At 36.2% G+C, this 72,089-nt stretch overlaps 3 protein-coding genes and 3 long non-coding RNA genes across 7 annotated transcripts; 3 read left to right on the top strand and 3 right to left on the bottom strand.

Moving 5' to 3' along the window:
* The first annotated feature begins 13,172 nt into the window (after window positions 1–13,172).
* On the top strand, window positions 13,173–17,955 carry LOC122276213. The gene is made up of 2 exons (XR_006228797.1): window positions 13,173–16,776; window positions 17,648–17,955. It is a non-coding gene; the product is annotated as an uncharacterized LOC122276213 (long non-coding RNA).
* Window positions 17,956–20,838: 2,883 nt separating this feature from the next.
* LOC122277050 lies at window positions 20,839–33,597 on the bottom strand. The gene is made up of 6 exons (XM_043086931.1): window positions 33,501–33,597; window positions 26,517–28,795; window positions 25,432–26,143; window positions 24,956–25,044; window positions 21,305–21,400; window positions 20,839–21,198 (listed from the first exon to the last, which is right to left on the bottom strand). Exons 1-6 carry the CDS (start codon window positions 33,595–33,597, stop codon window positions 20,839–20,841), a joined length of 3,633 nt encoding a protein of 1,210 aa, XP_042942865.1.
* A 7,140-nt stretch (window positions 33,598–40,737) lies between these two features.
* Window positions 40,738–48,226, bottom strand: LOC122276196 (MDIS1-interacting receptor like kinase 2-like). Its single transcript, XM_043085765.1, has 2 exons — window positions 45,695–48,226; window positions 40,738–44,679 (listed from the first exon to the last, which is right to left on the bottom strand). Exons 1-2 carry the CDS (start codon window positions 48,135–48,137, stop codon window positions 44,312–44,314), a joined length of 2,811 nt encoding a protein of 936 aa, XP_042941699.1. The 5' UTR covers window positions 48,138–48,226; the 3' UTR covers window positions 40,738–44,311.
* A 10,336-nt stretch (window positions 48,227–58,562) lies between these two features.
* On the top strand, window positions 58,563–62,962 carry LOC122276223. The gene is made up of 4 exons (XR_006228809.1): window positions 58,563–58,689; window positions 59,439–59,500; window positions 61,461–61,555; window positions 62,619–62,962. It is a non-coding gene; the product is annotated as an uncharacterized LOC122276223 (long non-coding RNA).
* Window positions 62,963–64,960: 1,998 nt separating this feature from the next.
* LOC122276207 lies at window positions 64,961–68,932 on the bottom strand. Its single transcript, XM_043085776.1, has 3 exons — window positions 66,997–68,932; window positions 66,829–66,864; window positions 64,961–66,638 (listed from the first exon to the last, which is right to left on the bottom strand). Exons 1-3 carry the CDS (start codon window positions 67,371–67,373, stop codon window positions 66,560–66,562), a joined length of 492 nt encoding a protein of 163 aa, XP_042941710.1. The 5' UTR covers window positions 67,374–68,932; the 3' UTR covers window positions 64,961–66,559.
* LOC122276218 lies at window positions 68,687–70,894 on the top strand. Of its 2 annotated transcripts, none has more exons than XR_006228807.1 (3): window positions 68,687–68,828; window positions 68,958–69,030; window positions 70,707–70,894. It is a non-coding gene; the product is annotated as an uncharacterized LOC122276218 (long non-coding RNA). The 2 variants fall into 2 exon arrangements; XR_006228806.1 differs by having other exon boundaries at window positions 68,958–69,830.
* Window positions 70,895–72,089: the final 1,195 nt, after the last annotated feature.

The following is a 72,089-nucleotide window of genomic DNA, read 5'->3' as shown; positions in this document are numbered from 1 at the left end:
AGAACTTTAAGGTGGTAGATCCGTGTAGGGTGTTTGTCTTTTTCCGCAATGAATTAACACCGACTTTTTCTATATGGATCAACTCTTTGTGTTTGGCAAGAGGAGAGCTCTTTATTGATGTACTAGGTTCAACTAGTATTAGTCAATTCAAGGCATGAACTCCCTCTTTGATGAGCATCTTATTAAATGATGTGAACTTTAATTATATAAAAAAAACATACATATAAGTTTCTCACTGTGCATTGAAAATGAACTTTGCCAAGATAATCCATAGGGTTAGTATGCACAAAGTGAATTGCACAAAGTAGAGAGATGCATAGGTTCAAGAATTTATTAAGTGAGAACACAAATGCTCAAACTTTGACATATCAAGCATGCACTTTCCTTAAAGAAAAGTTTTGAACCAAACCAGAATTTTTTTTTATATTATATTTTTCTTATTTAAAACTGAAAAACAGAAACATAAAACAAAACAGAAAAATAAAATGCATGTCCTACGCTAATGCAATAATATATCGGATGCAAGAACATGCAAGTAATCCTATCCATTAATGTGACATGGCATCCTCTTTGACCACCCATTTTGCTTTAAATTTTGGCCTATTCTTTTTATCAACATCACTTTGTATGATCTTTTCTTTATTTTGAAAGCAAAAATCTGCTATTTCACCAATTTTGAGACTTAAAAAATTGATTTGTTGACTCATATCACAAACTTGATTCTCTAGACTATTTCCATTCCTTTTTGGATTTCTTTCACATCCATTTTTCTTCACTTTATTCAAGTTAAAGCAATTTGGTCTTATATGACCAACAACACCACAATAATGACAAATAGGAATAAACTTACCTTTGGACTTACCTTGGTTGGGCTTCTTTGTCATTGATCTATCATGTGAGGCTCTTGAAACATGAGTTGTAGACACGACGTTCTTTGGAGTTTCCTCATCTTGACTTCCTTTAACAAAAATGATATCTTTTGATGAAGTGGCAGCGGATGATGAGTCTTTAAGTTTCATACCTTGGGAAGTCATATACCCCAAACCCGTGCGATCACAACTAGATTTTTGAAAACTCAACATCTCTTCTAGTTTCTGTGTTGCTGTTTTTTCTTGAACATTTTCCAATTCCTTTTCTAATGCAATTTTTTGATCCCTTAATCTTGCTATTTCAATATCAGAAATTTTGAATGCCTCAGACAAGTTATTTTTCTCACTCTCCATATTAGTGAATTTCTTATACAGCTTCTTGTTGAGTTTCTTTAATTTGATCACTTCTTCACACACATCATTGTAAGTTTCTTGTAAACTCAACTCATTATCATCCACAACTAGAGCAACCTCCGAATCACTATTGTCATCATCACTTTCAGATTTTGTTAGCTCAATATCAGAAAAATCATTAACAACAGTAGAAAAAGCCACAAAAGTATTGTCATAATCAGATGATGAACTTAAAGTTTCAGATTCTGAACTATCACTAAGTGTGACATTCAATGCTTTTCCTTTACTTTTATTGAAATTTGGACATTCAATTCTTATATGACCATAACCAGAACATTCATGACACTTTACTTTATCAGATTTTTCTTTATTCCATTTTTCAAAATAATTTTTCTTTACAGAAAATTCTTTACCTCTTTTTTCCTTTCCACTATACTTTTTATTAAACATGAATTTTCTGAATTTTCTTACTATAAGATCTATATGCTCATTGTTAAGATTTTCTTCATCAGAAAAATCATCTTGATTTTCTTCTATAGTTTTTAAGGCAATAGACTTACCTTTTCTTGCTTGAGGAAGCGAAGATTCATACGTTTGTAAAGAACCTACCAATTCTTCTACCCTTATTGCATCAAGATCTTTACTTTCTTCAATAGCGGTAACTTTGGGTCGAAATCTTTCAGGTAAAGACCTTAGAATCTTCCTCACGATCCTTGAATCCTCCACCTTCTCGCCGAGATTAAATCTGGAATTCACAATATCATTCAGTTTAGCATAAAAATCATTAAAATTTTCGTCTTCCAACATTTTAATCTCTTCAAATTTTGAGGTTAGCATTTGCAATTTCAAATTTTTTACTATTCTTGTGCCTTCATGTGTAACCTCCAAAATATCCCAAGCTTCTTTAGTAATCTCACACATGGAGATTCTTTTAAATTCTTCGGAGGATACCGCCATGAAAATAGCGTTAAGTCCTTTGCTATTCAAATTGCAATTGCTAATTTCATCTTTTGTCCAAGCATCTATAGATGCCTCGGGTTTAGTCCATCCTCGTTCAACCAAATGCCATACACGTTCATCTAAAGACTTGAGAAAAGCCCTCATACGAACTTTCCAATAAGCATAGTTTTCCCCATCGAAGTATGGTGGAACATGTAATGACGTCGACATGATCTACATGGGCACGGATCACACTCGAATGAGTGAACCACGCTCTGATGCCAATTGAAATTCCCAACGTACCCCTGTAAAATCACGAAATTGTCTACCAATTTCCTTGAACAAATAAGTTAGATCTCAATTATCAAGATTATGAAACGAATCAAATACTTTAAAATAAATAATCAAACTTGCAAGACATAAAGATTGGTTACAAAGGGAAACCCTTTAAAGAACTCTTTAAAGGTAAAACCTTACAGGGCAGCCAAATCCAGGAAAGTCAATCTTATTATTTGAAGAACAATTACAAGCAATAATCAATTACAAAACCTTTGCAATTCGACTCTCTTACTTGCCTAGACAAACGACCCGTTTGTCTTCTACCGCAGTAGCAGCCAGAACCTCTGGTGATCTTCAAATGTTGACTTCCCTTCTGGAACTCCAGAGGCTGAAATCCAATCGATGTTCCTTCACACTCAAAACATGATTACACTCAAGAAGATATGAAAAACCCCATGAAAATTCTCAAGTGAATTTTCTCTCATGAACACTCAGAATTTTCTCTGTAAAATTCGTGGCTTGAAGTCCTTGAAAAGATACAAAACCGAATCCCTTTAAATAGAAAGTCTGGAAAGAGTTCTAGTCGCAGTAGGACTCTACTGACGGTTAGCAACAGACGCGAAAACGTGTTCCGACGAACTGCTAACATTTCGCGATAATATCTTCTGTTATTGACTAAACTCTGTTGAAAAGAGTTCTAGTCGTAGTAGAACTCTGCTGACGGTTAGCAACAGATACGAAGACGTGTTCCGACAGACTGCTAACATTTCGCGATAATATCTTCTGTTATTGACTAAATTCTGTTCAGCTTTCTTCTTGATAAATACCAATCTTCCAGAACTTGATTTTAACCTCAAAGACTTATCTAAACAACACCTAAGACTTCTAGATAGACTCAATATTGTTTAGATACAAATCAATACTTATTTTACATTCATCCAAATTTAATCAAATAATGATAAGATGAACCTTATCATTCATCCAAATTTAATCAAATAATGATAAGATAAACCTTATCATTTAGTCATCTAATCCTAGCCAATTTTTGTCTTTATAACATCAGCAACGTTTGATGTCAAAAATTCTCGGTTGCTTCAATAATGTCTTCATATGCAATATGTCCATCATAATCCCATACCGAGAATATGTTTTCATTTTTAGATTCTCTTAACTCAAATTGATTTTCTTTGAACACATAACGAGACAAGAGAATACCCCCAATAATGAGGAATGCGAGGAAAGTGGTGATGGGAGCAAAAATTTCTATTTTGGTTATGATTGATTTTTTGCTTTTGGGACATGGAGGGGAAATCTTGAAATGACCGCATAAATCCCTGTTGCCAATTAATGTGTGGGAGGTATGATATAGACCATAACCGTTTGGAATTCGACCCTTCAAAGAATTATGTGACAAGTTGAGTGTATGTATACCAATGAGAGAAGAGGGAATGTTGCCCATAAGATTATTTTAGCTAAGATCCAAGGTCCATAGAGGGGTAATAGTCCCAAGCATGATAGGTATTTCTCCACTAATAAAATTCTTGCTAAGGTTAACATAGCTCAAATTTTTAAGTATCCCTATTACAGGGCGGATGGATACATTGATTTTATTCTGAGAAAGGTCCAAATGTCTCAAATTAGTCAAATGATCGAGGGTGAACAGGATTGGACCAATGAGCATGTTTGAACTAATGCCTAAAATGACCAAATTCTTGATCATCCCTATTTCGGGGGATGAATCCATTGATTTTATTCTGACTAAGGCCTAAATAATCGAAATTAGTTAAATTACCTAGAGTGGTAGGGATTGGACCAACGAGCATGTTCGAATGAAGGTGTAAATAGGCCAGATTTTTTAGCATCCCTATTTCGGGAGGAATTGATCCATTGATTTTATTCTGACTAAGGTCCAAATATTTCAAATTAATTAAATGATCAATTGTAGAAGGGATTGGACCAACGAGCATGTTCCAACCAAGGTTTAAATAGGTCAGATTTTTTAGCATCCCTATTTTAGAGGGAATCGATCCATTGATTTGATTTTCACGAAAGTCCAAAGATTCCAAATTAGTTAAATGACTAATTGTGGAAGGGATTGCCGACAAGCATGTTCCAATCAAGTTTTAAATTGACTAAATTTGGGAAGAAAGAGAAGTTGATCGAGTTTCAAAGACTTCGATGGACGTGGAGACTTTTCTCACCCAACCCCTTTGCTTTTTTTGAAGTACTGCTTTTAGATTTTATTTTATTTTTGTTTAAGCAAGCATGCATTTCGTCTGATAAAAAAGGAAGCATTAATCGTCTCATTTGTTTTCACAACTCTTCTAAACTAATCTTATCTCATCTAATTATTATAATTTTTTTAAATTTTCGCATAAAATAAAATAAACAATTTATTTTTTTAAATCTTAAAACAAAAATAATATTAAAAAATATATTGTAACAATTTTAAAATGCAAATAGACGCAAATGTGGAAAAATTTAATGTGTTCTTTGTTTTCCTTTTCAACAATGTTTTCAAAATGAGAAATGATTTATACAAATCCCAAATAGACAATTCCCATACAAGACCTTATAAAAAATTGGACCCTACTTAAAAAAAGTGTTAAATAAAACTATTAATTATTAGTGGGACTCACTTTTTTGCAAATAGCTTGTATGTAGTTTCTCTATTTAAAACTTGTACGTAGCATTACTCGCTACCTTCTCTGACTCATATTTGTTCTTAAATATACTTTTTTTATTTTGTCAAAACTTAAGAAATATTTGAATATCCTCTTATAACCCTTTACTCTCTATTCACCTCATGTATGTTTTTCTGAAAAATGGAGTCTTTTTCTTTTTATTTAAATGAACTTTTATTTTGTTGACAATTAATGTCAGCTTTTTGGTGTGTTTGGAAATGAATACCTGTTTAGCCTGGCATTATGTATGTTTTGAATGACAAAAGCCTTTTTAAACAGGTAAAAGTGCGAGGTTCAGTACAGAATAACGGTTCGGTCCTCGAAAATATTCAGGGGTTTCAGAATATGAAATTGCGGTGGATGCAGCACGGGAACTAATAAAATATTTAATGATCTTGTGATTTTTTTTTAAATATTTAAGAGAATTAATAAAATAGATAAAAAGAGAGAGAAATGGAACTAAAGGTCCAGAACTGGTGGTAGCACTTCAAAAGAAAACTAAAAAAGGGCTTTGTGATCAAAAGAATAATTGAAAATTTCCATCCTAGAAATAATTGAATGAATCATCTTAGAAATTTCCATAGAAAGGATCATCCTGCATGCATAGAAATCGACGACTCATTGACTTGTCCTGCAATATGCATGCGACGACTCATTGACCTCATAAATATTCATGTATTAATTATGTATATAGGACGTCCCATGCATATGTATGATGGTGCAATCATAATGGGACGTCCCATGCATAATGGGCCATTTCAGGAATTTTTCTTGAGTGATGTTAGGCTCCCGTTGACCGGTGTGTCGCCTAGTGCAAATTTAATTTTTTTTTTATATTTTTTTTCTTTTTTTTAATATATTTAAATATTATTAAAAAATAAAAAAATACACCAATACATTAAAAGTTACTTTCTTAATCATTAAGTAAAAAAATTAAAAAAAATTAAATACATGAGCAATCAAAATAAGGGACAAACTTAGATAGCATACTAGCATTTTTTATTGCTCTTAATATCGTTTCAACATTACTGAATTTAAAGTTGAAAAGACTTCCACACTGACCCGATAATGATCAATTACTAATTCGATGGACATGAAGACTTTTCTCACCCAACCCTACAATTAAATAGAAACTGGAAAAAAAGATGATAGAGAAAGAAACGAAAGGTCTAGAACACGTGGTGGTGATATATGCTTCCTTTCGCTTTTTCTTTGAACTGCTTTTAGCATTTTCCTCCTGAACAATTTTATTCTTTCTTTATATAGCTCGTTGGATGGATCTAAATCAGTTTTTAAATTTAACTCCAATTAAATTGATTAAGTCATACTAATATTATTTTGTTAATATTTTTGTGTCAAGATAACGTAGTCTTTACTCTTTACTTTTTAGTTTTGATCACTTGTCGATGAGCTTTTGTTCTAAACTAGCAAGTTGAGAAGACTTTCTGCATTGACCCCATCAAAGACTTCGATAGACGTGGAGACTTTTCTGATTTCTCATCCAACCCTACGTTTTGGAAAAGGTCAAGAACAGGTGGTAGTGATGCTTCCTTTTGATTTTTCTTGAACTGCTTTCAGCCTTTTCCTCAACATTTTTTTATTATTGTCTAAGCAAGCAAGCATTTCGTCTGATAAAAAGCAAAGTAAGATATATTAAGAGGGGTAGGGTCCCTTATAATCACTCCATCACTACTAACATAGTACTTAAGCCAAAGTTCTATGGCTTGATTGGCATAACCTCAAGTCAGAGGCGTCTCAATACAAATTGAGGCTTAAGGCAAAATTTAAATTAATTATTCATAATTATAAAACAATAAAATATAAATTATTATATAGAATATTTTTAAAATTTTTAATAAAATGAGATTTTATTTAAAATCTTTAAATAAAGTTTGTTTGAATTTATATTTAATACAACAACTTAAAATGAGGCCTCAATATAAATTTTGTACTTCAATTTAGCAAGATTTTAAAAAATTATTTAAAATATAAATAATTCATTGTATTAAATATTAAATTTAGCATTATGTTGCCTTGCACATATTGAAAAATATGCAAGTTATTTAAAATTTTATTTAATGAAATAGTTTTTATTTTTATTTTTCAAAAAAAAAAAAACCTTATTTTTAATTTTAGGGGCCTTACTTGGAGTGAAGCATTAGGCAAGAGCCTAAATGGCCTTACCATTGAGCTAAGTAGGCATCTGAGTGTATATATGCTCCCATTAAAATCCTACAAATCCTACGTAGAGCTAAGTAGAGACCATTGGTTTTTTAAGTCATACAGCAAAATAAGCATAAATGGAGATAAAATGGCTGGGCTTATGACAGAAATCTAGTCTTACAGAGAAATACAATAAACTAAGTAAAAGACATTAGTCATCCAAGCCCATAAAAGCCCATGAGCCCAAACCTCTAAATCCTTATTACCCCAAACCAAAGCCCATAATGACTTCAGCCCGAGGTGTTGAAGTGTGACAAACCCTCTCCCTTGAAAGCAACTTGCCCCACAAGGTGTGGTTATCTTTTAATCCTTTCTGTTGTAGCTGAGACAATCTAATGCTTTCAATCTCCTTCATAGCATCCTTATTTGCAGAGCCCATTTTGTTAGTGCTTCTTGGCAATATTCTTTTAAACTGCATTATCAGAGATGTAGCCACAGAGACCTGAGAGAAATCAAAAGCCAATCCTCTAACAATATCCTCTAACAAAAGCATCCACGCGGTTAGCATCAGGCATGTCAATTACATGATTTTTGGCCTCAGTGATAGTTTGAACGTGCTTCCCCTTAGCCGATGCTCTCTAACAAACGATAACACTGATATCGTCACCATCACAATTAGCATTAACAATATACTTGGTGCCATGAAAAATACTTATGACACCATTAGGCAAATCAACTTCCATTGCCAACTCTACGGGAATTACAGAAGCCTCTTTTTCAGCTAGCTTTAGTACAGAGGTACTCCCCTAGTGAGTCAACCCAAGCCTGCCCAAGGCTTCAGTGGTTGACCTTCGTTGCCCAAGACCACACAGATGCAGCAGTGAGATACATCGACAACCCCAGCAGCACCTTTCCCATGAAGTCATTTCCTGAAGTATCCCTCCACAAACAGCAACAGGCCCCACAACTTTCAGTTTTGTCAAATCTTTTCAGTTTTCCTGAAGTATACAAAATGCCTTTTTTAAAGAACACATAACGCCAATTCAAATGGTTTCCGACAAGTCCACCATAAACATAGCCTACACCATCCCCAGTTGGTATATACACGTAAAATGTTGCAAACCATGCTATTTTCTGAGCAGCAGGGGCATTGTCATTTATAAATGGGGCAGCAAGACTTATGAAAGAAGCCTTTCCAACACTAACCAGTATGCAACAGATTGCATTGGACCAAAAGTCAAATGAACTACTACACCCAGCAGCGGCAACTATCCAAACAGATAATCCAACTTCAATAAGCCTAAAAGGATTGTGGCTCCTTGCCAAGGATACAAATATTAAGGAAGCTGCAAGAAGTCCAACCATAAGGGCAGAAGATAGAACACCATCTTGGAAATTGTTTTAAGTTAAAATCCCCCTCCCATCTGTAAAATTCTAGCTCCCTTCCTTCTAGGAGCTTCTTAGAAGCCTGCCTTGCTATCACCTGACCTCCTGCTATATATGAAAAATATAGATTGCAGAAATGGCAAAGGAACAACAGGAACAACAGAAACTCCCGGATTGTTACTGCTAGGTTCAGGAATCACAAACCCCTGTTCTCTAAGCCACTCTAGATCTTTTGCAAGACCTTCTAATTGTTCCAATCCAGTTTTTTCTGAAATAGGCGTAGGCAACGTCACTGGATTCATTGACAATGTGCTCCTCAGTGTCGAAGACGAGCTCGCTATCAACTAAATATTTGAAGTATCCATCCAAGCTAGGTCCCATGTCGCTACTACCCTCATCATTTGATGCCAAATTACACTCCCTTTCTTTACTATTTTCATTTGATGAATCTTGGACATCGTCGACGGTGGCGTCATTGCAAAGCTCGACATAGGCTATGAGAAGCCTCATTCTCAGCTAAGTAATACAGCGTTGCAGAACTGGATGAGATGGTGGACATCGGTGACGGTGACGGTGGATATCCAGCTGCCGCTGCAACGATATCAGGCGGATGTAACATATGATACATTAAGAAAACTAGTTTAATAAGAATTATGGCATTTCTTAACACTTGAGGTGAAGTAAAGTAATGGAAGTAACATTCCTAAATCTATGGGGAAGGGGTGCTACAAAATTAACTTGTAAAAGCAAGAGCCATGGATGAGTTAAGAGTTTGGCTTACATTGAGCAGAGATTCTCTGCCAGCCGAAATGTAGATCTACATGCAACAGAAAAATAATATTAGTCAAATATTCTATAATTAAAACCCAAAAAATAAAATAAACATGTTCCAAGAAATATAAAATATTTGCTAATTAATTTTTTTTCAGGTCATAGGTTTAGTAGCTTGCTTTCCTAGAACAGGATGGAAGAGTAGAATAACCAATCAATGAGGGAGACAGAGCAAGAAATAATGGAAAAATAAAAATTGAGGGGAAAGATTAAGACCCAAAATATTGCTTTTCTAACCTTTTTCTCCTCAAGTTTGTTGTATCCCCAAATAAATCCAGTTGTTCTTGAAGTGAATCAGATGCCAAACCCTCCCTTGTACATTTAATATGCTAAAAAACTTCATAAAGCAACTTCTGATGTCTAGACCTGTTTGTAAAACCTCATTGTTAAAATCAGTTAACCTCACAATGCACATTACCCATTGTGAAGGCATCTGCAAAGATCAGTTATAATTAAGGATTTAGATTTAATAAGTGAACCAAAATATAGAATAAAAAAACAACTGATAGTCCCTTTGTTATGGAAATTTCTTCCTAACTTAAAAACGCCTACTCATTGGAGAAATGAGGCTCATCGGAGAAATGAGGCAGCAGCTGATGCAGAAAAAAAAAAATTAAAACCTCATGTTAGTCAACATAGTAAACAAAGTTATCATTCAACACCTGCTGTTTTGTAGCTCCTCTGACACCATTACTATGATTCAACCATCCATCATTTATGTTCTTGAAAGCTTCATCACGGGATCACAGAAAAGATGCAAAGAAGTGCTGCCAAATAATAATTGGATTAAGACATTGCGACTGATACTGAAATGACAAAGGCATTCAAAAACAATTCAGGCCACATTTTAATAGACGTCATCTCTTTAAAGCCAAAGCGAAGAAATGAAAGTCCATATCTAGCATTACCTTTTTGCAGCCTCCAGTGTAGCATCACACACAAGCTGGTCACTATATAGATAGATATCAGTGGAAAGCAAGAGAAAGGCAACTTAGCATCACATACAAGGTTACTATACATATATATCTAGCATCACACACAAGGTTACCACAGATACACACACACACACACACACACACACACACATACCCCAAAATCAGAAATCATTACATTTAATAGCCAAAGACTCCTAAAAGGTATCACATCTCGTCCACCGCCATTCTGGAAACAATCCAAAACTGGAAATAGCTAAACTCTCAGCCAATAACTTCCTAAAACCACCGTGCCACAGATCCAATCCACAAATTTACATGGATCCAAGTCAATTCTCCAAACTTAGCACAGCACAGAAAAATACAGAAAAGGTTTTCCAAGATCATTTTACACTAAGTAAATACAGCTACGATGCAAATGCTTTTATACCCGGAGGGAAAACTACTAAACCCAAAAAACTCAATGACACAATATATATCTTTATACCATTAGTTTTAACAATCTTGTGTTCCTCTTCTTGGTTTTCTCATCCCGTAGTTTTAGCATGATGTATGCATAGATGATAAAGTTCAAAACTAGATCATTTTTGTTTTACTTTAATATGTATGGTATTTGTCTACATTAATGGTCTTATTCTTAGGTATTTGTGCACATGTGAATGAGCTGTCATGCTTATAAATACATATGTAAATATTATCTATGGGTTGTCATGCTCACAAATACATAGAGAAGCATGTGAATGGGCTGTCATGCTTGTTTATGGTTTTATGAACTAAGTCTGTTATATAACTCATAATTTCTTGATGTTGGATATGTTATTGTTGCATATTGTTCGGAAATCTTTTTCTTGATATAGCTGCATAAATGTGCCTGTAACATGCTTTTTTTAACCACTGGTACAGCTCTCCCTGTGTGGAAAATTTTCTTTTGGGGGTGGTTATGGATCTCTACTGAGGTGTGCATTCATCGGCTTTCTATCTGTATTAACTCTCGAATTCAGTTGCAATTGCTTTACATGGTTTTATGATTCATATATCCATATATAAACAGCTCTATCATCTAATGTTTGGCAACTTACTAGTATTACAAATAAAACAGATAGCAACAGCTCTGTTTGCAAATTCTTATAACTTTTCACTTATGAATAAAATGGTAGATGATGTTGCTCTTTAATCACTTCAATATATCTGCTAATATTTTGTTTTTGAGTGTTTGTTGAGCTTTGTTGTGTGGGCCATTAGTTAACATGAATCATCAGCATCAAGTTGAGTTATCTCAAAGTGAAGATCCTAGGATTTGTGCACTTTTGCCAATACTGATATCTCCTTAGTTGTTAAGAATGAAGGATTGCCATAATTGGTTCCTCTCCTGCTGAATTAATGGTCATGATAGACTAGAATCCACCTTTGAACCCCTAGGGTTTAACTCAAGTGGTAAAAGCCCTGGGTTTGGGATTCTTGCTTGTTATCGTGGCGAAAGAAAACTTATGAGCACCATTATTTTATTTTCAGTGGGACTACCAACTCATTGTGATGCTCTGTTTGTCTTCTCTTTCTTTTCTTTTTATGGCCTAATTGCTTTATATATATATACATATTTATATAAATTCAACTAATTGATTCATGCTATTATATTTAATATAGTGTCTAGACCTTGAATTGATACTCACCATGAAACTTTAGCTTTAGTGTGGCCTCAAAAGTGATAGTTAGATGTCCTTTTTTCAGTTACTTATCACTTAAAAGGCTTGGTTGTTATGGTTACCCTGGACAATTTTTTTTTTCATGTCTCAATTCTAATTGTACCTTGAACATTGGGTGTTGTGTGATGTAGAAATACTAGAGTTTTAAACACTAAATCACCCAATTGAACAGAATAAGGAGGCAGTCTTCACATTAGTCTCATAGAAAGCATATCTTTCATCATTTTTACTCTTAAATGATGTCACCGGCTTTATCTTTTATCATATTTTAACAATTTTAACAATCTAGTGTTCCTTTTTTGTTAGTTGTAGTTGCTAGTGTCAGAAACTTATATGCTGCCAGACTTTTTTAGTACACACCACGTCAGAAACGTTTTGTTATTTGAGAAGTTCATCTTAGTTGATTTGATTTTCATAGCTTTCTTTTGTGCCATAAGTTGTATAAATTTATGTTCTCATGCAGCGGATAATTGAAATCTAGTACAACATGTCAAAGAGCATAATTGCAACTTATAGCAGACAGAGTTAGGCCTTCTATTTAGCTGTTCGATTAACAGAACTTTGGAGCAGTTTTAGGAAACTTGATTTTGGCTTTCTTTACACAAGATGGATATGCTGATCAAGAATAATGACTATAAAGTATGCATGTTGCCTTTGTCTTTACTCCAAATGCTTCTTCTTCAATGACTCCATGTAACGTGCAAGACTCGTTTTCTTAGTTGTGAAAATAAAAATGTGTAAATAACATGTCTAAACAGTAAATAAAATGTGGTTGAAAATAGGGTAATGTAGAGGAGCCCTAATCCCCTAGGTGTCTAAGGAGATCTTAAAATGTAAATAAAAGAAAGTCTTGAGGAGCATTTGTGGAACACACACAAAGAAGTTGAGAGAAATAATATTGAGTTCTTAAAAGAACTAATTTCATATATAGTGTTCCTTCAATTCACTTATTGTTTTTCTTCAATTTTACAACAATAGTCACTATATAAAAAGAGTAAAAAAAAAGTACAAAACCCCTACTAATAGTCACAATAGTCACTATATATGAAAGGTTTCATCTATCTGCAATGGGGAGGAGAAAGAAAACTTCTCTCTTAATAGAAATAAAGAGAAGAATTTGGTATTGTGTGTATTTGTATGTATATATCTGTTCCAACGTAGGTGCCTACGTCCCTAATTCTATGGCTAGGGATAGACCGCGTACGTGCTATATGAGTGGTTGTACCAGTCCTGTTCTAATCTTCTTCTTTGGCTCTCTTTATTTTCTGGAGAGTTCAGTGGGTTTGGAATTTGGAATCTTTTTGGACTTCAGAGATGAGGTCAGAGATGGAGGGGAGGGGAGACTCCCTCGTGGGGCTGGGGGGCGAAGTCGATGTCAATGGGCGATGGAGAAGGAGACTAGGCTCGGGGGATGTGTTTTACGCAACGTTGAAAAATAAAATAAAATAAATAAAAGCAGTGCACCGTGGAGGGGCCACGTCAAACGGGAAGAGAAAGCGGGATCAACGAGCGGGGTCTGAAGCATTTTCCTTTCATCAGATATTGACGGATTCGGCAGAGGAGTTTCGGAGGGTGGCTAGTATTCCGGAGGAATTAGGTTGGGTTCTTCTTCGTTTACGTGTTTGATTTGGACTATAACACTCACTTATTCCTTGACCGGTATCACCAGTCTGTTGCCTTCAAAGATATGGTTACTGCCTTCAAAGGGGTGGTACGAGGATGACAGAGGAGGACAGAGCTGGCCCTCCTAAAGGGGGTGCACATGTCAGTTTCTGTCGAGATTCCAGTGCACATCATACAAATGAAGATCATTTTGAGGTATGTGAGTTTTTTTTTTTTTTTTTTAAACCTTGTTTGTAATCTCTGGTGGAGAGAAATGGAAAATTTTTTTGAGGTTCCAAGTTTCAGTAGATATGAACCCTGCTCCTCAGTTGTTTGATGTTTTACCACAAATGGGTGTTTTTGGGCCATTTGATAGAGGAAGGTAAAGAACTCCTGAGGGGATAAATTGTAATAGCCCGGTGGTTATTGAGCTTCTAAAGAACCCATCAAATAAGGTGCAAATGGTATCACCTCAGCTGCAGGATTTTGACAATCGGGAAGATGATGGAAAACCAGGATTTGGTGTTCAGTTTATGAAGGTTAGCATGAAAAGGGGCTGGCTCGATTTTACGGCTGTGGAGAATGAGGTTATTTATTTATTTATTTTTTTATCAGGTAAACCAGTCAATTCTTGGCATTCATGTGATAGACGTGCAGTTCATTGAAGTCAATTTTTAGGAATCTTTGGTATCTGAATTTTCTCCATCTAGCTCAAGTGCCATGGGCCTTCCTAGGGAGTTTCAGGAGCAATCCCGGAGATCATTAGGGCTCGAAATGTTGCTGTAAGTGTCACAAACAGGATAATTGAACCCAACTGTGCAGTATCAGAGGTTAAAGTTTATAATGCTGCATTGCGCCTCATGCTTCAGATCCTGAATTGGGATTTTCGGTACAACAACAACAGCATGAAATCCAGTATAAGTGTTTTCTCTACAGTAGCTAGGCATGATATTGATTCACCTAGGGGATCTGAGTGTACATTAGTGCAGCCTGATCCTGCTTGGCATGATGTTTTGCTGTCAAGTGGCCATATAGGGTGGCTCCTGAGCTTATATGTGGCGCTTAGACAGAAGTTTTTGTATGAAGGTTATTGGATTGACTGCCCTATTGCAGTCTCTGCTCGTAAATTAATTTTGAAGTCCTGCTCATTGACAGGTCACATTAACCATTTTTCTTTCCGATAATGGAAAAATACATGAACATCATTTTCTGCAGCTGCCCTCAGGGATGATAGACTGGATTGATCCTCCTGATGTAGTTTCAAAATCGATTGAATGTAGAAAATTGAAAGTGAGAGGCTCGATGGTTGTCGTGTATTGTTGTCTGTTGCAAATGTAACAACTTCCTTTGTGTTTGACCAACTCTTGAAGTCCATGAGGCCTTTTGGCGCTCTTACCCTATTATCCACCTTAATGTGTGAGGTCATTAAAGTCCCTATGATGGGTAACACTGAAGAGGAGACATGGAGCTAGGTGGGCCATGATATCTTGCTGGATACATGGGCTACCCTTCTTGAGCCATTTGATACTACTGGTGGGAAATCAATGCTTCCTCCTGAAGGTGTTAATGCTGTTCTGGCAATCTCCATGCCTTGATTGTAGAGTTGGGGCTAAAAGTGGCTGTATCTTCTACATTGACCGATGACGATGCTGATGACTACCCTCACACTTCAATATCTGCCATGGATGAAAGGGTAGGGGAGTCATTTATCCAACTGAAATTTTGGAGGGAGTTTATTCACTTTGACTGATTGCTGGGCATGTTGGTGCTGTTGAATGGGAAGGAACAGACCCTCAAACTCAAGATTTGTCACCATGGACAGTAGGTAAACCTAGACTTTATTAGTGTGGAGTTGGATTTTGGTTTGATTAAAGGATGGGAGTTTTAATGGATTGTGGGCATTGTTGCAAAAAATTAATCACTTTAATTTGTATTGTTGGGAGGGATTTCAGATGATTGAATTCTTGGTGACAGTTGTGGATTTGCACAGTTTGGCCATTGACGAGTATATTGGGTGTGGTTTTGGGGTCAGTTGATGTTATGAAGGGTTATGGTTTTTAGGTGTAAGATAACAATGAGTTTTGTGTAGTTGTATTAACATGAGCATTTTTTAAAAGACGAGGATTCTATCTTGGATGGAATTGTGTGAACAAAACAAGCTGGGTATCCTTTGAATGGAAGAGTCATGTATACCTAAAATCTTTGTTGTGGATTCATTGGTGTATTAATCCTGTTTTATTTAGCAACTAAGCCCCTCATGTAAAATAGTTTCACAACTACGTGACCTTTTGAGATGGGAATATTGTTAATCTGAAGTACGAAGAGAAGCTAGTATATTGCAATTTGCAACATGTATTGCAATATTGTTTCTTTATTCCATTGTTTGATTCTTTATACTGGTTTATTACTTGAAGTAGCTGCCATGCTTAGCTACCATATATATTCCATTGGTTTTGGTGAAAACTCATGTATATGCTTACTTCCATCTGTCTCCTTAATCATGTAAGATTTTCTTCTTCTTTGTTAGTGTTTTGTGCGTGGGAAGGGTTCACTAACATGAAAGTTTGGAGAAAATGTTGCCGCACTCTTTTTATTGCTCTGTGGTTTCTAACTTACTTCAGCCGGTATGGCTGGTAACTTATTAAGGATATCTCTTATGTTGGTCAGATGGATAAATTATGGATGCCAGATTTTGTAGTCCAATCATATGGTTCTATTTGCAGTGCTATTCCTAGTGTTAAACATACATAGTAAGGTAAATACTACTTTTTCTCAACAAATCTGGACAGTTTTTTCTAAGATAAGAAGACAAAAGGCATAATGTTTGGTTTTTGTCTTGTTTTTTTTCTAAGATATTTACTACTTGGTAAGTGTATTTTTTTAACATTTCTCCACTAGCTCCTGTGTATATATGCAGTAAATTAGTTGTTGTTCCTTGCCTAAAACGTGTATTGCTTTCAAGCTTTTCTGTTTCTAGCTTCCTGACCATGGGTGACTGGCTTTTGCTACAAAAAAGAGCAACTTTCAGAGCAATGTAAGTCATTATCTTTTTTATTACTCATAAAAAAATATTTGTAAGTTTTACTTATCATTTGTGGCTCAAGCATATGTCATATCAACCTATTCTAGGCAGTCAGTTAAAGAGATACATGTATGTTTTGCACCTGAATAGTTTACTCTGTATTTAAATGCCACCTTCCTTGCAGGTATATTCAATACATTTTTTCTGGAATTTTGTTGCAGCTATATTAGTTTGCCTTTAGCTTGTCTTTACAGCTTGAGATTCTCACTACTCATGCGACTGAAGAGACCCATCCAAGCCACAAATTAGTATTGCCTTAATCACATAGTAGTATTTGAACTCTCACAATATATATGTTCTCTGAATCTATAACCTGTGTTCTTTTTGTTTCTTTCTGAATCTATAAAAAAAAAAAAATCAATAAGATAAACAGCCGCGACATGGAGCAGATTAATGTTTTCGTGGCATCTTCAAGAGTTGGGTTTTCTTGATTTAGACACTTTTGCCAGTTTGGCCATTTAGGCACTTTTGCTAATACAGTGCCACTTAACTGGGAACTGTCGTTGTTATTATAAAGAGCATTCTTGTTTCTAATTTTTTTTTTTTTTATGTTTGTTTATTAAAAGTAAAGAGAAAAAAAATCTTATAAGTGAATATATAAGAAATTTCTTTTATATTCATTTGTAAGATTTTTATTTTTATTTTTCATAGGCTTTTTTGTGGCGAAATAATTTCACTGCAAAATGTAGAAAATATGACCTTTAGGTCGCAAATTATTATCTGCATCGATTTTACCACCTCAAATATTTTTTTGCCACTGTATATTCACCGCAAATAAGAGTTTCTAACCAAAACTCAGTATTATAACTAATATTTTCTGCAGGAGGGAAACTGTAGTCAAGTTTGACATTCGGCTTCTTGCAAGATAAAAATTCTTGTGATACACATTTCATTGTAGGCAAGACTTTGGTTGGGTGTGAAGGCATGCAAATGCTATAATGGCAACAAGCAAAATATCTCGTCCAATTAGACGATTTTGAGATGGCAGGTGCTGGTCTAATATTTCATTTAGCATCATATTTTGTGATGATGTTGATGATGATAATGAGGACAGGAGTTCTCCTAGATGCTTTCCCATTAATACTTTTAGCACCACCACTCTAAAGCTATATATATCGCATTTTTTAGTAACTGTTATCGTGCAGACAAACTCTATAAAGAAAGAAAAAATGATGAGAATAACTAAATACGGTCAATGAACAGTAATATTACATCTAATTAAATTGATAATTATAATTTAATAGTAAAATTTTTGAATGAAGATTAATATTTAATCAAGTTATCGATAATAATTTTTAGTTTTCAAAATACAAGTATTTTAAAGAGAGAATATAAAGAGGTGAAACTTTATCATATAATATTCTTAAAAATAAGCAAAGTCCACAAAAATGGATTCTAGCTTCAACTATTTATTTATTTTTCGGTAGAGGATATAGTTTGAATTTAAGAAATTTTATAAATTTTAAAAAACATTTTAGACTTATTTCAAATATCTTAAAATAAAATATTTAGAAGACACTACAAGATATATCGATTTTCCCCAAGGGTGTTAATCGTGGCTAAAAATGCTGTTTTAGTGGTAAAAAAAATATACCCACAAGTTTCGCCCGTGCGAGGCTCGTGGCGTATAACTGACCACAAATACTATTATTTGCCATGGTGACTGTAATTGGTGGGGACTAAACATTTTTAGCCACGGCATATTCCGTGGCTGAAGACTTCAGTTCTCATGGCAAAAGTTCATTGGATTTCCTACAATCTCATTGAAATGAGAGAATGTCACCATACCAGCCTGTGGATAATATCTCTATTGCCATCATACGATATCGTGGGTGAAGTCGTTTTTCCACCAGATGAAATCGTGGCCAATGGATTCAATACCACGATATGAACTCGTGAGCAAGATATTAAATAGCACCAAATCAAATTGTGGAAACTAAACATATAAGACCATTAGTACTCCTGGGTAGAGTATTTCTTCCACCAGAGCAACTCGTGGCCTAGAGAGCAAATCCCACAATAACAGCTCCTAGGTAGATATATTTCTGCCACTAGTGGAACTCGTCGGTAAGTAAGTTTTATACCTCCATCGGTCGTTGTGGGTATAGATATATTAGCCACACCTATTGTGGTAGGAAATAATCCCCGCTAGAAACATATCCCTCACAATTTGACATGATAGTGATGGTGGGAATTCCTTACTTCCCATGAAGTTGGCTTGTGGCAAGAAACCCGATAACCTATGAAAGTGTTAGAATGTATAAAATTATGCCCCACAAAATCCACCCGTAGGAAATACATGTTTTCCATGGTTTGTACCTGTAGGAAATATGTATATATGAGTATTTGCTAGACTTTTTTGATCTGTTCCATGTTCCATGTGAATCCCATACGAAATCTGGAACCATTCTCTCACAAAACCTAATCCAAACCTGGAACATTCAATATACATGAATGGTTCTTTATGGAACGCAACAAAGAGATAATACACTACTTTCTAAACAACCATGGAACATAATTCCCCATAACATAAATATTTACAGTATTCAGGAATATTCCCATATTGTTTGATGGAAATGGCAATACACTAATTGCAACTGTGTGGGAAGGAGAAGATGGCCAGCACATGATTACAACTACTTTAATTACACAACCAGGTATCTAGCTTCCGTTCTACATGCATTTTAATGCAGGTTCACCATCCTCCAACTTCCATTAAACAGATAGCTCCATTTCCTTCATTTCTGGCCTTTGTAGAGGGCTTTTAGTCACCAGTTATACGCACCAGGTTATATATCCTATTGGATCTCTATGTAAGAAAATTCCCCCTGCCTCTGTTGGAAAAGACCTGCAATACATGCATACATTATGTTATGATTCATTTCAAAGTCCAACTGACTTCAACAAAGTCAGAACCTCCTGACTACTACAGATAGATTTATTAGTCATTGAGTGGTCCTTTACAATCATAACACAAAGGGATAAATGGTGTAAACATATGGTAGCTGTGATAATATATAGGATTGAGGCGATGACATTAAACAATGGACAAATACAAAGCAGAAATTAGACTATGGGAACCCAATTTACACCATTTATAATTAATGGTTAGGTTATAGCAGACTCATATAAAACATACCCTCCTAACCAAATCTGGATACAATAAAAGCTACACCACCATTCCTTATGACATAGGTGTACCCACCTGTTCTGTGTCGATGGAAAAATAAGTCCAAGTTTGATGATCTAAAATTGACAATTAACATCAGTCCCACCTATTATGATTTCCAGCTAATTACTCTTTCCTCCCACTAGTCATTTCCTGATATAATTTAATTTAAACAAACATGTGGTCTACCCTGAGTAGCATATAACAACAGCATGAAGCTATGAGAAGTTTGTCCCATTAACTAAACCACTAAAGGAGGCAAATATGATTTTTACCTTCACTGGATCTGGAACTTGTCCACCTATGTTCCAGATTTTAAACATCTCTGCATGGTTGCCATTCATAGGAATCTCTGAAATGAATGTGTGTACATGAATCCCCTGGTGCCATCACACGTGACAATTGGCCAGCCCATTAGTAAATCTGGTGTATCCCTGCATGGAAAAAATATCACCATCATAAACTATATCCACTCAGGTAATGAATATACACCAGCCTGAAAATTATAACTACTTCTCAACTGTTATAATATAGGATACTCACGCATGTTAGTGCCTTACCATTAGGAAATTCCTCTTGACCACCAATTTTAGCTACCAACCACTTCCCATTAAATACCTGGTTATGTATTCGCCAAAGTTTTTTACTGTCATCACTTACATCAAGTCCTAAAACACTATACTATTGATCAAAACATGACCCCCAACCCATCCCAACCCATCCCACCCCATACATGAATACCTTTTTGTCATCACTTATATATGTTGCCATTTCCAAGTTAAGGGGAACAAAAAACCCAAAAAAACCCCAGGACCTTCATCAAAAAATTTCAAGACAGCTAGATGTTATGCATCTCCTTGAGTCTCTTGTTGAGACTCCCTACTTGTCCCCAACTGTGATGACATGACCATAATTTGTTTGTCATGCTCAGAAAACTGTTTTCGAAGCTCAGCCATATCACCCAATAGTGCTTCAAGTTTACTCTTATACAAGTCTGCAGATTCCTTGTTCCTTTCATTCTCCTCGGCTATACGTTTAAATGCCTTGTTCTTTTTCATGAACGGGGAGGGCTCAGGTATGACTGAGTGGCCCAGCCCTTGTGCATAGCCAGATTTGAACCCCATCACCTCCTTGAAAACATCACCAGCAGCTTCTTGAATGTCTTCTTCAGTTTCTTTCTCATTCAACCTCTCAAGCATCATATTCTGAAACAAAGCAAAAAAACCCAGTAAAGAAACTGAAAAACTGTCAACCTACACAACCATTATATAAAAAATATAAATTTAGCTAAGAGGGAAAGATTTAACTAACATAATTATATTCACTTGCTGCATTGATGAATTTCTCCTTCTTGGATGACCAGTGTGTTTCTTTGTAAAATTCTATCATATTCGGTGCCTTCTCACCCTTCAAATTCAATGATTGAATTTTTAGTATAAACAAAGATTTATCAAAACAGGGCCATAATCACTTTAATAACAATGATCTATGGTGCCATACTATCACTTTACACGGATATAAATATATTGGGCTGTGTTTTATGATCAACCCAGAGACTATATATGACATTTCACAGAGATTATCACATGGTGGAAAATTCATTGAAATTATATTTGCATGTTCTGGTCTATTTCGGGTAGGATTGATGAAGTCCTGGTCTCCATTTACTCTGTTATGACATTAACTAATTTATGCTTTATGACAAAATACATTTGAAAAGACTGCAGTGGTGATTTTTTCGTCAACTCAATGCACCAGGCTTCAAACCACAGATAAGCATAAACACCTCAACACCGTGTATGCTGCTACTGTAATTATTGGAAATATGCCTCCACAACATGCTTGGAAAACCTAGAGAAATCACCACTAGGACAACAACCACCAACTACCCATGTTGTTGTGTCACTATGTTCTTCTACTCGTTTGGCTGAAATGCAAACCCTAGTATGACCTTATTTTGGCCATAAACTAGGTTTACAAAGTTCCTACCGTATATTAAAAATATTTCCTGAGATCAGAATTCAGATCAAACTCAAACTTTTCGATCATCTCTGAAAACAGGCGTATCATCTTATGAATTATTCCATTTAACAGAAAACCATGAACATAAATATGTCTTGGCTTATCTTGTAAAGTAAAGTTGGAGCTTGTGGGGTTAAAAACTCTGTTTACCTTTTCTTGCCTCGATAGGTTAGTTTGGCAGCAACTCTTGGACTAGAAGATGTCTTGAGCTCTCTTGTAGATTTCTGTCTGTCGCAGCTAACCAGTTTGAGAATCCAGCTTGAAGTTTTCAGTTTTTCGTTCAAATACCCCCACCAGTTGCTTACTTCCCCACCCTACTGGCTTCTCATGATCTGTGGTTGATGTAAATCTTATATCTGTCACTTCATGCTCAGAAGACTTTAACCACGGTCATTCATGCCTCCAAAATTAAAATCCCGCGTTGGTAATTAATTTTTAACTTTCCCGCGTGCTCCATTCCTCGGTACCCTTTGGGTTCTCTAGACATCTTGTATTTCCCAGATATCAGGCTTTTAATGTGCAAATTAAATGGGCTGCCCAGCAATAAACATCCTGAAATTAAAGTCTCTTGTTCCAGTATATATATCCTTTGCATTACTAGATCTGTCAATGTATGCTACACATGTATGGATTTAGGCCTGCCTGAGAACATGCTATATGCAACTTCATTTATAAATACCCCTATATCAGATCATTTACCACATCTTCGTGGACCTTGTCACATTACTTTTCTTTGTGTTCTAATATTCTGGACAGAATTGTAAATCAGTAACATGTTGACAATAAGCGTTTGTTGGCATGAAGATGATATACAATCCGGGAACAATACAATTCTTTAGCAGAACATGTTAGTTTTTATTACTTTTGTGGGACCCAATGGCTTACTTGGCCAGGCTTGTCCTTTTTGGATAGCTTTCTCTCCTGACATGTTAAAATAGTCAGGCATTTAACACCTTAATTGGGTTACGTTATTCAGTGCCTGAACTGAACCCCACTTGTGCATTGCCTTAATAAATCTCATTATATACAAATTTATCTGTATATAAACTATACCCATAGGGATCCTGAAATGAAATGCTTCACAAAGTCATAGGCTTACACGTTGTGTCGGTGTGAAAATATGATTCCTCTGGTCTTTAGGGACATTAAACACTATCAAATTGCATTTTTGCTGTATAATAGAATATCATTTGTAACTTGCTGTAATAATTCACGTCCTGTTTTTATGTTTATAATTTTTTTTGCATTGTATATAATGAGTGGTTTAGTTGGGTTGAATTATTGACTCTGTATAATATAAATTGCATTTTCTTGCCTTTTGTATACCATGGAATTACAGGAATATTCCATTACAAGATTGTGCAACCAGCTTCATTATAGTCATTGAACCAATAGGAAGTTTGCATTGGTTTAGGCCAAAATTTATTTCTGTCCAGTTCACGCCCATTTTGGGGTGCTCTATCCACTATGCCTAAACCAATTCTTTCAAAACTGCTTTATGCTTTCCTTTACCTTATTCCCCTTTCATCTTGTATTTTTATCAACTGTGATCTTGGTGATAAAGGTGGAAAATGTCCATCACACTTCCACTTATCAATTTGGACCTTTACCTTTACATTTCCATATTTTAACTGAATGAAACATTCTTGGTTTCATTGAGTTGGCAATACTGGAAAATTCCCGATCTGTGGCTTACAAGAGACCTGGATGGTGACAATTACATATACCATATAATGTACAACCTTTCTGCAAGGCTGCCAAATATATGCCAGGTTTGACCACCTTGTGACTATTCAATCCCAGGAAAATGCCATCAGCTACCAGTTTCCTCTGTTAAGTGTCCAATTGGTAATATTAAATTTATCCATTAATGTGTCTTTGATGGATATACTATAGAACCTATATTAGAATTGGCAAACTCCCAATTTTGTCTAGTCTGAGTCTTTCTTACGTACAGAGGCATTGGGCTGAATATTTTTGTTTGCATGCAGCAATATGCATGCAACAAAAATGGGCCATGTCACAATGCAATAAATAACCGGTACAAGGCTTCCTGTATAACCATGGAATTCCCCAACCCATGTTATTGCTGCATGATCCCAATGTATTCTGCAGAGCATCTAGTTGAATTTGACAACTAGGTCTGAAAATTCATTTTAGGTGCAATTTAATAAATTAAACTGAAAGTAGCTCATTCACATATCAATTTTGAGGATTGATATGTGACTTAAATCAACTCATCTCCAGGTCAATGCATTACACTATTAATATGATCTGTGTAATATTTATATACCACTATGCCATTTAAATTGCGTAAGAAATCACAAATACTTCATTGCTTTCACGGACTAACTGCACCCTTATCAGCAGTGGATAGCATCAAGAACAGTGAAAAACGAACTTAGTGCAGTTTATAAGTTTGAGTGACTGCTTATGAAGATCAACCCATTTGCATGCGTGTACCACATCATTTTATGGATACTGCTAGCTATATTGGTGTCATCCATTTCTTCTATTAGGAAATACATGTTTGAAAAACCTGGACATACTAAATAATAATAATTATATCAGTGTGACTAATTCAATTATTATTCTGCTGCTTTGATTTTAGTTTTTCTCTGTGAACATTACACCTTCTATGCACCATCTTAGTACCTTGAATATTTCAACTAGTACCTTGTGTTCCATTACTTAATTATGTATGGTGACCACCAAAATTCTAAATAAGCTCACATAATTAGATGTATGAAACTGGCAAACTGAAGCATCATTCATTTCAACTAGTACCAACCAGTTCATAGGCATGTTAAAATAATTCCAATTTACATGCGGCAGACTAACAAGCTTAGTGCAGAAAATGTAATAGACGATTCAATACACTAACCACACTATGAAAACCTCATTGCAAGTGAAAGTAAAGAAGGCATACTATTTATATACCACTGTTTCATCTATCTTCCATGAAGGTGTTTTCGCTTTCCCTTCTTTGACAAACCTCACACGTTGTCTGCATATGGAGTAAATTAAACCTGGTCAGGCACCAATATAAATACAAACATTTGGTACCATCATCCCTCATGATGATGGTACCAAGTCCCAAGCTCTTAAATAGAATAACAATTCCCATTAAATCTAGACAATCCACTTGTCCTCATTTTCATGTATGTTGTTGTTTGGGTTGGGGGGGGGAATTCTTGACTTATTTTATAACCATGGAATAGCCTTGTAGAAAAAAAACAACAATGATCTGGGTTAGCCTTGTAGATACTTACATCAATAGTTCCCCCCCTACAAATTGTTATAGCTTTGGAAAATACAATAATAGTGTTATTGAGGTTTTCAATATGTACCAAGTCTTTCACCAATATTCTGTGTTCTCCTTCTACAAACACGTCTATAGCTTCACTCATCAATACAATCATCAGCGTCATTGAGTTCTCTAGACAACTCTTTAGGTGACCGGGTTGACGGATCAACCGGCAATTGGTCTTCATCTCCTTGGGTCAGTGGATTGAGGCTCTCCGGGCTAGTTTCATTAACCAGGCCGTACTCCCGTTCCTCAGTGTCACTCTCATCTTCGGAGTCAACAGTGTCAGACTCATCATCATCATCATTAGCATCATCATGCAAGTCCGAGGTATTGTGGCGAATATTGTAAACATTCCTATTGGTTATCTTGTGTACCGCATGCCAACTTCCCCCCCAATTCGGGTCCTTGATGTAAAATACTTGCAACGTTTGGCAAGCCAGGGCGAATGGCTCATCTTTATACCATTGCCGGTTGGTATTAACACTCGTGAAGTGCTCCCCAACATGTATGCCCCTTCTTGTATCGCCAATGTCCCACCAATCACATTTAAAAATGAAACACTTACGCCAACCCATATAGCGTAATTCTATGATGTCTTGCAAAACATCGTAAAAGTCAACAGGCAAACCTTGATGTTCGCCATGAACAACAACCCCACTGTTTTGGGTGCGACGACGCCCTTCGAGCTGCTTGGTGTGAAACCGAATTCCATTCATTATACATCTAGAATATGATGCGACACGTGGATCTGGACCACAACTCAATGCAAATATGTCATCGCTCACAGCGGGGGGAGTCATTGAGTGCAACTCGGCAATCTAGCATGGATATTTGATTTTATCAATAACAATATTATGAAAAGGCTAAGTTACGATACAGGGATATTCTTGCATATGAAATAAAGAAATCTTACGCGTGCTCAAAACCACGTTGGAAATTCAATTTGGTGCCTACGCTCGAAATTAGTTGGGTCCTCTTCTTTCATCTTGTTACGGTGATCCCTATAAATTTAAATATATATCAATATTTAAAAGATGTTCCACTGACAAAATTCAGAAAATATTATTGGCTGAATTGGACTTACTCTAAATAGTCCTCGATCTCTGGACAATTATTAAGGACGTACCACGTGGCCTTGCCCAACAGAGAGTCGGGCAAATATGCCATTCTTGCTGCCCCTAGTGGGCGCACCTTTTGGATGAAAACCGATATATTCAAATTTTTGGAGCTCGGCCCAACTGTGTCCGTGTTACGTTCCTCTCGATTATGTCTAGTCTCGATATCATTAAGGTACATAGAGCAAAAAGTCAAGCACTCGACATGTAAATATGCCTCTGCAATTGAGCCTTCTGGACGGGCTCTATTGTGGACATACCTTTTGAACTTACCCATATACCTCTCGAATGGGTACATCCACCTGTATTGGACAGGGCCTGCTAGCAAAGCCTCATCTGGCAGATGAATAGCAAGATGAACCATGATATCGAAAAATGCTGGTGGAAATATCATTTCCAGTTTGCAAAGAATGATGGGGATATTAGCTTGAAGCCGTTTCAACATTGTTATGTCTAGTGTTCGAGAACATAATTCTTTGAAAAACAAACACAACTCAATTAAACATCGACGCACATCCGGTCGTAGGTACCCACCAATAACAACCGGCAACAAATATTGCATGAAGATGTGACAATCATGGCTCTTCATTCCCATTATTTTTCCATCAGTAATGTTGACACACCGGGCAATATTAGAGGCAAAGCCATCAGGAAATTTAACTTCCGCCAATCGTGCACAAAAACTCCTTCGCTCATTTACGTTTAACATATAACAAGCAAGGCTCATAGAAGTTTGCGTACCATCATGTCTAAGATGTAATTCTTTCCTTAGTCCAAGATCTTCCAAATCCATACGCGCAGCAGCGGTGTCCTTACTTTTTCCTTCAATATTCATCAAGGTTCCCATCACATTCTCACAAATATTTTTCTCAATATGCATGACGTCTAAGTTATGTCGCAATCCCAAGTCTAACCAGTACGGAAGTTCAAAGAAGATTCTCTTTTTTGTCCAATTTAGTTCATTGGGCTTACGTTTTCTCTTCCTTGTTGATTTACCAAACTGCACATTTGAGACCTCATGTAATTGCTCCATTAAAGCTTGTCCCTCCACCATTCTCAGTTGGAGACGATGTTCCTCCTTACCATTAAAAGCTGACTTTTTCCTCCTCCAACTGTGATCTTGGGCCAACCAACGACGATGGGTCATATAACAATGTTTTCGACCATGCACAAGCCACAATGAATCTGTCTCAGTGTTACACGAAGGGCATGCCAACTTACCCTTCGTGCTCCAACCAGAAAGGTTAGCGTATGCAGGAAAGTCATTAATGGTCCAAAGTAAGGCTGCCCTCAACTGAAACGATTCTCGTTTGTATGCGTCATATGTATGAATTCCCTCCACCCACAAATCTGTCAACTCATCTATTAGGGGACGCAAGAACACGTCTATATCATTTCTCGGAGCCTTTGGGCCACGGATTAATAATGACATCATCACGTATGGATCTTTCATGCATAACCAAGGGGGCAAGTTGTAAGGCACAAGTAGCACTGGCCAAATGCTGTACGGTTTGCTAAGATTATTGAATGGGTTGAACCCATCACTGGCTAGACCAAGTCTGACATTACGAGGATCCTGGGCAAACCCAGCATGTTTGTTATCGAAGTCTTTCCATACACTGGAATCTGCTGGATGTCTCATTAAATTGGGATCATCAACACGCTCTTCAACATGCCATCTCATTGACTGTGCAGTCTTCTTTGATATAAACAGCCTTTGCAACCGCGGCTTCAAAGGAAAATATCGGAGGACTTTTTGGGGTATCCTTTGTTGGAGATGAGGGATTGAGGCCCACCTAGATGCATTGCATTTAGGGCACTCATCTTTATCAGCATGCTCCTTCCAAAACAAGGCACAATCATTTGGGCATACATGTATTTTTTTGTAACCAAATCCCAAACCCTGTTGTAAGCGGCGAGCCTCGTGGAATGAGGCAGGAAACAGTGCATGAGGAAATGCTGCTTGCAAGAGCTTTATAACCATGTCAAAAGACTTCACAGTCCAACCACCAACTGTCTTTATGTGAAGCAACTTGACTATGAATGATAGCTGTGAGAAGTTTGTGCAGTTTGGATAAAGTGGCTTTCTTGCATTCTCTAGCAACTCTTCGAAGGTAGTATGTAGCAGATCATGAGCGGTGTGTTGTGAAGGCCCTTCATCTAAATTCAATTCTGTTCCATAGGAATTATCCTTAAAGGATCCCACACGGATGTCATCTAACATCTCGTCTACATCATCAATGTAGTCATTGTAGTTATAGGCATGAGGAACTTCTTCCTCAGAATCTGTGGAAAATTCAGGCAACAATTTCTCCTCGCCATGGAATATCCATGCCGTATAAGATGTATCAATTCCTATGATGAACAAGTGATCCTGGACCACTCCAAGGGATGGAAAGTAGGGGTGCTACCCGCATCATGCGGGGCGGGTGCACCCCTTCCCCGCACCCCGCCCCCGCATGATGCGGGGGATCAATTTTTCATCCGCCCCCCGCCCCCGTGAGGCAGGGGCGGGGCCCCCCGCTCCGGTGCCGGGGGGGCGGGGCGAACACCCCATCCGCCCCGCCCCCCGCCCACTTCAAGAATCCCATATTTCAATGGGCTTAAAAAATTTTTTTGTGTCTAAAAATATTATTTTTAGACCCAAATTATTATATAATTAAATCTTAAATTAAAATTTATATATATAATAATAATTTAAAAACTAATAATATAAAAATTATGTTACTAATTTTTAAATTTGTTAAACTTGTTCACAAGAATCACAAGAGAGTGAGACTTGTTCATTACAAGCTTGCATATGCCATGGGCACCCTAGGCCTCATTTATATAGAACTCTAAGGCCATACAAGAGTCTTACTTGAGCAATGTGGGACTTAATATGCAAGCTTGTGATGAACAAGTCTCACTCTCTTGTGATTCTTGTGAACAAGTTTAACAAATTGTAATATATTATATATATACAATTTGAAAAATAAAAATATATATTTATAAATATAAAATATATATATTTATAAAAATATAAATATAAAATGCGGGGCGGGGTTGAGCCCTGCCCGCCCCCCGCCCCCGCTTAGTGTTTTTCATGCGGGGCGGGGTCCCCCGCCCCGGCATGTGCGGTGCGGGGTACCCCATCCGCCCATGCGGAGGCAGGGCGGACGGGGGCGGGGTAGCGGGGGGCGGGCCCCCGCTGCCCACCCCTAATGGAAAGTACGATTTCGGCATCTCCTACATGGACACCTAATGCAGTCTCTACTAGGTGCATGGGCCTTCGCCACATCTAAGAAGTGTTTAACGCCTTCAGCATATTCATTGGAACGCAATCTATCTTCAATATGCATCCAAGCCTTGTCCATCTGGTTGAGTTCATAGGAATTGTACAAGTTAAAATCAGGTATGTGGACAATCTTGTTACACAAAGGACATAATGAATTGAGTGTATTTTAGTTTATCGTGAAAGTAGTTGAAGATAGATTGGAACAGTAAGGAAGAGCTTAATTTGCAAAATGGGTGCTAGGATTGTTCGTGAGCATTGTATGGAGTGATAACTGTCAAAGGCATCCATGTATTGACGTGGTCAATACATGTTTGCTGTAATGATTTATAAAGACCATATGTAAATGAATACATTAAGGTCCTAGATGCTTTCCTAGTAATTCCCGAACACCACATGTATATATATATACATACATATGTATATTTCTATATACATATGTATGAATATGTATGACAAATAGCAAAAAAGGAAAGTTACATCTATGAACAACTATATAGTATGGAATCACATTAAGAGAATTAAGACTCAGTTTTGAAATATACTGTAATTGTTGATCATGGCCCTTAAATCTTATCCACACAGAAATAGGCAGTTCTTAAGAAACTGCCTATTTGAAAGGAGACAAAGATGTTTGTGTTTCGGGAGATCTTAAAATTATACGTGGTAATAATACAGCCCTTGTGCGATGACAATTCCCAAGCGGGTATGAAGTGCGCTTTGAGAACCAGGGTTAAAGTCTATGGAGATGGGCTAGGCAAATTGCTTCTCATTGCATATATGAGAAGCTATACTTTATATAAAGTATTATATAACGTATAAATAACAGAGCATTTTTACTCTTATACTTGTTCAGCAAAAAAATTATGAAACCCAATTTTTTGTAACTAGGCAATACAACAAGTGCATGATTACACTATGGTCAGCTTAAAGAGGGCATGTTCTCCTAGTCCTACTTAGCCAATTTTCGGGACTGAATATGCTTGGGAAGTGATAGGCTTTATGATGAAACACTTTCCAAGTATATTCATTCCAATGTGAAATTCTGTAAACATTCCTCATGTATATTGCATCAGTTTTCTACCCACGTGGCCCAGCTATATAACCATGTCGACAAGATATTTCAAACTCAATAACAATTTGGTGCATTTGATCATTTCCACTGGTCACAGATAAACACTATACTTTATAGCTGAAAGTATCAATATTTGCAAATGGGATGATAAACAATATACTAACATAATTATGAATTGCAACATAGTAGTCAAAAATTAATATTCAAACAGAACAGAGTGCATATATGGCATAGGAAACAGCTCAATACAAGGTTTAAGATCCAATCAGCCAAGCACTAACTAATTGAAGATGCTCACCTTTGTGGTTAATCTGAGAAGTTTTTATGGTAACAGCAACACCCTGGCCAAATCACAAGAAGGGCACAAATGAATTGACAAACCATGGAATATATGAGTGGATGGGCTCAGGGAAGACAGGTTCTACTTATCACAAAAAATTGCCAAAATCCCTCACAATGAGTAGTGAGGGATTTTGACAGGTTATATCATGTGGTATTGTAAAAAATTATAAGTAAGCATTAAAGGTAACACTACTGTCAGCTGCCTGCGATGCAATGAGTTAGATATAAAAACTCATTGTGTAAATACAGTTTTAAGTGATATCCTTAAATTGGATGATGAGTCCAATCATGTTTGTGGTCACTGGTAGAGATAGGAAGTTTCTTTCTCTTCGTGGACAGTGGAAAGTTAAACAATTGATAAAGGGACATTAAAAGAACATTTCATGCCCTACAGACAACATATTCTAAACATTTTCATGTACAAATATATATAACTATTGCAAATCTAAATAAAGGCCAATTATGAATGAATTGAGGCCAATTATGAATGAATTGAGAACTGCTTACATGGACTAATACACTCATTAAACCAGAATGTACACATATCTTTTTGGAAGAACCTTTAGAATACAACATAACCGGTACATTACAGACACTCAAATTCCCCAACAGTTTATTTCTGGCTCTTGAGAGAGAGAGAGAGAGAGAGAGAGAGAGAGAGAGAGAGAGAGAGAGAGAGAGAGAGAGAGAGAGAGAGAGAGAGAGAGAGAGAGAGAGAGAGAGAGAGAGAGAGAGAGAGAGAGAGGGCAAGATAAGGCATATATATTGGGTACTCTACATTATGACAGTAGAGGTAAAGAGCATCAGAGATCAGGAAGCACAGCAGGGATAACCATCTGGTCATTCAGCTTCCACATGATTTAGTTAGTGCCAAGAGGGGCTTCTCATATGCAAAACAGGGCAAGATTCATAGCTATGTCACAATTGAAGAAGGGGCTATTGGAAAGAAGTGCATGCTGAAATGTTACAGCATTAATAATAACCCTCCCACAGCATGAAAGTGTTATGTTTCATCACACTTTATACTTCCATAATTTACACAAGCAGCTTTCAACTAAAATCATAAATTAAACACTTTTGTGGTCTCAGCAAATCATTTAAGATGATGTTTTGTAACACATAAATTTATATAGGATTATGTGCCTCCCACAAGATAAACATTAGATCACATGTTCAGCTTGCTGACAGCACAGTATAAGCTTCTCCCTCTCCCACTGCTGGTAATTAGTACTAGGTAAGTGACAAGTCATTAAATTCATAGGACCACAAAATTTTATGAGATTGACAAAGGACTTGTTAATTAAATATATAGGTTGGGTGAACACAAGGCAGGAGCATTATAACAACATGTTAAATTTGAGTTACAAACAGGGCAAAAAGAGGAGGAATTTCTGCTGGCCTTCTCACTCATAAGAAAAAGCCAGATAAGCCACAATCTCCTTCAACATTTCACATTTAAAACAGAAAATGGAAAATTGTTCATGGACCAAATCTTGGCAATCATGCTTTATGATTCAAGTCTGTACAAGTTATCTCAGTCGACATTGTATTGAAATGGCCACATGTTTTCTTGGCCATGAATTCCACATTGGTGGAATCCTGAGATGTTATGCAGCACCCAATTTACAAAAACTCATGCCAGTACTCCTTGACATGGCAAAATCTTGGTACATTTATTACATACTAATAGCTAGGCATATATATATATATATATATATATATATATATATATATATATATGTATAAGTAAGTACTTCATGAGCCTCAATGTATGCTAAACGTGTAGGTGAATTTGGATCAACATACTACAGATCTAATGAAAAACACCAGGAGAAATCCTATTGATCATCCTGGACTTGCATCAGTCTCAAGTGCTCAGGGAAATCTCTATATCTATACATGATGCTAGCCCCCTGAAACTTATTTGATTTCCTAATTAATGAAGCTCATAAATATTCCTGTATCACGCAATTTATGGTAATTTCCAGAAAAACTAGCCTTCGCAGGGTGAAGAACTAAAGATGGCAATCGGCAGCAGGTGTTTACATGGAGTGCATAACCAAGGAATAACCAGGATATTTACCTAATTAAATAATCCTGAAATTAGACTTGTATAATAAAGTTCCTAGCATGCGCTAGATCTACCTCCAAGACAGGATATCTAATTTTGTGTTTAAGCATTCATCATCTTCCCTTTAAACCCCTATTCATACCTAAACAAGCAGATGGAAACATTTCCAGAGAATGAAACAGGCTCAATCGCCAGAGATACATCTCGTGAAAGTCTTACGAGGCAGCAATAGGGAAGAGATTTACCAAGTGGGAGAGGGAGAGATGCTCGATATTGAAAAGCGAAATAAACGCCCTACCTGGCTCGTGGCGCGAACTGGTGACAGTGAGGTGGTAATGGGCGGCAACTGTCACCAGCAAGTGGAAGTCGAAGGACGCCGACGTTTCAGAAACCATCGTCGATGATCGAGTCTGTCTGAGAGTAGTCAAAGGTGAGGCAAAATTTCAGGTTGGGGCTCGGCTCGTATATGGTTTCCGAATCCTTTACACTGACCGTGTGAAGGGCTTTTGATTAATGGCCTGTGTTCTAGTTTTAATTCCCGCTCACCCTTTTAACACGACACAAATGTCGTCGCTGAAGGCCACTTATACGCATGGTTTATGAGTCGTCGCACAATAACTCGTGACAATAAACAATACCCATTTCATTGTTGACTTGTTGTGGCATAAGCCATCTATTTCCCACCAGCGGTTGTCATGGGGAGGAAAATCGCGGCTAAATAACATATTTCTTGTAGTGAGATATATATGATATTCTTAATTGGTATCTTAGATGATTCAACTAGCTCGCACATTATTCAGATTTAGGACTAGTATTATATGAATTCTAAATCATGATCATGAAACTTTGATTTTAGGAAGTTACTATATTATTATATTAATTCTAATTGCAAACTATTCCTATATAATCTCATTATCCACTCCAAATGTATTATTATTAAATAATATATGCGATTATGCTAAACATATTAAATGAAGAATAAATATATCTAATTAAATTTATAATTTAAGATTATTGGGATTTTAGATAATATTACATGTCTTTTTAGTTTTATCAACTTAATATCCTTTTAGCTTAATTGGTGATAATGATTCATAAATTGTAAATTTGACGGGGAAAAAAAAAGTGAAGAAAAATAAATTTGAAAAATGTTTAGATACATGACTAATGGAATAATTGTATTCAATATTCTTAATTAAATAATTTAAATGACATTGTTGTGGTAGAAATAACCAATTAACAATTTACCTAAAACAATATAACCATAAGTGCCGACAACCAATGTCTGATTGGAGGAGTCAGGAATGCAAGGCTTAGCATATCTGATGTCAAAATCCTCGGTTGCTTCAATAATGTCTTCATATGCAATATGTTCGTCATAATTCCATATCGAGAATAAGTTCCCATTCTTAGATTCTCTTTACTCAAATTGATTTTCCTTCAACATACAATGAGACAAGAGAATACCCCCTATTCCCCAATAACTAGGAATCCGAGGAAAGTGGTGATGAGAGAAAATATTTCTATTTTGGTTGTGACTGACTTTTTCTTTTGGGACATGAAGGAAAAATCTTGAACTGACCGCATAAATCCCTATTGCTAGTTAATGTATGGGATTTATGATGCCCATCAAAACCGTCTAGAATTTGGCCCTTCAAAGAATTGTGTGACAAGTCAATTTCTTTGATATAAATGAGAGAAGGGGGATATGGCCCGTATGATTATTGTAGCTAAGATCCAAACTCGAGAGACGGGCTACTACAACACACCCAAGTGCAATGGGTATTTCTCCACTAATAAAGTTATGACTAAGGTTAACATATTTCACCCCATAAAGGTTATCCTTGTGATAGGGAATGCTTTAATAAAGTTATGACTAAGGTTAACATATTTCACCCAATAAAGGTTATCCTCGTGATAGGGAATGCTTCCAGTTCAGTAGTTTACACTAAGGTCTAAATATTCTAAATAAGTTAAATTATCCCAGATGAGAAGGATTGGATCGACGAGACTGTTTGAAGTAAGGTATAAATCGGTTAGATTTTTTAGCATCCCTAATTAAGAGGGAATGGATCCATTGATTTTATTCTGATTAAGGTCTAAATATTTTAAATTAGTTAAATGACTCAAGATGGTAAGGATTGGACCTACAAGCATGTTGGAATGAATATCTAAATAGGTTAGATTTTTCAGCATCCCTATTTTGGAAGGAATGGATCCATTAATTTTATTCCAAGGCCTAAATATTTCAAATTAGTTAAATGGTCCAAACTGGTAAGGATGGAACCGACGAGCATGTTCGAAGTAAGGGATAAATTGGTCAGGTTTTTTAGCATCCCTATTTCATGGGGAATGAATCCATTTTTATGAGTAATAACCGATTAGTACTATATATGTGCATGACGACTGATCCAGACATAGACTTTTATATATAAGAAAAGATGCATGCGACGACTCATTGACTAATATTCATGTATTAATTATATATAGCTCCCATGCTTACATATTAATATATATTGCTCGACGTATTGTTTGGTCTAGAGCTAGGGAATCAAAATTTCCCCCTCTTACTTGTTGATGTGAAGGGGTAGTCTTTACTCGTCAACGGGTAGTCTTTACTCTTTACTTTTTAGTTCTGATCACTTGTTTACGAGCTTTTGTTCCAAGCAAGCAGGAGGTATTGATGCTTTCTTTTACTTTTTCTTGAATTGCTTTTCAGCCTTTTCCTCAACATTTTTTACATTTTTGTCTAAACAAGCAAGCATTTCGTTTGATAAAAAAGAAAGTAAAATATATTAAGAGTAGGGTCCCTAAATTACTCCATCACTACTAACATAGCACTTAAAGAAAACTAAGAAAGGGCTTTGGGATCAAAAGTTTGGTTCATGCCCATCCCCATCTTTCTTGGAAAAACCAAGTGGGAGATGCCTTAAATGACTACTTTTTTCAATTCAATTGGAGGAATCTATAATTTGTATGGCACTATGTTTCGTTGCATTGGATTTTCTGATGCAAAGTCTCACATTCTTGTCCTCGAGACTTTCATTTAGGAAAAACACTGACATAACTAGTTATATAGGTATAAGTGGTCCAGATCGGCAGTGACAGGAAATGTTTTACCATGGCTATGTCGATGTGAGGGAACCATGCGCAAGGGCTATTGGGGTGGAGTGGGTCAGATAGGAAGATATTGAATCTGTCGATAAGGCGAAGTTCGCCATCAGAGGCGTGGCTGTGCAACAGTGCATGACACCCACGCACAGACTAGGCCACTTTTGAGGCACATGCATTGAATGATTTGCAGCAACCATTTTGGCTTTAAGCAAATCGGTGGTTGGGGAGAAGCATGGGATAGCTTATTAGTAAAATGAGTTAAATTTGATTTCTTATTTTAACTTTAACCATATTCTTGTAGATAAATCTTACGTACAAGAAAAATGAGTTTTTGTCACAACATAAAATTGCCAGAAAAAGTTTGAAAATTGAAGCAAATAAATATTTCATGAAAATTTTATGAGTCAAGACCTAGCCGCTGTAAAAGTTTCCAAAAAAATGTTGTTTCGGAGATTTTTTAAAAATTTTGGAAATAATTGCTTATTGCGGCAATCTTTCTTGCAGGAAATATTATTTATGGTGATTGATTTGTGCCGGAAAAGATTATTACCGTCAATATGTATTGTGGGAAATAGATATTTGCGATGGAAGGATATCGCCGCAAAATGTCCTTTAAAAATTAAAAAAAAAAAAAACTTTTGTAAAATACAAGCACACATGTGCAGCTCTGTCATTAATCCAAATACAATCCCAAACCACAAAATTCGTTGTATGTACTACTTGTGCATCTATAAACATGCATTAGTGCTAAACATGCAATGATGTCATATTTAACAATTAATACATCTCCAAAACAATTAATGCATCCCTAAAACTCGAGTTTGGCCTGATAGCTTAGACAATGAATGGTTTTTTGACCAAAATGGGTGAACAAGAACTTAATAAAAATTTTGTTACAGCAACATTTATCATGAGTAAGACCACAACTTTTAGCATGGTCCGCCAGTGCCAGAGCCCATAATGCTTCAAGGGCATACACCCAACACCTTTGATCTATTCCAGATATGATCAAGTGGAACATGTGCACTTGTGTTTATGTGTGTGGTTTCCTAAAATCAGCTATAAACATGCTAGAATTAAACGAGTAATCCAAGACACTTAACTAGAATTATCACAAAATGTTTGCCAGAGTTCCCCACCACAAAGATACATTCAACCTTGGTGATCTCATATCTCAACTTGAGAAACGCCTGTAGGCAAATCGAGAGAAGGACAAAACAGGAATAAAGTCAATAGAGGAGTTTTGAAGACTTAATTAATATTGAAAATGATATTATGAGATAAGAAAATTAAGAAAAGGGGGTAGTGAAGGGGAAGGAGTCAGGCTAGTTATAAGAAAATCAAACTGATGAAAGTAATGATCAAACTGACATATTTATGCAAAAATCTGTCCAATGAATACCACAAACACCAATATACACACTATTCATTTATCACTTGAGCCTAACCTCAATCCATTCTTCATGCAGAGAACACCCAACATAATCAAATCTGTCCAATTCTTGGACTTCATGGTTCTCATGTACATTCAAATTCATAAACCATTGCATTTAAATAAAATCTTACCAACTCTTCAACTAAATAAATATGCGCCGATAAACTAAACCCATTACACAAATTATGATCGTATAAACCTCATATTACTTTCAAAATGCATAAAATCTGTCCATCCAACACTTAAAATACTTTACTCAATATATAAGCCTCTTGACAATACATACAACACACATACTCAATACAAAGTCCAACTAAACTCCGCATAGAACAACCAACACAACCCCATACTTCACAATCTCTATGCTTCACTTACAACTCCATTTCAATCCTAGCCCCCACAATCATTATATTCAATCAATATGCCAATTAACAATAAATAGAACATGCATATTCAATTCATCTTCCATTTAAACTCAACGTACACAAAGCCAAATAATCACGTACCTTCACAAGTCTCAATCAATACTATAATCATGCTTCACAATTTCCCAACTTCTACAATCTCAACCAAGCTTACATATGTACCATACCCATTTATCACTTCACTCAACATACAGTAACCAACACAATCATAGAGCTCCACATTATCCCAACCTTTACATCACTTTTCTTAGTTCATTGAAACCAGCACATTCAATATATAAATATGTCATATCGTTTATGCACCAAACCCAAACACAATCATAAAGATTTCTAAGCTTCATTCATGGCTCAATACAATTTAATAAAGTGTGCTAATTAATCTAAGAGATAGAGACATAGGGGTTATACCAAAAATCTAGGGGCTGAGAATGTCTCGGTTGGTTGTTGATGGTGAAGCTGCCCGTAGGCTTGAGACAAAAAAAATAGCTGCTACCGTGCGGGATGGAGGGGCTATTTGGGTCATGGAGGCTCTTTGTGACTGCAATGGCGTGGAGGAAATAATCATAAATCTGTGGCTTTTCCTTTGCTATCTTGGTTGGACATGGAGGAGCCACCCTGTATGGTGGTTGGCACTTTTTGTGCAACTAGAGGTGCTGCAAGTAGAGGAGAACGTGAGGGAGAGAGAGAGAGAGAGAGAGAGAGAGAGAGAGAGAGAGAGAGAGAGAGAGAGAGAGAGAGAGAGAGAGAGAGAGAGAGAGAGAGAGAGAGAGAGAGAGAGCAGAGTAGAGGAGTTACCGATGGCTCACAGAGGTTGAATGATGGTGGCCTGTTTGGTTGCTGGTGGTGGCAAGGGTTGTTAGGGGTAGAAATCGGGAAGAGAATGAGATAGGCAACGTCGAGGGAGTGAGGGGCCAAGGGAGAGGAGGGAGTTGGTTGGCAGGCGGTGTGCAGCGGTTCTAGTTACGATGGCTCGTGGTGGTTGGTGGCTGGGCGCAAGCGAGGGCGAGAAAGGTAATAGGGGAGGGAGCGGGATGGCGTGGGTTAGGGGAGAGAGAAGACAGGAAAAGAGGGAGGGAGGAGAATTTCAATTTCTAAAATCTCTAAATTTTAAGAAATCAACGTAACTTTTTAATAAAATAAGCACTCTATCCAGTTTTTTATTTTAAGGTATATATTTAAGATGTAAACTGTGACTCCTTATATTTGGAAAGTTACTATTCATCACCTAAATTAATTTTTGTATATATTTTATAGGAAATAATTAAAAATGTATAAATAAAATAGTAGAAATAATAACAAAATATTAATAGTAAAAGATTATTTTAATAGAATAGACAAAGAATATAAAATTGGATGTAGGAAGTTTTTTAGATATGAATAAAATTTAAGAGAAATTTATAAGAAGTATGATTTCTAGCTAAAATTTAAAGAAAATTATAGAAAACTGAATATGAATGCTTTTAGATTTTAATTTCAAACCTTACCTTCAATTCTCATTTTTAATTGTGATCCTTTATTAGGGGTGGGCAAGGGGGCCCCGCACCCCCTACCCTGCCCCTGTTTGCCCCTCCCTCACATGGTGAGGCGAGCAACCTAGAACCTTATGGGCTAGGGTGGGGGGCGGCATCTAGCCCCCCTAGCGGGGGCGGGGAGGGCCCAACCTCGCCCCTCTTATATATTATATATATATATATAAAAACATAAATATATATAAAATTATATATATTTATATTTTACAAATTGTGTATATATAAATATATATTACAATTTATTAGACTTGTTCATAAAGTATGCACTAGCAAATTTAAAAATTACATAATTTAAAAACTACTACACTACAACTTACATAAAGTATGCACTAACAAATTTAAAAATTACATAGTTTTTAAATTTAGTCATATTTATGAAATTTAAATTTACAAATTAAGTTTAAAAATGTATTTTTGATCACTTTTGGACTTAGGAATAATTTTTAAACTTAGTAAAATGTAGTCTTCTTTTTATGTGAATATGAGGCGGGGTACCCCACCCCGAGGATGCAGGGGTGGGGGTGAAACCCCCCCCCCCCCCCCCCCCCCCCCCGCGGGGCCCTATACAGGGGGTTGGGTGTGGGGAGGGGGCTACCCCACACAGTATGGGTTGGGTAGCACCCCTACTTTTTATCATGATTTAAAGTTACTGTTAATAGTTAAATAATCATCGTAAATAGCTAAATATCATCCAATATTATTAGCGGCAAAATAATATTGCTGTAAAAGATACCAAAGATGTTGAAATTGATTTTTTCTGTCTAAATTAATTGCAGTGATATAATTTTCACTACCAAAAGTTTTTGTGACAAATTCCTTATTGTTGCAAATAAAATGTCATGTATTTTCCAAATCTAAACCCAACTCAAATATTAACATACGTAACCCTTTGTTTTAATGACCAGTCCATACATTGGGCGTTTTAGACATCCCATGTATTGATGGTGATGGGGATGGGTTAGCATGCTAGAACTAGTGATGGGGATGTGTAACTTCATTTCCCACAATTACGACCAACGGTCAATATCCAACCAAAAAGTTTAGCAACCAGAGTCCTTGGGCAGAGTTTTTGCTTATCCTTCGAGCATCCATCCAGGGCGACTTCTGTCTACCACACTTTCAACCAATAATCTCTACTCCAACAGGATCACCAACCCTACTTCAACACATGCGCTTCCTGGCCTATCACCAAATTGCACTCTCAAACTTTCTACGATTCCCAAACACCTCAAGTATGCAACCAATTTCTCACTATGGCAAACCCTCCTCATGACTTCTACAATATTGGGTTGTCTTGGTAGGTCTGTTTAAATTTCTAGTAATAATCATATATCTTTGGTTTTTATAAACAGAAAAGAGGGAAAAAAAAGTAAAGAATAATATGTGTCCTTTTATTAATTTCCATCGTTTTACACTGAAAATCTTGAGTATCATGATGTTTATATTTCCTCATTTTCTCGGCAAACAAATGTAATTATTTTGAATGATGACATGTGCGGATGTCAATAGTTGCTGAAACTTCAGTGGCGGGTGAAGATACGGCAAGTGTGCTAGACACAGTGAAAGTGTTCGATTTGAATGGAAATGCGATCCCGATTTCTGATTTGTGGATAGATAGGAAAGCTGTCGCTGTCGTGGCATTCGCTCACCATTTTGGGTCAGAGATTATATAAATATATGATTATTATGTGCAGATTTCTATCACAATGAACATAAAAGAGATAGTAGAGGCTAATGGAGGTAATATTTTCACTTAAGTAGTGTGCACCGATCATTCATTTTGCGTATGGTACTTATCTCTTATTTTGTAGGTGTGTCTTTTGCCTTAAAGGAGTTGATTATCTTGCCACCAAGAAGCTAAGTGTGTGGATGGACTATAGATGCCATGCGTTCATTCATTTTGTTATAACATAAATTCTACCTGCGAAAAGAAACAAAGTATTTGCTCCCCCATGATGTTAACAACAATGTAAGATTGTTAAGGAGTAGAAAATACTCAATAACTTATTGGCATCTTCCCCATTAATTTTTGTTGGTTTAAAATGATAAGTGGGAAGTATTGATGTCAACATAGTACTAATATATATGATATGTTGACAGGATATAATGGATACATCAAATGTGGCTTTGGTTGTAATTAGACCTCGTAGTATTGATCAAGTATGTACTGATGATTAATTAAACTACTGATATTTGCTTCAGTAAGACTTGATAGATTAATTAAGTATACAATAATAAGGTGCTCGTGTATTTTTTGGGTGTCAGTATGCCATCCTTGGAATAAGGGTGATTATAAATATGTACGGAAGTTTCATGAGTAAACCAAGGGCACTCTTCACGTGTTTTTTAAGGATAAATATGTGACTAACAACATTATGCTCCACTGAAATCATTTCTCACCCTTGGTCCCAATTGTTTGTCAAGGAAATAACATAAACTTTTGAAGTAATTGGTAGCAGTAATTTTATGCAAGCAAGAGCATTTACTGAGTAAACAAAATTCAGAGGTATGTTTTTTGAAGAATTCGTACACTATGTCTATTCTATTGTATCGGCAGTCGTACATCTAGTTCTACTTTGGTTTTACTGTCACTGGAGTAAAATGGAAACATGGAGATTAGATGGTGGCTCTGGGTCAATTACATGTGCAATTCTAGTCCTATTTTGTTTTCTGTTTGAAATTTCTTGTTTATATTTAAGTTCTTACAGTTCGTATATCTTGAAATTTCAATTACTCTATGATAAAGGGGTCTGTGTGGATATGGAACCATTGTTTCTGTTGGTAATTGATGATGATAATAACACAATAATGTTGTAATGATAAGGATGAGATGGTGAAGGTTTGGTGATGACAGCATTAATGGTGTCATTCTTGTTGTTGCAAAGCAGCATGTATTGTGAAAAGACTTTACTACTCATCAAAGCATGGGTGTAAAAGAATGAAGGAGAAATCTGTTCAATTTTATGCTATAGAAATCAGTGTAGATATGGAACGATTGTTTCTATTGCCAATTGATGATGATGATAACAACAATAATGTGATAATGATGAGGATGTGATGGTGAAGGTTTGGTGATGGTAGCAATGACAATGTCATTCATGTTGGTGCAAATCAGCCTTCATTGTGGAAAGACCTTACTACTCATCAAAGCAGGAGCGTAAAAGAATGAAAGAGAAATCTTTTCAATTTTATCTTGTGGAGTCTATACTTCCCAACAGTAAAGATTGTAATGTGTCTTAATTTTGCTGCCTACTAATAAGACTTGTTTGTTTCATAAGTTTATGCCGACCCGACCCACTCATTGTATAAAGCTTTACAATTTGTCTCAGGGGTTTCAACTACATTTACTACGAAAGTATGTGAAGATCCATTTTTGGTACTAGTACTTGTGGCTTACATAAGGTATTTGCGAAAATTAGCACTTTGTGATTGCATCTAGGAATTCTTAGTTTAGTTGTTTCTATGACGCTGCAGGTAGGTCTCAAGATAATACAGTTATACATGGAAGGCTATTGACAAGACTGGAAGCTTTCATTTGAAAAGGATGCCATGACTAGAGGTGGCTGGTATGCAAAACATCTTGTTGTAACTACTGTGTCCATTTTCTTTAATGATGAGATCAAAGTATCCACTTATGTACTTTTCTTCAACACCTAGCAACTATCAACAAAACCTGCATCTTGACTTGACATAATAGCATTATCAACAGAACCTAAATCCATCACAACTAAATCCCCTTGGTGGCTTAAACAAGATCTTGGAGAAGCCACCAAAGAAATTTGGCAACAGTTGACTCTACACTAATGGGTAAATTGAAAAAAAAAAAAAAAGTATAGAATTGAATAAATTATAAGGCCTACCTTCAATAAGATAGTTGGATTAATAGTTTTAGTGATCTTTATCCATTTAGGCTAAGTTTGTCAAATATGAGTTGTTTGCTTTCAATAAGTTTGTTGTTTCTCAGGCAGCAAGGTGGAATTATAGTTATAGGTCCTGGCAAAACTAATATCTCATATGTTCACAAGGTAATTAAGTTCCTCATCATAGCTTGTCCCATTTCTCTTTTGTCATATATTTGTTATTGATCAATGGTTTCCTTTTTTTCCTAACGCACAAAAAAGTTAACATGTATATTTTTACACTTTTTGTAACCTTATCTAAATATATTTTATTATACAATTAAAATCGAAGAGGAGTATCAAAAAACTCCACTTAAGGCTTTAAAGTTTTGAGCTTTTATGCTAGGTACTACTCTAACTAGATATAAAATTTGTTTATTTCTTTTTTAGTAGGACAAAGAAGCTGGGGATGATCCTGATATCAAAGATATTTTGAAAAGTTTATTGTTCCTGAAGAAGAAATTATGAATCTGCTCAAATTCTCTATAAGATTTTACTTAATTTACTTCTACTTTATATTTGCACACTTATCTCATACAAACACACCGACCCCATTTTGTTTCAGCCGATTCCAACTTCGAAAAGTGAGTATTTCAGGTTTATGAGGTGATTTGGAATGCTTACAAATAATATTTTTCTTGAAAAAAGATTGAGAAATGTAAATGACACGTTGACAACACACAAAACACCCTAACAATAAGCAAATCCTAATCCAGCATATATGTTGCTTGTTTCCTCAATTGCAGGAGTGAAACCGTAGTCAAGGGTATGACATTTGGCTTTTTGTGAGAGAAAAATTCTTGTGACACACATTTCATTGTAGGCCGAGACTTTGGCTGAGTGTGAAGGCATGCAAATGCTATTGTAGCAACGAGCAAAATATCCTGTCCAATTAGACAATTTGGAGGTGGCAGGCGTTGGTCTAATATTTCATGTAGCATCATGTTTTGAGATGATGATGATGATAATGAGGACAAGAGTTCTCCTGGATGCCTTCCCATTAATACTTCTAGCGCCACCACTCCAAAGCTATATACATCACATTTTTCAGTAACTGTCATTGTGTAGGCAAACTCTATAAAGAAAGAAAAAAAAACCGATGAGATCAACTAAATACGGTCAATTTCTTTTAAAATGAGTGTTTGCAATTGTGCATGATTCCATACAAACAATAATGGTCAGTAGCATTTTTTTGAGCCATTTGTTCAACATGGTTTCTCGTATTAATATTGGAATTTATATCTATATTTATTATTTATTATTTATTAATTTTATTTAAACTATATGCTCTATATAACCTGCAAATGATAAATTTTTACTCATATGAAGCCACGCCCTCAAGTTCTCAACTACTCTACTATAAATATAGATTGGATTAATAAATTGAAAAGAATATATCTAATTAAATTTGTTATTTTTTTAGGAAGTAATATTATTAAATGAAAACGGCATATTATTTAAATATCTTATTTCTATTTGTAATGTGACGTCATCACTTCAATTATATTATTATATAAAAATTAAATAATATATAATTCAGTCAAGCTTATTAAATGAACAGTAATAAATCTAATATTTAGTTTTTAAAATATAAGTCTTTTAAAGATAAAGACTACAAAGACGTGACAACTTTATTATATAATTGTTGTGAAAAATAAACAAAGTTCACAAAAATGAGTTCTAGTGTCAACTATTTATTTTTTAATTTTTTTTGCTTAGAGGTTATAAATTTGAATCTAAAGAATTTATAAATTTGAAAAAAAATGTTAAATCATGAAACTTTGATTATAGGAAACTACCATATATATTATTACATTATTGCTAATTGCAAACTATTCCTATATAGTCTCATCATCCACTCTCCAAATGTATTATTATTAAATAATATATGCGATTATGCTAAACATTTAAATGAAGAACAAAAAGATCTAATTAAATTTAAAATTTAAGATTAAATTTAAAAAACAGTAAAGAAAAATAAACTTTAAATTTGTTTAGATTCATGACTAATGAAAGAATTATATTCAATATTCTCAATTAAATAATTTCAATGACATTGTTGTGGTAGAAATAACCAGTTAACAATTTACCTGGGGCAATATAACCATAAGTGCCAACAACCAATGTTTGATTGGATGAGTCAGGATCAAGAAGTTTAGCAGTTCCAAAGTCAGAGATAAAACCTTGGAATTCGGAGTTCAGCAAAATGTTGTTGGATGATATATCTCTATGAACAATTGCTGGGATGCATTCATGATGCATGTAAGATAAGGCGTGTGCTGTGACTTTGATGATGTTTACCCTCTTGCTCCAATCCAGTTCCATAGCTTCATCAACATTTCTTAGGACACAAAATAGGCTTCCCCTTTCCATGTATTCATAAATTAAAAATCTGCATCTTTTATGTACACAAAACCCATGCAACTTCACAATATTTCGATGTCGAATCTCTGTTAACACCCTCACCTCATTTATAAAACTCTTACAGAAAACTGGATTCTCAACCTCTCTCTGATGAAGTTTCTTTAAGGCAACCACATTTCCGCTTGGTAATTCTGCTTTGTAAACGCTACCATAACCACCGGTTCCAATGCAATATCTGATGTCAAAATCTTCGGTTGCTTCAATGATGTCTTCATATGCAATATGTCCATCATAATTCCATATCGAGAATATGTTTCCATTCTTTGATTGCCTAGACTCAATCTGATTTTTCTTGAACACACAACGAGACAAGAGAATACCCCCAATAACCAGGAACCCGAGGAAAGTGGTGATGGGAGCAAAAATTTCTATTTCGGTTATGATTGATTTTTTGCTTTTGTGACGTGGAGGGAAAATCTTGAATTGACGACATAAATCCCTTTTGCCAATGGTCCCAAGTGCAGTAGGTATTTCACCACTAATAAAGTTATGGCAAAGGTTAACATAGGTCAAATTATTTAGCATCCCTATTTCAGGACGAATGGATCCATTGATTTTATTCCGACTAAGGTCCAAAGATTCCAAATTAGTTAAATGACCCAGAGTGGTTGGAATTGGACCGACAAGCATGTTTGAACCAAGGGACAAAGAGGTCAAATTGTTTAGCATCCCTATTTCGGGAGGAATTGATCCACTGATTTTATTCCGACTAAGGTCCAAATATTTCAAATTAGTTAAATGACCAATTGTGGAAGGGATTGGACCGATGAGCATGTTCGAATAAAGGTATAAAGTGGTCAGATTTTTCAGCATCCCTATTTCGGGAAGAATGGATCCATTGATTTTATTCGCCCCAAGGTCTAAATATCTCAAATTGATTAAATGACCAATTGTGGAAGGGATTGGACCGACGAGTATGTTCGAATAAAGGGATAAAGAGGATAGATTTTTCAGCATCCTTATTTCAGGAGGAATTGATCCATTGATTTTATTCCAACTAAGGTCCAAATATCTCAAATTAGTTAAATGACCAACTGTGGAAGGGATTGGACCAATGAGCATGTTCGAATGAAGGTCTAAAGTGGTTAAATTTTTCATCATCCCTATTTCGGGAGGAATGGATCCATTGATTTTATTTTGACTAAGGTCCAAATAGTCCAAATTAGTTAAATGGCTAAGAGTGGTAGGGATTGGACCGACGAGCATGTTCGAATAAAGAGATAAATAGATCAAGTTTTTTAGCATCCCTATTTCGGAGGGAATGGATCCATTAATTTGACTTTTACCAAGGATCAAAGATTTCAAATTAGTTAAATGACCAATTGCGGAAGGGATTGAACCGATGAGCATGCTTGAATAAATGGATAAAGAGGACAGATTTTTCAGCATCCCTATTTCGGGGGGAATTGATCCATTGATTTTATTCCAGCTAATGTTTAAATATTCCAAATGAGTTAAATGACCAACTGTGAAAGGGATTGGACCAACGAGCATGTTGGAATAAAGGGATAAAATTAACAGATTTTTTAGCATCCCTATTTCAGGAGGAATTGATCCATTGATTTTATTTTGATCAAGGTATAAAATTCTCAAATTAGTTAAATGGACCAGAGTGGTAGGGATTGGACCGACAAGCATGTTCGAATAAATGGATAAAAGGGTTAGATTTTTCAGCATCCCTATTTCGGGGGGAATGGATCCATGGATTTGATTTTCACCAAGGTTCAAAGATTCCAAATTAGTTAAATGACCAATTGTGGAAGGGATTGGACCGACGAGCATATTCGATGAAAGGGATAAATGGGTAAGATTTTTTAGCATTCCTATTTCGGGGGGAATGGATCCATTAATTTTATTCCGAGCAAGATCTAAAAATCTCAAATTAGTTAAATGGACTAGAGTGGTAGGGATTGGACCGACGAGCATGTTCCAATAAAGGGATAAAAATGTCAGATTTTTCAGCATCCCTATTTCGAGAGGAATGGATCCATTGATTTTATTCCAACTAAGGTATAAACTTCTCAAATTAGTTAAATGGACCAGAGTAGTTGGGATTGGACCGACGAGCATGTTATAAGAAAGGTCTAAAAAGGTCAGATTTTTCAGCATCCCTATCTCAAGTGGGATGAGCCCAGTAAGGTTGTTTGAACGAAGATGAAGACTTTCTAAATTTGGGAAGAAAGAGAAGTTGAGTTTCAACTGACCTCTCAAACCTTGATAAGATCTATTGATGCTTGTGACGCTTCCTCCATCATTGCAAGTAATATCATCCCAGTCGCAAGCACTTGAATAATTAGTATTGGACGGCCACCACCCAGTCTCGTGCAAAGCCTTGGCTTGTTCAAGTTGAAGGGTAGATATTGATCCAGATGCTGCTGCAACGTTAACAAGCTGATGAAGTGCATTATCCAAACAGTTTCCGCATAAAAAGATCCAGATAGCCCACGCTACTATCGGTATATTGGAAATGGAAAGGGAGGAGACTGCCATTTTTATGAGTAATGACCTATTAGTACTATATATATTTGTTCATGATGACTAATATATATAGACGTACGCTTTTATAGGTAAGAAAAGATTCCGAAGCTAGGCCGGTGAAATAATTGAATGAATGATCATGGAAATTGCCTTTGAAAGCCAATACATTTATATATTAATTTCCTGGAAATTTCCCTCAAGACTTGTGTATATTAATGCATGCGACGACTCGTTGACTATATATATATTCATGTATTAATTATAACGGCAACGTCGACAGTCCCAATTGGGGAATTGCTCTTAATTATTGTTTTCTAAACGAATTTAAAGTATATTAATACGTCTGAACGACATGAATAAATTAAAGCCAAGTGTTTTTTACTTTTAAAATTCTGTAACTTTTAAAAATTATTTAAATTTCTAATAACTATGCTATACGTTGGATCATAAATGAATAAGTGTTCAATTAAATTGATTAAATTTTACTGATATTATTTAATTTGTTAAGAAACAGAGAGAGCGATTAGAAAAATTATTGCTTGAAGTAATAATTATTTGGTCTAGAGCTGACCAAATAATTGAATGAATGAATTCTGCACTGACCTCGTCAAAGACTTTTCTCCTCTCATCCCTTAGCTTCGCCGTGTCTTTCCGCAAGTCTTTTCTTAATTATATTTATGTATTAGTTTCTTAGAAATTATTGCTTGAAGTAATAATTATATTAATAATGCATGCGACGACTCATTGGGCAAGAAACAGAGCCTCGACGTATTATTTGGTCTTTACTTTTTAAAAGAACTCTGTCGACAAGAAAAGAAAGGAACTCTGCACTGCCTTTCCGTGTATCTTTAGGAGATTCTTATCTTTTCTCCTTTGATCCCTTATCTACGCCGTGCCTTTCCGTGTATCTTTTCTTTATTTTGGATTCTTTCCCCCGACAGCATCTCACCGAAGCCTCCACTCATTTCTCACCAAGTCTCCCACTCATTATTTCTCACCTACACCAACTCTGTCTTCTTCTCGCCCTTTTCTTTTCTTTTATCTCCTTCACGGATGATCAGCTGCTTTACGTCGAATACCACTGTCCAGCAAAACACGTCTTCTCCTTCAACAACCGATCCCATGGATTTAAGTTGCTTTGATTCTATTTAGGTTTTTCAGGTTTCAGAAAATGCCTGCTTTTGGCTATATTTACAAGATTGCCATTAAAGCCCATGGATTTAACTTGTGCTGCGCCTGGTTTGATATTTTTCCGAAACATCATTTTTACAGAAAATATATTTAAAGGATTATGTATAAAATTATTATTTTGAAAGCTTTACTTATTCTGCTATTTACTTTAACCATAATCTTGTACATAAATCTTAGTGTATTTTCCAATCATTAACATACGTAACCATTTGTTTTAAAACCGAATTTAGCAAACACTAAAAACCTCAACAATGTCATGAAAGTGAAACTTGCTGTCGGCACAGCTTCTTCCAGTATGTTTTGGGAACGTCATTTTGCAATAAGCAACTTATAAATTATTTTATAAATTGTTACTTTTCCTCATATGCCATTCAGAAATTGAGATATGCAATTCAGAAATTAATATATTTGAAATACTTTTTCTCATATGGATATTTTTATAAAATAATGTTACTTTTATAAATTATTTTATAAAAATTCTGTTCATTTAAAAAAGGTTGTATGAGTATCATTTTCTTTACCATATATAGAAAAAAAAAATATTTATTGTATCTACTTCATGTTAATTGGGAGTTGGAGATGCAAGATGCTAGAAGAGAACATTCGTATAAGAGAGAATAAGGCTTGGAAGACGTGGGATGATATATTACAGCACGAGTATGAAATTTGGAAAATGGAAGATAAAGTGAGAGAGATAGCGACAAATCTAGAAAAAGAAAAGCGAAAATACTGTCAATCGACACTGCACCTACGCTCAACTCTTTAAGGATCACCACATTCAACTAATATAGATGATCCTCAAACCCTCCCTTGTACATATAAGATGCTAAAAAAACTTCATAAAGCAACTTCTGATGTCTAGACCTGTTTGTAAAACCTCATTGTTAAAATCAGGTGAAGGCATTGTGAAGGCAGTGTGAAGTCATCTGCAAAGAGTTATAGTTAAGGATTTAGATTGAATAAGTGAACCAAAATATAGAATAAAAAAAAAAACTAATAGTACCTTTGTTATGGAAATTTCTTCCGAACTTAAAAATGCATGCTCGTCGGAGAAATGAGGCAGCAGCTGATGCAGAAAAAAAAATTAAAAACTCATGTTAGTCACCATAATAAACGAAGTTATCATTCAACCATTACTATGATTCAACCATCCATCATTTATGAGCTTGAAAGCTTATACGGGACAGAAAAGATGCAAAGAAGTGCTGCCAAATAATAATTGGATTAAGACATAGCTGATACTGAAATGACAAAGACATTCAAAAACAATTCAGGCCACATTTTAATAGACATCATCTCTATAAAGCCAAAGGGAAGAAATGAAAGTCCATATCTAGCATTACCTTTTTGCCTCCAGCGTGGCATCACATACAAGGTTACTATACATATATATCTAGCATCACATACAAGGTTACCATATATATATATATATATATACAGACATACTAGCAGTAGCGTAACGTGCAAGGCATGTTTTCCTAGTTGTGAAAAAAATTGTGGAAATAACAGGTCTAAACAGTAAATTCAGAAATTGGTTGAATTGAGAACCAATGGGTTAATGAACAAGATGGATGACGAGATTGTAATGACAAGAGAAAAATGCTTAAGAACATAGTCTGATATCCTACTAGTGAGCTTAGTCCATTGCTATAAAATTCAACTGCAAAAAGCATTCAAAAATATGTTTTTTCTTTCCTGTCCAAAACCTTTAATTCAAAACAATTATTGGCATCCACAATAAACATGTCACACCCAAATCCAAGAAACTAACTCTCTCTTCCTTTGCAAAGTGGAGGAGGATAATAATAATCTCATTTTCTACAATAATAACTAAATCCCATAATTTGAAAACCTAGAATGGCATGCATAGAAAATAATCCACTTTAAGAACTCGAGAAAAAAGACCCCAAAATCAGAAATCATTACATTTAATAGGCAAAGACTCCTAAAAGTATCACATCTCATCCACCACCATTCCTGAAACAATCCAAAACTGGAAATAGCTGAACTCTCAGCCAATAACTTCCTAAAACCACCATGCCACAGATCCAATCCACAAATTTACATGGATCCAAGTCAATTCTCCAAACATAGCACAGCATAGAAAAATACAGAAAATGTTTCCAAGATCATTTTACACTAAGTAAATACAGTTATGATGCAAATGCTTTTATACAAGGAGGGAAAACAACTAAACCCAAAAAACTCAATGACACAATATATATCTTTATACCATTAGTTTTAACAATCTAGTGTTCCTCTTCTTGGTTTTCTCATCCCATAGTTTTAGCATGATGCATGCATAGATGATTAAGTTCCAAACTAGATCATTTTTGTTTTACTTTAATATGGTATTTGTCTACTTTAATGGTCTTATTCTTGGGTATTTGTGCACATGTGAATGGGCTGTCATGCTTATAAATACATATGTAAATATTATCTATGGGTTGTCATGCTCACAAATACATAGACAAGCATTTGAATGGGCTGTCATGCTTGTGTATGGTTTTCTGAACTAATTCTGTTATATAACTCCTTATAATTTCTTGATGTTGGATATGTTATTGTTGCATATTGTTCGGAAATATTTTTCTCGATATAGTTGCATAAATGTGCTTGTAACATGCTTTTTTTAACCACTGGTACAGCTCTCCCTGTGTGGAAAATTTTCTTTTGGGGGTGGTTATGGATCTCTACTGAGGTGTGCATTCATCGACTTTCTATCTGTATTAACTCCCGAATTCAGTTGCAATTGCTTTACATGGTTTTATGATTCATATATCCAGATATCAACAGCTCTATCATCTACTGTTTGGCAACTTACTAGTATTACAAATAAAACAGATAGCAACAGCTCTATTTGCAAATTCTTCAAACTTCTCACTTATGAATAAAATGGTAGGTGATGTTGCTCTTTAATCACTTCAATATATCTGCTAATATTTTGTTTTTGAGTGTCTGTTGAGCTTTGTTGTGTGGGCCATTAGTTAACATGAATCATCAGCATCATGTTGAGTTATCTCAAAGTGAAGACCCTAGGATTTGTGCACTTTTGCCTATACTGATATCTCCTTGGTTGTTCAGAATGAAGGATTGCCATAATTGGCTCCTCTCCTGCTGAATTAATGGTCATGATAGACTAGAATCCACCTTTGAACCCCTAGGGGTTGGCTCAAGTGGTAAAAGCCTTGGGTTTTGGGATTCTTGCTTGTTGTCGTGGAGAAAGAAAAACTTATGAGCACCATTATTTTATTTTCAGTGGGACTACCAACTCATTGTGATGCTCTGTTAGTCTTCTCTTTCTTTTCTTTTTAAGGCCTAATTGCTTTATATATATTTATATAAATTCAACTAATTGATTTATGCTATTATATTTAATATAGTGTCTAGACCTTGGACTGATACTCACCATGAAACTTTAGCTTTAGTGTGGCCTCAAAAGTGATAGTTAGAAGTACTTTTTTTAGTTACTTATCACTTAAAAGGCTTGGTTCTTATGGTTACCCTGGACAATTTTTTTTTTTCATGTTTCAGTTCTAATTGTACCTTGGACATTGGGTGTTGTGTGATGTAGAAATACTGGACATTGGACATTGCATGACTCATGTGCATGCCAATCCTAAACCAAAATGCCTTCAAAACATAATGCAATCTTAGTGAAATGATGTCTCAAACCTAGGATGGACATGAAAAAGGTATGGGAACAATGCTATGCCAATGCATGATGAAAAACCAAATACAAACTTCATTTAGGCATTTTATCGAACACTTGGAGTGCATCCAAGTGTGAAACTCGGGCATAAGCCCATGGAAGTTTCAAAAACCTCCTAAATACAACCAATCCCAACAATGGCTACACAATAGCCTCAATAAACCAAAATAAACGGAACAATTTCAAGAAACAAACTTCAAAAACCCCAATCCGAAACCCATATGCAAAACAAACGGAAAAACCCAAAAACAAACTCACCAAATCACGAAAAAAACAAAAGAGAAAGGGATTTACCTTGGTTTGGAGAAGATTTCGGAAGGAAAGAGCTCGATTAAACGAGGAAAAACTGAGAAACGAAGAAGAAAAACACACAGGAGGCGAAACCGGAAGAGAAAACACTGTGCTCGAGCGGCGCTGGCTTTTATAACAGACATTCGCTCGAGCGAACTTAAAACCCTCGAGCGGTTGTCGAGCGGTTGTCGATCGAGCGAGGTCGAGCGAGGGTCGAGCGAGACCTCCAGAAAAACACAGTTTGCCCAGTTTTGAAGCACACAACACTCACATGACTTGGACAAATACTGGGAATGTCAATTTTCACACCAAGAGTACATATCAAATGTAGAGAAGCATCATATTCCCATACAACATGCAGTTTAAAACAAAGTATCACAAGTAATATAGACGTGCGTGTTTAAAGCGGTCCTTGCTCAATCAAGAAATTTTAACCGTAAGGCGTGAGCGGGGTTGGGCTGAACATGAAACCATAAGTGCTTGGGAAGCTCATTCAAGACACAGAAAGTCAAACCTAATGCTGCTAGGACCTGAATCTTTCTGTTTAAATACTTGTCTCAGTATGTTCAAGAAAACAGAAAACTTATTCTGTTTTTCACCCTTTTTTTTTTTTTTTTTATATCAACTTCACTTTTTCTTTTCCTTTCGAGATACATATTTTTGCACAAACGAACCATGATGAGGTCATCTAGCCCGTGGTCAATTCTGTATGAAGATAGAGCTTCCTACCACTTTTGATTGCCTCCCCAATAAACTCACAAGTGGTGAAATGACAATTGACCGAGTTTGGAGTGAAGTGTGTGATGCCAGTCACAGATTACACGAGATACTTATGTTCCAAACCTTTGTAAAATATAGATATATGATACAAATCTCAAAAGACACATGCACTTAGATTTTAGAATTAACAACCCCACTATTATACAGCGCAATCATGAAGTGCATGTACGAGCAGCAAACAACGACAAAGAAACTAGACAACAACAAAAAAACAAACAGCAACAAAATAAAACAAAAATGCATGTAATGTATGTAATGCATGTAATGCATACCTGTCAGTCTACAGCACCAAAACCATGTGTGGCTCGCGTCTTTCCCTTTTGGATGATCCACCTTGGTATCCATTTTCTTGAGAAGGGCTTTTCAATTCTCTTGGTGTGCCTCTTAAGCTCAAAACAGTTTGGTCGGATGTGACCAATCTTACCACAATGATGACACACGGGGCTTGCTTTGTGAGCTCTTTGTCTCAAGAAGGTTGAGACATTCTTAGAGTCATTCATGCAACTCTTACTCCTTCCAGAAGGATAAGCAGTTCTATTATTAACAAATGCAGGAGCATGCACAAAGTGACTCATTAATTTAAAACAGTTTGGTCTAATATGGCCTAACTTCCCACAATGATGACATATGGGGCTCATGTTGTGAGCTCCTTGTCTTTTGGAAGGAGGAACAGACTTTTGCACTTGCACAGGCTTCTTACCCTTTTCAGATGTATGAGCCTTCCTTTTCTCAGTCATATCAGGAACAAACACTGTGGTTCTCACATTTTTACCGAAGGCTTTTGAGCTTGAAGGAGCATCAGGATTCTCTTCAAAATAGCCTAAACCACTTTTATCACTAGAGGACTTTCCTAAACTTAGGATTTTGTCAAGCTGTTTTGTCCCAATGGAGAATTTCTGCAACTTAGTATTTAACAAAGTTAGCTCATTTTCATGAGTTGTCACTTTATCTTCCAAAGTCACATTCCTCTTTTGCAACTCATCTGTTAGACCAATGGCTTCTCTTAGCTTGCCCTGAAGTCCTTCATTTTCTCTTTTGCACAAATCTATTTCCTCAATATGTGCTTTATTGAGTTTCCTCAATTTCACACATTCCTTATACAGCTTCTCATAGATTTCTTGCAAGTCATCCTCATCCCCGGATTCATTTTCAGAGACACTCTCAATTTCAACCACAGATTCACTTCTATGACTTTTTCCTCCAACAGAGGAAGTAAAAGCCATGTAGTTGAAATTTTTCTTCCTGGGAGAACCCTCTTTTGAGTCACTTGACTCAGACTCACTTTCAGTCAAGGAAGCAACATTAGCTTTCTCTTTGGCCCTTTTGTAATTCGCACACTCAAATCGAATGTGACCAAAACCATGACATTCATGGCACTGAATATTGTCATTGACAGCTCTAGTTTCGCGCTTATACCTCCCTTCTCGGTTTTCTGAACTAGAACCTTCATTGAAACCCTTGAACCTCCTCATCTCCTGTCTTGGGTTTTTCCGGGCAAACATCTTCCTGAATTTTTTAGCATAAAATGCTATCTCCTTGTCACTCATGGCAAGTTCATCAGAAGATTCACCAGACTCTTCTCTAATAGCATTGAGGGCTATGGACTTGTTTTTCTTATCCATAGGAAGAGTATGTTCATAGGTTTGTAAGGAACCCACCAACTCTTCAATTCTCATGTTGTCCAAGTCTTTGCTTTCTTCTATAGCAGTGACTTTGGGACGAAACCTCTCAGGAAGAGATCTAAGGACTTTTCTCACAATTCTGTCCTCAGGAATTCTATCCCCTAAATTGAAACGAGAATTGACAATATCATTAAGTTTGCTATAGAAGCCATCAAACGTTTCATCATCCTTCATCCTAAGTTCTTCAAAGCTGGTGGTCAGCATTTGAAGTTTAGAATTCTTTACAGCCTTGGTACCTTCATGGGTAACCTCAAGAATGTCCCATGCCTCTTTGCAATTTTCACACATGGAGATTCTCTTGAACTCCTCCTGGGACACGGCCATGAACATTGCATTCAAGCCTTTGCTATTCCAACTACACTCATTGACTTCATCCCTAGAGTAATTTTCCACACTCTTGGGGGTTTGGACTCCTTCAATGACTACAACCGGTTGTTTCCAACCCTTTACTATGGAAGCCCACACTCGTTCATCCACAGACTTAAGGAAAGCTCTCATTCGAACTTTCCAATACGCATAGTTGCTTCCATCAAAAAATGGTGGAGATGTGAGTGATTGAGACCTATCCATTTAAACCACTACAGCAGGATCACACTCAGGAACTAAATCCTAGCGGAGTGAACCCGCTCTGATACCAATTGAAAAAGCAGTGGTTCTACACAACACTACACCTAGAGGGGGGGTGAATAGGTGTAATCTAATTTTTATGACCTTTTGAAAATTAATCAAACAAGCAGATAATAAATGAAACAAATAACACAAATAATCAACACATGATTTTGTTCACGGAGTGGAAACTCATTTGAAGAACCTCTTCAAAATCTAAAACCACTCCGGGTGTAAGACACCACCTCAAATCCACTATAGAAACTTTAGTTTGTTACAACCAATTTAGAACACTCACAAAACCTTTGTAGTAGCTAAACTTGGCTTGCAACACCACGAGTGACCCACTCGATCTCTACACGCATGTAGTGTCGAAACTCCGACCTTCCTATAGCTTCCCACGAGAACCTCTCGATCTCTGCATCAACGGCAGCTCCGGACTCTTCCGGCCAACAAAAATGTCCACTTCAATGGACTCAAGTAAAAGCTGATTTTTGTGTATGTTGTGGTGGAGAAATGTTTTTCCAAGAAAGAATCAATCAAATGGGGGAGAGATTGCTCTAAGATGTTCTTGGAGGCCCTTAGGGTTTTTGCTCTGATTCTCCACCCATAGAACAGAAGCTAACATGTTCTATTTATAGTTCCCATCAAATGAGGCGCTCAAAACCCTACATTGTAAGTGATCTGGAACATTGGCTCGAGCGAAGTGTCGAGCGCCGAATTCTGCCTGAGTTCGCTCGAGCGCCATGTCGAGCGAGTATCGAGCGGTTGACTCTGCCTGAGTTCGCTCGAGCCGTATGTCGAGCGAGGGTCGAGCGGTTGAATCTGCCTGAGTTCGCTCGAGCCGTATGTCGAGCGAGGGTCGAGCGGTTGAATCTGCCTAAGTTCGCTCGAGCGCTCTGTCGAGCGAGGGTCGAGCGAAGTCGCTTCTTTTGACCAATAATGAGCACACTTCAAGCCCACTTCAAGCCTTCCGCAACAACACTTGTTACAACACTATTTTACACAGGTTTTCACAAGAATATGCCAACACGCTCATTTTTCCCTCAACAGATTTGATTTTCATAGCTTTCTTTTGTGCCATAAGTTGTATAAATTTATGTTCTTATGCAGGGGATAATTGAAATCTAGTACATGTCAAAGAGCATAACTGCAACTTATAGCAGACAGAGTTAGGACTTGTATTTAGCTGTTCGATTAACAAAACTTTGGAGCAGTTTTAGGAAACTTGATTTTGGCTTTCTTTGCACAAGATGGATATGCTGATCAAGAATAATGACTATAAAGTATGCATGTTGCCTTTGTCTTTACTCCAAGTGCTTCTTCTTCAATGACTCCATGTAACGTGCAAGACAGGTTTTCCTAGTTGTGAAAACAAAATTGTGTAAATAACATGTATAAACAGTAAATTGTGGTTGAAAATAAGGTAATGTAGAGGAGCCCTAATCCCCTAGGTGTCCAAGGAGATCCGGCTGGGCATGTGAAACACGTCCAAAACATAGAAACTTCCTTGTTATTTTGTTTACTATAAAGGGCTCTGTAGGTATGTGACTAGCATATAAAAAAAGTAATATTTTTTTTTGCATGTAGCTATGTGTCATATTTTCATGATATATAAGAGGCATGTTCTCAGTCACTGTTATTATATTATTGCAAAATCTTTCAAACTTCATACCTATACAAGTAGCACATGACACGACACAGTTCAAGGTGTGATAGATTTTTTATACCTTGAGCTCCAAACTGGTATTATTGGAGATACCTTTTTTTCTTTATAACAAAGTTTGTATTTTACTCCAACCTTTAGAGGCTTGTATCTTAATTGCCTTCTACACTGCAAGAAGACAGTTATCTCTGACAATGAATTCCGCCCACTGGAAACTCAAGCTTGCCTCTACAAATGGAAGTTGTTGGCTGCCATGTATGTTACATCTGATTCAAGTATTTTGTTCACTATGCTACTCTGTGGATTTGTGAGAATTGGTTTATTCAATTATTTACATATACTTGGTTTATGTTTTTGTGTCTTCATAATTTATTTATGGAGGAAAGTCTCATAATTGCCCTGTAACAGTCTCTGCCACATATCAGAGTGTTTTTTTGGGTAATTTCATCTTAGTACTGACATGTCTTTGAGCTTGCCTCTCTTCCTTGCTTGTATTTAAAGTATAGCTTCTCTTTGTTGGGTTTTAATGTATTTAATGCTGTCCATTGAGATGCCAATCAATAACCATGATCATAGTGCATTGAGACAATTTGTATCAGTTACATTTCAGGGTTTGAAGAAAATTCAACCAACTGTAGTTGCAGTATTATGTATCCTGTTTAGTGCTATTTTTTTCAAGCCCAAAGTTTTTAGCTTTAAGGGGGCAGGGATGTGTGAAAATGCCATAAGAGATTTTCCATTGTCGGCATTGGGATGCAGGCTGCTTTTTCTCTTCTTGTTAACTACATGTAGTATAGATGTATATTGATTAATTGAAACAACAGTAGTAGCTATCATTTTATAAAATTTTCTCCATGAGCATCATTATTAATGTAACATTTGTTTCTTTTTGGTGCAATCAGTTTTGATTCTGACCATATAATTTCCTTTACTGACTTATTTTAATTTTCTGGTTTGATGTTCTTCTGAATTCATCCTTGTAAAAGAGGCTATCTGTATCGCAGGATCCAAAGCCTAACAAGTTGGTAGCATCAGTAGAACCTTGTTGATGCACACGAGCATCAAGGTCCTCTTTCTTCTTTTAACTTTTGAATTTTGACTTTTTCTTTCTTGTTTATTGCCCTTTTCTTACTTGTAGGCAGAACCTATTTTTGTTGATAGAGCTAGAACCTATAGGTATCGCATGGTGTGCATTATTTGGATATTCTCTTCTTTTGTTGTGTTTTGAAAATTGGGAGCTTGTGTTTATAGCCTTGAATTTCTACTAATGAGCTCGAAAAGAAATGCAAAGTAGACTAATAATGAACATCAATTTGGATTTCTATTATAACTTGACTTTTCCAGTGGTTTGGAAATCCTCTTCGAACATATAGTGCATTGTCTCTTTAATTCTCATAATAGTTCATTTTTTGCAACATGCAGGCTATTGGCATAAGTCGCAAGAATAAGTCATTTTCGATGATTTTGAGCAATATTTCCTGCAAAATAACTTTTCAAAAATGGCAGTTTTTCTTGTGGTGGATCTTTATCAAAAAGACCTTAACGGAAATCATTACAGCTTTACATGAATTGAAATGATATCCAACTTATGTGAATAATGACTACAAAAGAGCCATTTGCAAAATTCAACTATGGAACCAATAGAAAATCTCGCTATAAATAGGAATTCTACTCTAACATATTTTCGATAAAGACTTTGCCATAACTCACGAAAATCCTCAGCCTTATGTAAACAAATATAAATCCTTGTAATAAAAAATAAACTCACGAAAACATAGCAATTTATCATGGCTCCCAAACTGCAGTTTCAACATGCCACATGTTAAAAAATCATTCCAACCTAATCCAGTTAAAGCTTCCTTAACCATTTCATGGCATTCACCAATTCTTTTCGATGTCTTCTATTTATTTTTTATCTTATTCATTTTAATGTCATTGGCGATTTTACACTACTTTATCATAACACACACAGTAGTGAAAAAGGACACAATAAATATAGCAAATATTCCATGAAATGAAATTTCACAATTTCTCAATCGATGAACATAAGTTACAATGTTTAACATAGAGCTAAATAGCAATAAGGTGAAGAGGTGTCGATCTTGATGATGCGTGTTTCATGGCGCGAAGAGGGATGGTACGTATACAGGCTTCTACAAAATAAAAGGGGTATTAATGCATGTAATCTCATTCCCTAATTTCATGTATCTATTTAATATCATATACCCTCTCATGTCTATAAAAGAGAGTCTTGAGGAGCATTTGTGGAAGACACAACAAGAAAGTTGAGAGAAATAATATTGAGTTTTTGAAGAACTAATTTCATATATTGTGTTCCTTCAATTTTCTTTTTATTTTTCTTTAATTTTACAACAATAATCACTATATAAAAGAGAAAGGAAGAAATAAAAAACCCCTACTTCATGTACCATTGAAAGATTTCATCCATCTGCAATAAAGAAATAAAGAGAAGAAAAAAAAGAAAAAAAGAGGCACCGGGCCATTAGGGGTAGTGTGTATATCTGTATATATATGTTCGAACGTAGGTCTACCAGCCCTCTCAAAACCCAATCAAACACCAGAAAACGAGAAGAACAGTTTTACAAAAATAACTTTGGAACCAAACAAACGGAGTCTAATTAACAAAAAAATAGTACAAGATAAACAACTAAATCATCACAATTATAGAAGCCAAAGGCGTATGGCCTGATGGCAAAAGAACCAAGTCTCCAAAATGGAGGTCTTGAGTTTGACCCGCTCGCCACTGTTATTTTTTTTTTTTTGCATGTAGGTATGTGTTATATTTTCATGATATATAAGAGGCATGTTCTCAGCCACTGTTATTCTATTATTGCAAAATCTTTCAAACTTTGTTACTATACAAGTAGCACAAGACACGACATGGTTCAAGGTGTGACAGATTTTTTATACCAAGTGAAAAGAAAGGGACTAATATATGTAGTTTGTAGTTTGTATTTTACTCGAACCTTTAGAGGCTTGTATCTTAATTGGCTTCTCCGCTGCAGGAAGACACCAGGCAAAACTTAGTTATCTCTGACGATAAAGTCCTCCCGTTGGAAACTCAAGCTTGCCTCTACAAATGGAAGATGTTGGCTGCCATGTATGTTACATCTGATTCAAGTATTTTGTTGGCCATGTTACTCTGTGGATTTGTGAGAATTGAGAAGATGTTTTATTTACACATACTTGGTTTATTTTTTTGTGTCTTCATAATTTTTTTATGGAGGAAAGTCTCATAATTTCCCGGTAACTCTGCCACATATCAGAGTTTCTTCTGGATAATTTCATCTTAGTACTGGCGTGTCTTTGAGCTTGCCTCTCATCCCTGCTTGTACTTAAAGTATAGCTTCTCTTGGTTGGGGTTTAATGCTATCCATTGAGATGCCAAACAATAACCAAGATCATGGTGCATTGAGACAATTTGTATCAGTTACATTTCAGGATATGAAGAAAATTCAACCAACTGTAGTTCCAGTACTACGTATTTTGTTTAGTGCAACTTTTTTTTAAGCCCAAAGTTTTTAGCTATAAGGGGGTAGGGATGTGTGAAAATGCCATAAGAGATTTTCCATTGTTGGCATTGGGATGCAGGCTGCTTGTATTTTCTCTTTCTTGTGAACTACATGTAGTATAGATGTATATTGACTAATTGAAACAATAGTAGTAGCTATCACTTTATATGATTTGGTGCTAAGAAGATGGGCCAAAATCATTTGCTCCATGAGAGTCATTATTAATGTAAAATTTTTTTCTTTTTGGTGCAACCAGTTTTGATTCTGACCATATAATTTCCTTTACTGACTTATTTTAATTTTCTGGTTTGATGTTCTTCTGATTCCATCCTTGTAAAAGAGGCTATCTGTATTGCAAGTCCCCTTTCTTCTTTTAATTTTGAATTTTGACTTTTTCTTTCTTGTTTGTTGCCCTTTTCTTGTTTATTTGGATCTTCTCTTCTTTTGTTGTGCTTTGAAAATTGGGAGCTTGTGTTTATTGCCTTGACTTTCTACTGATGAGCTTGAAAAGAAATGCAAAGTAGACTAGTAATGGGCATCAATTTGGATTTCTATTATAACTTGACTTTTCCAGTGGTTTGGAAATCCTCTCTGAACATATAGTGCATTGTCTCTTTAATTCTCATAATAGTTCATTTTTACAACATGCAGGCATATGGCATTGGCACCTACTCTGTAATTGATGGTTGTAGTTAGAAGTTAATTTGTTTCAATCTCTTGTTTGTTTCAATGGATGTGTATTATATTTTTTTATGTATTCTGTTTTAGAGTAATTTTTTTTTTAAATTTTAATTTTGTGAAAAACTTTTTCGGGCGAGCAATCATCGCCGCAATAAACTTTTGCCATATATGCAATTTCCGGCAAGAAACAATAGCCGCAAATAAACTTTTCTGACTTGTTTAAGGTGCCAGAAATAACCCCATTAGCCATGTTGGATTATACTGGTGAGTTTTTACTCTTGGAATACTTTTCCCACAACGAAAAATAGCCATAAATAATCTAATGTCGACAATTAACCATGTTATTTTATCTGGTTGCAGCATTTTTGTCAGTTTTCCGACAATTTTTAAACAATTCTTTATGGCTATTCGTTAAATCGCCAAAAATATCATTTACTTGGCTCGACATTAGCAGATACATCCTAGTGATAGGAAATAGCCCAAATAAGTCATTTCCGACAATTTTAGGCATTATTTTGGCAGTTTTTCTTATGTGAAAAATGACTACAAAAGAGCCATTTGTAAAATTCAACTATGGAACCAATAGAAAATCTCGCTATAAATAGGATTTCTACTCTAACATATTTTCGATAAAGACTTTGCCGCGCCATAACTCACGGAAATCCTCAGCCTTATAACAAAATAAAAAAGGGTATCATAATAATCTTGGTCAAGATTTTACGACTTCTATTCCTTAGATTCCTTCCAATTTTGTGAGAATGAACAATCGAGTCTATGGAGAGAAAACAAAAAAATGTATATTCTCACGTACCGCATATACCCGGTTTGGAACTCAGGTTTCAAACTTGGATAGGAACCCAGATGAATATGGGAAAATGGTAGTGCTACTATGCCCCTCAATTTGCCAACTTGGTGTGCCCCTTGTGCAAATTTTTGCTTTTTATTTCAAACGTTTTTTAAACATGTTTCAACATTTTTTAAAAGTAAGAAAAAAATATCAATACACTAATAATCACTTCCTTAATCAGTAAGCAAAAATAAAAACTAAAGAAAAAAAATAAATGCATGAGCGGTCAAAATGAGAGGACATACTAGCATTATTCTAATATTTATGTTACAGATACTATTTTTAGCATAATTCTTTTTAAGAAAACAACTGATTTTTTGGTGTTTGGTTGACTTGAAAATAGTTTTTTTTTTTTTGGGTTAGCATAAATTTTTTTTATATAAAATGTTGTTTTTAATTATAGAACTCGTTAATGCATCATATTATACTTCTATATATAATAACAGTTTTCATATTAAAAGATGTACCTGAGATAATAATTTTCATGGTTAAAAAATATTATAAACCATTTGGAAATGTAACATGATTTTTGTGATAGTCTCAAATCTTTAAATAATAACCTTTTTCAGTTTTCTGGAAAAATTCAAAAAAGTTTCAATTGATTTTGATACTATTCGAGAAGTTTCAATTGATTTTAATAATTTTAATTTATGAGTAATGTTGGGTACAATTATTTTGACATATTTTCTATGCATTTAACTGATATGATTGGTTGAATTAATTTTTTTAATACATAACTAATTATATCATTAGATTACATAAAAAAAATATCTAAAAGTGATTATACATATAATTTTTATTTTTTATTTTAAAAAGAAAACAAAAAACCAAAAGCACTGAAAGGAAATCAACGTCTGGGTTGTGCACCGCTGCGAAGAGAATGGCTGTGTTGCTTTCCCCCACGGCTCATGAAGCATACCAGATATGTTTTGACGAGGCCCCGCCAAAAAGGAAGAGCTTCAGCTTTCTCCATTTCTGTGTATCTCACCACCGGCATCGACCTCGGATCTGGGTTTCGCAGTCACGTTCTCAATCGAAAAATCGTTGGTTTCCCCCACTGTCACTCCTCGCCATCCGTCGTCAGTTGAAAAATCATTAGCTTTTTCCTTTGCAAAATCTTGAAGGGTGAATCATTCGTGATACATGGTGCCGCTTTGTTCATGCCAAAAATGAAAACCTTTTCAATTCCCAAAACATGTTCTCTCGTTCCTTTCAACTCTCTAGCCTTATAAATTAGCCGTGACTGATCCTTGTCCTTTCCACGGAGTACTTTGGATTTGGAACCCTCGCATCAAAATACCCTATCCAAAGTCTTTCCAGATCTAAATCATACCCCATAAACCAATAACTGAAAACGCAAAAATTAAGGAAGATGGTGGGTTTTATTTTGCAACCTATATTAGACTTGTTGGTTGCTGGGATTTCCTCGGTCACCGGGATGGGGATTTTCGCCTGCATTGCTTCCATTCCTTTCTCTGCTGCTTTCTTGCACAATGCTAGGCTCGCCCATTAATCCCACGCACTGTCGAACTCAAGATACATATCCTCCTTCGATTACCCAAATTCGACTTCATCTCCACAAAATTGTCTTCAGTCATTGAGGAGTAAAAAAAGGGATCCGTTTGGAGAATTATGAACACAATAGGAATGTTATTAGTTCTTGTTAACTGCTATACAACAGAGAAGAGGTGCTGCGAAGAAGATGGGCTTCAAATCGATTTTGCACAGCGTGGAGAAGATGAGATCATTTCGGTACGCACCGTTTCAAACGTTTGGGAGGAATGGATTTTTATCTTCGTTCAGTTCATTCCGTGCGCACCGTTTCATTAAACCCGGCAGCCATATAGATTTCGTGCACGAGGGGTGCCCGAAATGGACTACGTTTAGCTTTTTCCGTCTACAAAAGAGAGTCTTCAGTGGTTGACCTTCGTTGCCCAAGACCACACAGATGCAGAAGCGAGATACATCGACAACCCCAGCGGTACCATTCCCATAGAAATCATGTCCTGAAGTATCCCTCCACGAACAGCAACAGGCCCCGCAACTTTCAGTTTTGTCAAATCTTTTCTTGGCTCAACAGGGGCAAAACCCTTTAATTGCAAAGGCTTCACCATAAAACCCAACATAGCAAATGGAAGTATACAAAATGCCTTTTTTAAAGAACACATAACGCCAATTCAAATGGTTTCTGACAAGTCCACCATAAACATAGCCTACAACATCCCCAGTTGGTATATACACGTAAATTGTTGCAAACCATGCTATTTTCTGAGCAGCAGGGTCATTGTCATCTATAAATGGGGCAGCAAGACTTACGAAAGAAGCCTCTCCAACACTAACCAGCATGCGACAGATTGCAATGGACCGAAAGTCAAATGAACTACCACACCCAGCTGCAGCAACTATCCAAACAGATAACCCAACTTCAATAAGCCTAAAAGGATTGTGGCTCCTTGCCCAGGATACAAATATTGAGGGAGCTACAAGAAGTCCAACAATAAGGGCAGAAGATAGAAAACCATCTTGGAAATTGTTTTAAGTTAAAATCCCCCTCCCATCTGTAAAATTCTAGCTCCCTTCCTTCTAGGAGCTTCTTAGAAGCCTGCCTTGCTATCACCTGACCTCCTGCTATATATGAAAAATATATTTTGTAGAAATGGCAAAGGAACAACAGGACACTTTTCTATGCAAGTTCGATCAAATACTTGGCATGAGAAACTCCCAAATTGCTACTGCTAGGTTCGGGAATCACAAACCCCTGTTCTCTAAGCCACTCTAGATCTTTTGCAAGACCATCTAATTGTTCCAATCCAGTTTTTTCTGAAACAGGCGTAGGCAACGTCACTGGATTCATTGACAATGTGCTCCTCAGTGTTGAAGACGAGCTCGCTATCAACTAAATACTTGAAGTATCCATCCAAGCTAGGGTCCCATGTCGCTACTACCCTCATCATTTGATGCTAAATTACCCTCCCTTTCTTTAACATTTTCACTTTTTGAATCTTGGAAATCGTCGATGGGGCGTCATTGCAAAGCTCGACATAGGCTATGAGAAGCCTCATTCTCAGCTGAGTAATACGGCGTTGCAGAACTGGATGAGATGGTGGACATCGACGATGGTGACGGTGGATATCCAGCTGCCGCTGCAACGATATCAGGCGGATGTAATATATGATACATTAAGAAAACTAGTTTAATAAGAATTATGGCATTCCTTAACACCTGAGGTGAAGTAATGTAATGGAAGTAACATTCCTAAACCTATAGGGAAGGGGTGCTACAAAATTAACGTGTAAAAGCAAGAGCCATGGGTGAGTTAAGAGTTGGGCTTACATTGAGTAGAGATTGGAGGCCAGTCGAAATGTTGATCTACATGCAACAGAAAAATAATATTAGTCAAATATTCTATAATTAAAACCCAAAAAATATAATAAGCATGTTCCAAGAAATATAAAATATTTGCTAATTAATTTTTTTCAGGTCATAGGTTCAGTAGCTTGCTTTCCTAGAACAGGATGGAAGAGTAGAAAGGCTCGGCATTCAGCAATGGTGTTGGTAGCTTGTCCATAGCAATGAGCAAAACCCCCAAATACATGACCCTGCGCATTCCGAACAATACCTCCCCTGCCAGACATCCCTGGGTTACCAAGCGAACCACCATCAACATTGAGTTTAGACAACTCCACTGCCGGTGGAGACCAAGCAATCAACTTCGGCACTTGCACTGCAACAGGCACAACTGGACAGTTTAGTTCCCTCAACACCACCAAGTCATGCGACCCCACAAATTTGAAATTTTGCATGGAACTTGAAATGTCCAGAATAAATCCTTTGACCATCCGAATAACACCCTTCCAGTCATATTTCACATCTTCCATATGTGCCGCACAACGAGCTCTCCAAAGAGCCCAAGAAATAAGGAGAGGAATTATACCACGAAGCCAACGAACTTTTGAGGAAGAAGAAGCACGACACCACCAAACATTTAATACCCCAGTCCATACCCGAGTAAGTGGTAATCGAATGCAAAAAATTCCCAAACCTTCCTCGGCCCCTCCCCATCACAGAGCACATGGTCCAAAGACTCCACCTTGTTTGACGCACAACAATGACATTTAGAAACAATAAGAATGTCAAGTTGTTTAATGGTTTCATCTACTGAAATGGCATTTTGACGTGCTCGCCAACATAAAAAAGACATCTTCTTGGGCACATGATCTTGCCATAGCCACTTCTTCCAAAGACAAACATTACCATGGGACCGAATAATCTTCCAGGCCGACTTCGTGGAAAAAACCCCATCCACCGTGTGCTTCCAAACCAGGACATCATCCCACTCTCGAACACGCTCCCTCGCTTGGATAATTTTCTGAACCATATCATCATCAACCAGTTGCCGAAGCCAAATAGAATTCCAAACCGCCCCATCACATAAATTGCGAACCTGCAACTTGGAATCGCCCACTATTGGTGTAATACCCAGAACCCAAGCCCAGACCAGATGGAAGCCTAGCCTTCAATAGAAATCGACGCCGTTTTGGGTAAGCTTCCTCCCTTTTAAAAATTTTTCTTGACCCGTCGGTTACTTCTCTTATATCTTCCCTTTCAGTTTTTTTTTTTACACCTCCGAATCCCTCTCCACCCAGAGCTCCACCTCCCCACGCCTCTATAGTCGTTTTCTCCCTTCAGATTTTTCTATCAACTAACTCTATCTATCCACAACTCTCATGCTCTCGTTTTTCTCTCTCTCAGAGTCTCTCCCATTCACTGCAAACCGCCAGTCAGCCATCCTTTCAATTTTTTTTTCTTCCATCTAAGGTTTTCCAATTTTCTGACCTATACATAGATGCACTTTTATATTTTCTTCTTCTGCATTTAGAAACTACCGCTGCACACACTTCCTCCTCGACATCGCCCTTCTCCAAATGCGCAGCAACCTTCCATTTGTAGAAACACGTCCCGTGAGCCACCCTCAACCTTAGCAGCAACCACAACACAGACTTAAGCCCCACGTTCAAGCAACAACCATCTTCATTGGCACCCAACCAACTCGTGAGTCACCAACCCGCTGCCCCTCTCCTCTCCCTCCACCATAAACTATCACTACCCCGATTTCACCACGTGAAACGCCGAGCACACGGCTTGCATGGCAAGAAATCAACCATCGAAGAAGCCCCTGTTTTTGACCCCCCGGAAACAGAGGAAGTAGTCTTCCCCGCCTTGGGCCTCAAGCCAGCCACCCCACACCGCCAGTCTCCTCCACGCCATCGCCACCTGCACGAAGAGCGTCGCTGGGCACTACACGTCACTCCAGGTCTGCCGTTTTCCTCACAGTAAGCCAGCGGCACCCTCTCGGCTTACTTTCTCTCGCCGTCTCTCTCTTTCTCGCTTATCATCACCTACTCTCTCTCTCTCTCTCTCTCTCTCTCTCTCTCTCTCTCTCTCTCTCTGTCTGTTTTCAGCAGCCCGGTGTCCATTGCATGCCATCCTTCTTCCTCTTGGCGTTACTTTGTTTATGGTCTTGTATTTTTTAGTGTAAGCTTCTTACGCGCCCTCTGTTCCCTTCGTGTATTATTTCTCAAGCATAGTGTAATCTTGTTTTACATTTATGCTCTTGATATTTGGAGGCTATATACGAATATTTGTTGGTTCAGTTTCTTCTTTGTGCTTGTTTGAAGTAGAACCTATTTTATGATGGCCTTGTTTTAGGTCTCAAATTAATTTGTATTTGTACTGATATTATTTTATTTAAATTATTTGAAGTATCTATTTAGAACTTGATTTCACAGAAAACATTAAGGTATCTTCATTATATTATTTAGTATTAATTTTACAAGTTGATTTTAGTAGTATTCTTAATTAAGAAGTTTTAATTGCATTGAGTATTATTAGACTTCTTGTAAAGTTGAATAATTATGTTAATTCTAAGAAAATGAACCTATTTTAAGAGAGAATGTTTTCACATCTTATTTATGGGAGCTTATAGTAATCAAGTATTCTATATATATATATATGTTGTTAGTATTTTAAACAAGTGTATTTATTGACTTTCATGATTAACTAAATATTTTTTTTGGTTATCTTTTCCGGTATGAATTCGATTATGTTTTACAGTATGAATTTGATTAAGTGGATATTGATGGATTTGGAGAATGATGGTATGTTAGGAATTATGAGAATTTTAGGCTTTGAGGTATTAAAATAGGCATTTTATGTGTAAATACGAGATACTTATTCAATTGGAGATTTATTCAAGTGACATGAATTTTCTATAGGTGATTATTGATGTTCTTTTGGCACTGTTGTGAGAAATTTAGAGAGGCTAAGAAGTACAGGTAACCAGGGTTCCTATGCTAGATTTGCATAAAAAAAGAAATGAAATGAGGTTGGTTTGTAAAAATATGCATGTTGTGTTTTGAAAAGAAAACAACTTCAGATATATGTTCTGCATTCACTCATGAAATCTATATGAAAGAGAAAATGCTTTTTGACATGAAAAATATAGACATGAGCAATATTTGACATGTTCTGAAATGTGAAGAAAAGAGCGAATATGATATTTGATATTTTTGTTCATGTGATATGAAATGTTTTGGATATGTTATTGATCATTTGAAAATGATATGAATGTGCTTTACATGTGATTTGAAATGATATGAATATAAAAAACCTTTGGCATACTTATCTGTTATTATTCTGATTCTGAATATGGTTTTGATATGATAATACTTGTTCACGTGATATGTTTGGTACCAACATGATATGATATGAGTGCAACCACTTTGGAAACAAAGTGACCTTTTATATGTTCTTTTCTGTGTGCACACTCAAGACTCCGAGATTGAAAAATGGAAAGTTTCACAATATGATATTGTCTAGTTTGGCCACCGAGGATAGCACAACCCTATCACGGGGGTTAAACATAGTATATGATATGATATGATGCGATATGATATGATATGATGAGAATGTTCAATTATGTTATGCTAAATTGTTTTTAAATATAATCAGTTGCTCTTCTGAATAAGAAAAGATTAAAACATCACTCTGTTTTCCTGATAATATGTTTTGAGATCTGCATATGAAAATGAAATGTTTCTGTTTTCTGTATATGAAACTTTATGAAATGGCTCATGTTGTACACACTAGTATATGTGTTTTGCTTACTGAGTTGTTGATAACTCACCCCTTGTCTCCACAATATTTTTCAGATGATTTTGGATATTTCAGCTGAGAATCAGATTATGAAGCATTGGGTGAAATAATTTAAGAATGGTGGTTTAAGTTTACAGAGTTTCTATATGTGTGGTGGCGAAATTTATTAAGAAGTTTTATTATGTTTTGAAGACTTAGGATTGTGGGAAATTTATTATATTGAATAAATTAGTTTGAATCGCAATTTCTTTATGATTTTGGGAATTTGGAGTCTATAACTATATTGCTGAAATATGGATTTAAGTGATAGGAAGTAACTTTCCGACCCCTACGGGATCAAGGCGTTACAATTGGTAACCAATCTGCAATAGGCCCAAGCCAATTATCATACCAAAAATTCAAGGAACCCTCTCAGACCAGCCATCTTGAATGCCTTAACATCAAAGGCAAAACTTGCAAAACCCCTTTTCAGAAATGAGATCCCCTTGACACTGCCACAACTGAAGCATTATGATCATTCTTCACATATTTTGAAGAGAAAAAATTTGACCAAAGAGGTCCACCAATAAGCAATTTCCAGGCATACTTCATGAAAAAATATTGTTGCACCTCTACAAGATCCCGAATCCCAAAGCCTCCCTCCTCAACTGGCAAACAAATACTACGCCAGGAAATCCATTTACGTTTCTTAATCTCCACACTCGATCCCCACATGAAATTTGAAAAAATTGACTTAAGCTTTGCAAAAATTCCTTTAGGCAAATTCATCACAGACAACAAATGAAAGGGCATTCTATTAAGCACATCTTTAATAAGAATAATCTTACAGCCAAACGGAGCAACGTGCTCTTCCAACTAGCCAACTTCTTTTGTGCAACGGCATACCCAAATAAACACAACCTTCCACAAACCCCGAAATATGCTTCAGTTGTGCCTTATGATCAAAAGAAATATTTGAGGAGAAAAAAATAGAAGACTTATTTGGACTCACAAGCTATCCCGATAAGCTTTCATACTCACGAATCACTCCCATCAAATCTGAATAGAAACCTTTCCACTATTTGCAAAAATCAAAAGATCATCAGCATATAATAAATGAGAAATCTGAAAACTCCCATTTGGTTGTTTTTTTTTTTTTTTTTACACAGAGGATGATACTCCAGTTTTATTGATTATCCTCACTTATGATGGAGAAAAATTGTGGTTACAAGCAGGATACTTGGTAGGATATGCAAAACATGGAAGGTTATCGACACTACAGGTAGGTCTCAAGATAATACAGTTGTACATGGAAGGTTATCGACAAGACTAAAAGCTTCATTTGAAAAGGACACCATGACTAGAGGTGGCTGGTATGCAAAACATCTTGTTGCAACTACTATATCCATTTATTTTTAATGATGAGATCAAAGTATCTACTTATGTCTTTTTTTTGAAAT

This window comes from Carya illinoinensis, chromosome 9 (genome assembly GCF_018687715.1).
Source record: "Carya illinoinensis cultivar Pawnee chromosome 9, C.illinoinensisPawnee_v1, whole genome shotgun sequence".
NCBI lineage: Eukaryota > Viridiplantae > Streptophyta > Magnoliopsida > Fagales > Juglandaceae > Carya > Carya illinoinensis.
The sequence above is the reverse complement of the archived record's forward strand: the minus strand, read 5'-3'. Positions and strand labels throughout refer to the sequence as shown.

What these genes read in the sequence shown, in the direction of transcription:
- LOC122277050 (XM_043086931.1), bottom strand. Translation starts at nt 33,597, where the DNA reads ATGGTTTCTGAAACGTCGGCGTCCTTCGACTTCCACTTGCTGGTGACA. An exon ending in TATCGGTTTTCATCCAAAAG is followed by an intron (nt 26,144 to 26,516) that starts GTGCGCCCACTA and finishes TATCCATGCTAG; the next exon opens with ATTGCCGAGTTGCACTCAAT. An exon ending in CAGCAAGTGAATATAATTAT is followed by an intron (nt 21,199 to 21,304) that starts GTTAGTTAAATC and finishes GCTTTGTTTCAG; the next exon opens with AATATGATGCTTGAGAGGTT.
- LOC122276196 (XM_043085765.1), bottom strand. Translation starts at nt 48,137, where the DNA reads ATGCTGAAAAATCTGACCTTTTTAGACCTTTCTTATAACATGCTCGTC. An exon ending in TTATGGTTATATTGCCCCAG is followed by an intron (nt 44,680 to 45,694) that starts GTAAATTGTTAA and finishes CTTTCTTTATAG; the next exon opens with AGTTTGCCTACACAATGACA.
- LOC122276207 (XM_043085776.1), bottom strand. Translation starts at nt 67,373, where the DNA reads ATGGAAGATGTGAAATATGACTGGAAGGGTGTTATTCGGATGGTCAAA. An exon ending in TTCCATCCTGTTCTAGGAAA is followed by an intron (nt 66,865 to 66,996) that starts GCAAGCTACTGA and finishes TGTTGCATGTAG; the next exon opens with ATCAACATTTCGACTGGCCT. An exon ending in GCCTCCAATCTCTACTCAAT is followed by an intron (nt 66,639 to 66,828) that starts GTAAGCCCAACT and finishes ATATCGTTGCAG; the next exon opens with CGGCAGCTGGATATCCACCG.